Source organism: Leiobunum rupestre, chromosome 9 (genome assembly GCF_980474605.1).
Source record: "Leiobunum rupestre chromosome 9, qqLeiRupe1.1.hap1, whole genome shotgun sequence".
Classification (NCBI taxonomy): Eukaryota; Metazoa; Arthropoda; class Arachnida; order Opiliones; family Sclerosomatidae; genus Leiobunum; species Leiobunum rupestre.
In genome coordinates this window covers 1,658,427-1,730,515 of record NC_143392.1, presented here as the reverse complement: position 1 = coordinate 1,730,515, position 72,089 = coordinate 1,658,427, and positions in this window count along the sequence as shown.

Sequence of the window (72,089 nt, the reverse complement as noted above, 5' to 3'; positions counted from 1 at the left end):
GTTGTTCCTAACGGATTTCTATATCGTTACGTACCTAGATGGCTTGAACTTGATTATTATTATGACATATGTATCATATATTACAGTCACTTAACTTTTAATAACGACGCGCGGGAAAGTTTGTGAAGAAATTAGATAGTGGCCATCTTGGATATTTCAAGTTTTTTAACATAGTCGATACGCGAATAACGGGGTAAAGATTGTATATCCTGTCATCTGTTGGGGTCATCTCGCGTAAACATGTGTTAAAAAGGGGAATTACATATCTAGGCATTACAAGAACTCGCGTTTCGGCGTGTGTAACACGTTTTCCCTAGATGGTTCGATCAAAAAGCCGCGTCACGTGATCATCTGATTTACGATTATGGAAAGGGGTCTTCCATAAAGATTACATTATAACATTTGTCAATCTTGCATTTTTTAGGTCGCTATCAAGTTTCAATATTTTGTTCGCGTATTGAATATACATAATATTATTAGGAACTTTTTAATTTATATTGAATACATTGCCACTATACGAAATATTTACATAAATCAAACAAGGTCGGTTCGACGCGTATTGAATATACATAATGGTATTAAGAACTTTCTAATTTATATTCAATACATTGCCACTATACGAAATATTTACATAAATTAAACAAGGTCGGTTCGCGATCATGAAATTTAAATAAACGTAATAAGTAATTACATTGGTATAATAACAAACATCCTTCTATGTTTAAAATAAAAAACTCTGATTTAAATTTAAACTTTATTTTACAACATTTGTTGTTGACACAAAGGAACTATCGTTAATAACATTTAACACGCTATCAATAAAAACCACTAACTCGTCTATCGCCTTTAAGAATCCAATTTTTGGGGGTCGTTCCAAATGCATTTCGTGAGAATTATGCTCTTTTTGAAAATATCTCATTCTTTGTGCAATCAAATCAATTTCAAGTTGACGATTCATTTTTTTCAATTCTTTATTTATATGTTTAATCAGTTCATAGTCCTTGTTTTCTTTATAAGTCATTATTCCACAACAAAAACAAAGCGAAACTAGTTTGTATAAAACGCGATGTGGTTAGTTCAGTACAGGTCGAACACAAAGGAATCTGATTACCGCTAACTATCTCTCTACGCCGTTAGAGCTCCTCTGATTACCGCGAACTATATCTCTCCGCGTTTATCTCCATTGTTGATTTATTTAGAACAGGTGTTGAGCGGAGAATCCCCGTTAAATTCGTTAACCTCGCATGGTTTAAAAGTTCTCCACTTAAATATACGAAGTTTGAGAAAAAACTTTGACCAATTTTGTGTATTTAGAATCAATTAACATATCATTAGATGTAATTATACTAACTGAAACTTTTCAAATTATGGAAAATAATGAGTTCAAAATAAATGGTTATAATTACTGTTTTACAAAAATGTGTTAAAACCGAAACGGTGGCATAGTTATTTCCGTAATAAATGATTTAAGTTTAGTTGAGAATGTATTTACGATAGCCGAAGCAACTATCAAAAGTATCGACGTCAAATTACCTAATAATAAAATTTACAGGATTATAGGATGTTACCGAGTAACAGTGCTCTATTATTTATTAGTGATATGAATTCCAAATTGTCCTATTATACGAATATTGAAAATGTAATTTGGGCTGGAGATATAAATATAGATCTTTTATTGCCACGCGAGAAAATAGTTACTGAGTACCTAAACGTACTACACGAAAACGGCTTTTTTCCATGTATAAATAACCCTACTCGAGTAACTTCCACTACTAAAACGAGTATTGACCACTTTTCACTAAGCAAAACGTAAAAAATGAAGAGTTATCCACTACTCATATAGTTAATATTACAGACGACTACCCAATTTATATTAGTGTCCCTAACATATGCGAAACAAATAAACTGAATAATTCAAAAGAAGTTATCGAAATTGATTATGAAATTTTAACCAAAAATATCGGGAAAGAAACGTGGAACTCAGTTTTTGAAGAAAACGACCCTAATGAAGCCTCGAAACTATTTGTTGATGTATTAAAAAACATATTGATCTAACGTCATATTTCTTTCTCTCATAAAAAAAATAAAACCTTGGATAACAAATTCAATAATTGTATCGATAAGGAAAAGAGATGCATTAGCTAAGCGTATTAAAAAGAACCATTTAACGTTGCATTAAAAAATTATTATATAATTGCCCTTCTTAGTAACATTTCTAAAATATTTGAAAAAGTTATAAAAAATCAGTTAATTAACTTCCTGGAGAGCTCAAAATATTTATCGAAAAATCAATACGGTTTTAGAAAAGGTCTATTTTTGAGCTAACAGAAATGCTATATAAAACTATTGATCAAAATGTAAAATCTATTGGCGTGTTTTTGGGCTTAAAAAAGACATTCGATACTGTCTCCCACCCTATATTAATACAGAAATTAGAAAAATCTGGTATACGTGGAATTGTATTAGATTGGTTTAGAAGTTATTTACTCGAGAGATATACAATAGTTAAAATAAATAATACCATAAGTAACTCATTATTAATTAAATTTGGTATACCTCAAGGTACAATGATTGGCCCGATATTGTTTTTAATATACATAAATAATTTATGTAACATCGAAATTGATGAGAAACTCGTATCGTTTGCGGATGATACTGCGGACACAAAGAGCTCTAAATATAGTTTATATGAAACTTAAGGAAAATTTGTTAACATTCAACATAAATAAAACTAATTACATTTGTTTCTCCTCGAGAACGACTATAGATTTGTTACATGAATTTAAAATTCACGAAAATAATAATTGTAGAAACTGCACTGCAAAATGTTTAAAGTTAGAAAGAGTAAATAAACTAAAATATCTGGGGATAATAATAGACAGTAATCTAAAGTGGAATGTACATGTGACCTATATCACTAATAAAATTCGACTATGTATAAATTCCGTGAAATTAAAAACTTTCTAGAAATACCGTGGTTAAAAACAGTATATTACGCCCTAATTCAATCAATTATATCATACGGAATAATCGGCTGGGGTGGTACTTATGATACTACAATCGTACCATTAGAAATATTACAAAGAAAAATTCTACGCATATGTACGAAATTATTATTACCCAAATCAATTACTATATGATGAATTTAAAGTTTTTCTGCTAAAGAAATTTTATTATACCCTTTCAAACACAAACAACTTATCGACTTGACTAAAACTTACGACAACAGATATGTAGAAGTAGCCAAGATCCTATAAAACGATCGGTCAAAAACATGCCCGCTATCTAGGCCCTAAAATATATAAGGCAAAAAGTTTTGATAAAGTGTAACAAAAGATGATAAATTTGACTATTGAATAAACGGGCTGCATTCAATTGATTGCTATTCCAACATTTTTAAATTTTCATGGTTACCTTCTCTGGTTTTATTTAAGAAAATAAGATGTTAAATGGTTGCAGATTGTTAAAATGTTAAGGTGTTGGTTGCACGAAAAATCTTTAGCGATAAAAACGAATGAATGCCCTGGACGTTCTCTTTAAAAAAAATGTCATTGTCGAAACAAATTTCAAGTCTAAGTGTACTAGTAAGTGTCACACTTATTTGTTATTTCAGGTCATACGTTGTAAGCATCGCGTATTACTCCGATAAGGTGTAAAGTTAATCTAACAATGCCTCACGTACATAAATCGGTTACGTATACATTAAACTATTATAACGGAAATGTAATGTTTTGCCCTTTGGGGATTTTCATGTACACTGTTTGAAAATGTATTAAAAAACATTTATTAGTTTTTGAATAAATCTTGGGGTTTTTTCATGTCATTACATTTATTAGTTTGAATAAATCTTGGTAATATTTTAAACAATTTTATATCCCTATTACAAATTGCATATCAAATAATTGTTATTAATTTTTTTATTTTCATGTAATAACATTTTCTTGCCATTACAAATCACATGGGATAATATTTTTTCACATAAATCAACACCTAAAAATGTGTTATTAATGATTGTAGAAGTGATATCGGAATAACTTAAATTATTAGCATTTAGGAAATTAAGTTTCACTCGTTCATCCCACGTTAACATTAAACAATCGTGTTGGATTTGGGATGGATGATCAATTTCGCAACCGTTAAACTTTTTTCGTATAATATAAATTGGGTAGTCGTCTGTAATATTAACTATATGAGTAGTGGATAACTCTTCATTTTTTACGTTTTGCTTAATGAAAAGTGGTCAATACTCGTTTTAGTAGTGGAAGTTACTCGAGTAGGGTTATTTATACATGGAAAAAAGCCGTTTTCGTGTAGTACGTTTAGGTACTCAGTAACTATTTTCTCGCGTGGCAATAAAAGATCTATATTTATATCTCTAGCCCAAATTACATTTTCAATATTCGTATAATAGGACAATTTGGAATTCATATCACTCATAAATTCTAGAGCACTGTTACTCGGTAACATCCTATAATCCTGTAAATTTTATTATTAGGTAATTTGACGTCGATACTTTTGAAAGTTGCTTCGGCTATCGTAAATACATTCTCAACTAAACTTAAATCATTTATTACGGAAATAACTATGCCACCGTTTCGGTTTTAACACATTTTTGTAAAACAGTAATTATAACCATTTATTTTGAACTCATTATTTTCCATAATTTGAAAAGTTTCAGTTAGTATAATTACATCTAATGATATGTTAATTGATTCTAAATAAACACAAAATTGGTCAAAGTTTTTTCTCAAACTTCGTATATTTAAGTGGAGAACTTTTAAACCATGCGAGGTTAACGAATTTAACGGGGATTCTCCGCTCAACACCTGTTCTAAATAAATCAACAATGGAGATAAACGCGGAGAGATATAGTTCGCGGTAATCAGAGGAGCTCTAACGGCGTAGAGAGATAGTTAGCGGTAATCAGATTCCTTTGTGTTCGACCTGTACTGAACTAACCACATCGCGCTTTGTTTTTGTTGTGGAATAATGACTTATAAAGAAAACAAGGACTATGAACTGATTAAACATATAAATAAAGAATTGAAAAAAATGAATCGTCAACTTGAAATGGATTTGATTGCACAAAGAATGAGATATTTTCAAAAAGAGCATAATTCTCACGAAATGCATTTGGAACGACCCCCAAAAACTGGATTCTTAAAGGCGATAGACGAGTTAGTGGTTTTTATTGATAGCGTGTTAAATTGTTATTAACGATAGTTCCTTTGTGTCAACAACAAATTTTGTAAAATAAAGTTTAAATTTAAATCAGAGTTTTTTATTTTAAACATAGAAGGATGTAAGATAATCCGTTTTGTTTGTTATTATACCAATGTAATTACTTATTACGTTTATTTAAATTTCATGAGCGCGAACCGACCTTGTTTAATTTATGTAAATATTTCGTATAGTGGCAATGTATTGAATATAAATTAGAAAGTTCTTAATACTATTATGTATATTCAATACGCGTCGAACCGACCTTGTTTGATTTATGTAAATATTTCGTATAGTGGCAATGTATTCAATATAAATTAAAAAGTTCCTAATACTATTATGTATATTCAATACGCGAACAAAATATTGAAACTTGATAGCGACCTAAAAAATGCATGATTGACATATGTTATAATGTAATCTTTATGGAAGACCCCTTTCCATAATCGTAAATCAGATGATCACGTGACGCGGCTTTATGATCGAACCATCTAGGGAAAACGTGTTACACACGCCGAAACGCGAGTTCTTGTAATGCCTAGATATGTAATTCCCCTTTTTAACACATGTTTACGCGAGATGACCCCAACGGATGACAGGATATACAATCTTTACCCCGTTATTCGCGTATCGACTATGTTAAAAAACTTGAAATATCCAAGATGGCCACTATCTAATTTCTTCACAAACTTTCCCGCGCGTCGTTATTAAAAGTTAAGTGACTGTAATATATGATACATATGTCATAATAATAATCAAGTTCAAGCCATCTAGGTACGTAACGATATAGAAATCCGTTAGGAGCAACTTGTTGAAAAAGCGTTAAAAAATTGACGTAAATATGGTAAATTTCCTAAAAATATATAGATGGCCACACTACCCGTTTGAATATGCGACATTAAAGATGGCGGCCAAATCACGTAAATTTTCGTTGTAATAATTCGATGACATAATTAATAGGTGATTCTCTCGGTATTGTCACTAAAGGTATTTGCGCCGCTCAGTTATTTCTACGCCGAATAACCCCTGCTCGTAATCAATCAAACCTGTCACCACTTTAACAATGGAAAACGGGGACCGAGTATAGCGAACCTGGGAATTCCTTTAAAGGAGTACTGACCCCTTTTCGCGCCAAAACACCAACCAATCAGCGCCATTTTGAATAATTTCGAGTCAGCTAATTAGCGCGCAGTACACGCGCCGCGCCAGCCAATCAGCGCGCAGTATCCGCGTCGCGTAGTAACCACGTGGTCCCCGCGCCAATCAGCGCGCGCGCGCCACCTGGCGGGAGTAACCTGACACCCGTGGCCACGCCCACAATGTCGCAACCTGCCGGAAGTGACCTAGTTTACACACAGGGGGGAAGGAAGCGGGGACTTCCGGTGCCGACCCCCTTTCTACCTCTACATTGAAAACCCTCAAAGATTGGGGTACATCCTACTGATGCTGGCGCGTTCATTCCACCACCTTCGCCTCCCTTCCTATCCTCGTTGCCGCAATATTCCAGGTGACAGGATGGGAAATAAAGATTTTTTTTAAAGTTAACATTTGTGACCAGTGACCCCCCTGGCCTAGAATAAATAAACTGAACTTTGAACAGTGAACTTTCGTCTGCCACATTAGAATATTGTGTGTGAACTTTTAACCGTTTTCAATAGGGTAAATTTAAATTGAAGTGTGCAAGCTTATAACTTAGCTAGTATTTTACAAATTACTAACAAAAAAATAAAACACCTCGAATTTTAATTAAGTGGTCCAACCAATCAGGCCCGAAAGCAGTATACCGCCGACAGTTATTTGAAGAGTCGGCTGATTGTAATTTTTACCGTCTACAAAGAGACCTTTTATGCAACGGTCAGCCGACTGTCGGTAATCAGGCCCGAAACCAGTATACCGCCGACAGTTATTTCAACAGTCGGCTGATTGTAATTTTTACCGTCTACAAACTTTGGACTCTTACCCGACACATGGACTCTTAACCAACTATATTTCGGCGCCTATGTGCTACTGGGGGAGGTATTAGTATTTTATGTTTCTTTGTAGGGAGACGTATATTGACTGCAGGACGGACGGGATTATCGACGGGTGGACGGCGTGGGAACGAGTTAAATGGTAAGTATGTAATTTTCGGTATTTAAGTTGAAGGTAAGGTATTACTTTTGTATGATTCTTTGCAGGGAGACGTATATTGACTGCAGGATGGACGTGATTATCGACGGATGGATGGCGTGGGAAGAAGGAGCTAAATGGTAAGTGAGTAATTTTCGGTATTTAGGTTTAAGGTAAGGTATTACTTTTTTATGTTTCTTTGTAGGGAGACGTATATTGACTGCAGGACGGTCGGGAATATCGACGGATGGGCGGCGTGGGAAGAAGGAGTTAAAGGGTAAGTGATTAATTTTCGGTATTTAAGTTGAAGGTAAGGTATAACCTTTGTATGTTTCTTTGCAGGGAGACGTATATTGACTGCAAGACGGACCGGATTATCGGCGGATGGACGGCGTGGGAAGCAGTTAAATGGATAGTGTTTAATTTTCGGTATTTCAGTTGAAGTAAAATATTGCCTTTTTTATTTTTCTTTGCAGGGAGACGTATATTGACGACGGGACGGATGGAAGGATCGACGGATGGTCAAAATAAAAATAGAATAAGGAGCTAGTGCCTGTCGACCCAATAGAAAGGGTAATTTAGAAAGTTGTTGGTAACCATGTAAAATGGGGGAATTTATTGAACGGTTGGTAACCATGTAAAATGGGGGAATGGATAATTTAATAGTAGTAACACTATAAAAGGGGAATATACTTAGGGGCTGGTAACACTGCAAAACGGGTATATGAACACGGTTATATCTTTGTAGAATCAGTTGCTATTTTGATTCCGTATAGAACGGACATTAACATATATAGCAATGGAATATTTTTTTATTGAGCGGTTTAGCATTGATGAGTTGAGACAAAGGAGTGGCGTCGTGATTGGACCAACCGGCGTCGGAAAAACGGCCTTTGCGAAATCCCGCGGTGGTGCAATGCCGGGAAGACTGGAACGTTGTTGACGTTACACGGATTGGTGGTGTGATATTTGAGAACTTAAATACGCGCGTGTAGAGCCCACTCTCGTTTTTGAGGTTGGTGGACGTCACCCAGGCCTACGTCTAGGAGATAGTAGTGGGTTTTGTGGTTTTGCCAGCCGGCATACCGCGAATTTTTTGCGCCTTGTCCGGGTAGTTATTTTACCCGATATTTGCCTTCGGTTGTGGGAGCGGCCATTGGATGAAATACGTGTCCGAACGATTATTTCATTTACCATTTTTCCTGCGCGACCTGCCGGTGGGTTTCTTTGAAGTACGTGACGTCGAGTTTTCTTCGTCCATGGGCTATGATTAGCCTCCGGAGGTAATACCGGTAGCGCCTAAGGTGATTTGTAAAAATTTGATTGAGGTAGGGAATTTTCTAATCAAATATTGATTTCACAGAGGGGAAAACGATCAAAATAGTGGTAAAGGTGAAGATGAAGTAGCAGAAGAAGACGAGGAACATTCTAGGGTCGTTGTTAGGCAGTTGTCGTTTGAACTCGTCACGCTGGTGGTGGTGCGTATAGTAGATATTTCTATTTTTGACGATCCCCCGATAAAAAAAATTTGTGTTCGTCCTTTAATTTAAAAAAAATCTTTTATAATCACTTCATTTTTCTTAAATTACGTTAATTAGCGAGTAATAAGTTTTTTGTATGTTAATTTTCAATTTGTGGTCAACAAATTTTCTTAAAATATATTTTTTATAATTTTCTAATCGCTTTAATTTGATTGTTTTGCCGTAAGTAACGTGGCATTATATATTTATATTTAAAATTAAAAAAAATAATAAACATATTTCATACTTTAAAATTGTTTCGTTGTTCTTGCGGAATCGGGAAACTTAATAAAGTAGGTGGTAACGTTGTAAATTAGGGAAGTTGGAATCGAGGGTTGGACGCGTCGTTATTGGAGGAAATAATATAGTGGCTGGTAACTCTGTAAATTAGGGGAAATTATACGGTGACTGGTAGCATTGCAAAACTGGGGAATGTTAGTTATGGGTTGGTAACAATGTGATCTTGGGTATAAATTGGGTTAGGTTCGTTAGTTAAGGTTCACTCTTCGTTTGGGTAAGTTATTGATATTTTATTGCTCGTTTGATGATGTCGATTATTGTTCATCTCGGAAAACGGTTTGGAAATGTTAAATATTTTTTAATTTTAAGGTGACTTTTACGACCGAGGTTTAAATTTTTATGATGGTGGCAGTAACCGATTACAGCGTAAAGTCTGATTCGGATCACTGTGGTAGCGGAGCTAAAACTTTTGTGGTCAATCGTTTGCCTAAAAGGGCAAAACAGCAGCAAGTATAAGTTTCGCTTCGTTGATGATTTTTGCTAGTCGTTAGTTTTTAAACTATTTAGGGTGAAACGAACTCGATTTACCGAAAAAGACGATGGGGTCCTTCTTAAATTTGTGAAGAGGATCAACGGAGGATACGATGGTGCTGGTATATCGGGTATCGTGATGCGAAGAAGGGCTACTTTGTAGACCGCACCGTGAAGAGCCTGCGTGGGCACTATTTACGCACCATCTTTTATCCGTTCATACGAGTGGTAGTTATACAATTATTTTGTAATACGTATAGAAAGTAATGGTGTTTTATTGGGAAAATTTGTAGGAGCTTGAGATTATAAGCAAACGAGAATTTCAGTCGTTGGCCGCCAAAAACGTGCTGAGAAGGAGACCACAAAAATGGACTGGAGTAGAAGATTGATACAGAGGCGAAGGAGGTGAAGAGCCAAAATAAGGAAATGAAGGGAAAAGAGGAAGAGGAAAAAAAGATAAGGAAGAGGAGACAAAAGCGGAAGGAAACTTGGGGACGGAGGTGACGGAGATAGTTGTAACTGTTTAAAATTTCTATTCGTATTTTAAAGATCTGTATTTATGGTATGGCATCTGTGCAAAACTCATACTTTTATTATTGTTATTCAGGTGGAAGGCGTGGAAGGTCTGCTAGGGATGAATTCATATTTTGAAAAAGAATTATTAAACCTGTATATTTATAAAAATTAAATTTGTTATGATATTTAAATTGCTTTTCGTTAAGTTTAAAGTATTTATTGTTAAGTTATGTTTTAAGTGGTTGAGTTCGAGTTCTTTACGGGTAAACCTGCAAAGTGGGGAAGTTCGAGTTATGTGTTTTAGTGGCTGGTAGTCTTGGAAAGAGAGGGAACGTATGTAATTGAGTGTTCACCCTGCTTAGCGATGATATAGTTTTTTAGAGGAAGGTTACCCTGCTTAGTGGGGATATTGTTATTTAAAGGTTGGTGACCCTGTAGCGTTAGGAAATGTTTATTAAGTTGTTGGTTAGTCTGCGAAGTGGGGAATTTAGATACTGGTTGGTAATCCTGTAAATTTGGGGAATTTATTTAACGGTTGGTTACACTGTAGAATTGGGGTATCAACATAGTGGTTGGTGGCATTGGGATTATAAGGGGAATTTTTATAGTGGCTGGTAGCATGGCGTCTTGGGGTAATAAAGAGAGTGGCTGGTGACCCCGTAGAATTGGGAATATTAAGGTAGTATTTGGTAACCCTTTAAAACGGGGATATGTGAGATAGAAATTGGTAGCATTTCAATTATGGGGAATTATTGGCTGGTATCAATTCAATTTGGGGAAATCTATTAAGTGGTCGGTAAAATTGGGAGAATTGAGATAGTGGTTGGTAAACTTGTTAGTGGGATAATAATGTATGTTTTTAACGAATAGAGGGCGTTGATGTTGAATATTTCTTGTTTGCTTCATCCTTCGCAAATCGGTATATAAGCGCCGTGTAAATGGAAAATGTTATTATCCAGAACTAGTATAGTAGAATGCCACTCGAGAAGAGCTTCCTCAACAGTGAATGGAAAGTGGATTCTGATGATGTGCCGTTACGGACGGAAGACATTTTTACCGTCGTATTAAGGTAACGATTTATCGCTTCAACTATGAAGAATTCCGCTAATAAACGCTTTTATACACAGGGTGAAAGCAACGGTGAATGAAACGGAAATAAGAAACTTAAAAATAAAAAGACAATTCTAAGTATCCCGTCGCGGACCCCGGTAAAAACGAAAGAGAAATATGTTAAGGAACTTTAAAGTTTAATTCAGAAAATAGAGGAAGATTTGGAACGTGGCGGAAATGGTAAGTGTTTTAATTAAGATTTAAATAGTTAATTATATGGTCCACCAGGTTGGTCCGGCCATTTCCTCTTCCGAATCGGTTCAAACCGGCATGTCGTTGTCGGATCGTTCTTCGTCCGAATCGCGTATTTCTACGGCGGGGTGATAAGCGTCACCGTCGTAACGTTCGAAGTACAATTCCATCGAAGCCCGCGCGTTTTCCACCGGGTTGTTGTCTAAAATATTATTGGCGCGTTGCGGATGGGTGGCGAAGAATTCCGGAAGATGCGCTTTACGATCTGTTCTCTCCCGCTCCAACGGGGCTATCGCGTCGCAAATTTCGGTGTCGCAATTAGCGTCGAAAACGCGGACCGTCGTTTCGAAAGACATTGTTGCGAAAATGGTGCCCAAAGTAAACGAGTTTGTAGAAAGCGTTTGACTAAAAGTGAAGGTGGCACCTCAAATTTCGTATCCGCGACTGCAATATTCGAGGTACCTCTTCTCCATTTCTGTCGAACGTTTCCACTCACGCAATTGTTAAGGGGACACCTTTTTGGCGCAATGGCTTCCGCTTCAATATTCCGCGTTTTCGACGATCTGTTCGAGACGGTAATTTGCAAAACGATAGGCATGTTTTTTAAGATGCTGGGTCACGATTTAGTATGCGTTGGAAGTGGACTTACACAACTTAAGATGTATTCTTACAAGTTAATGATAGCACCTAACGGCTCCAATACTTTAAATTGGTATTACGCCCGACTATACTTGGTGAGTAAGGCTTGGAGCTGTCCTCTAGGTTGCGTTACAGTTGACCCATCGCTTTTTTAGTAAGGGGTTAGGGAGGCGCCGCGCGCCCCCAGCGCTCGATCGAAGTGAGTACGCGGCTCCAATACTAGGAAATAATTAACAAGTTCCTAAAGTCGAACTGACACAACAGCCAGATGATATTATGCGCTACAATACCAACCATAGAGTATTGCATAGAGTTATTTCTTTAAACCTAAAAAGCAGGCGCCAATACTTTAAGGAAACATACGACGCCCGACTATACTCGGTGCATAAGGCTTGGTACTTTTTTCTAGGTGGCGTTATAGACGGCGCATAGCATTTTTTTTGTATGGGGTTGGGGAGGCGCCGAGCGTCCAAAGCACTCGAGCGAAGCGAGTGCGCGGTGAAGTTAGGCGCCAATACTTGGAAATAATTAGCAAGTTCCTTATGTCAAACTGACACAACAGCCAGATGATATTATACGCTACAATACCAACTATAGAGTACGGTGTAGAGATTTTTGTTTGATCCAAAATAGGTAAGTTTGTAATGTTAAGTTCTAAGGTAAGTTGGTTGTTTTAGTTAAATTTGTTTTAAAATAAGCGAAGGCAGACCACCGTGACGAACATTGCTAAACTTCAAGTTCTTTGGATTCGAATCTGGCTTTCCGAAATGGCCTTTATTCGTCTTCGCACACTGAATTGTGCCCACATTATAAGACTATTTAAGGCGTCGATTTTAATTTAAAGAGAGACTGAATTTATTGGTAGAATACATTCAAAAACCACCCTGGGGTCGTGGGTCTTCCCGGCAAGGGGTCTAAGGGGGCATAGGCCCCTAGAGGGGAAATGAGAAGGGGTGTAATGTGGGAAAGGAGAGAAACGGTATCCCAACTTTCTAGTGTGTACGGTTTTGAGCGTCTAGCGGTGGTTTCGGGCGCCAAAAGCGTATGAAAGGTGTTGTTGGCGGGGATAGAGTATCATTAGTAACTTCAATATGGAGAGTGATAGTTCAACAGACGCTTGTCTTTCATGGTTCATGAGGAGACGGTTAAGAAATCACTTTCAGTGCCCACTTTACTAACTTTAGCCACTCTTCGTCTTGCTAGCTTTGACGTTGGCAGTTTATACTTGCGGGGTTTGGAGGTAAGTATTTTTAAGCGTTTGCTTATTTTGTTAATAAACAATTTTAATTTTTTCACTTTTTACGTGAATTATATTTTAAAGGATTCTCGTCGAGATTCCATCGCCACAAAAGCAGGGCCAGTAGACAACAACAAACCAAAGGAAGAAGTAATCAAAGAAAATCCCGCAGAATAAGAAAGTGACGAACCAGGGTGAGGAGTTTGTGATACTACATTTTTGCGAAGAAACGAACAATCTTTTTATTCTTTTTTTAGTCCAAAAAAGGTCTCGTTATACTGAGAAGGAAGACGAAATTTTTATTAAGGTTGTTAAAGAACGAGAAATGCAGAGGAAAATCAGATCTTATGGCGATGGCGTTATGGAACAGGCCTAAGGAGCGAGGGTTATTGGAAGACAGGTCGGCTCTTAGCCTAATGATGCGGTACGCGAAACATTTAGGAGGAAATGGATTTAAGTTTTTAATTTGGTTCCAAAGTGAAAGAATATCAATTTGTTTTTAGTTTCCCGACGACTTTTCGACAACTAATTCTGAAAGATGGTGAGGGTTTTCAAAAAGAAGAGGTTAACGTTGTTGAAGGTTAAATTGCGTTTATTTTAAAAATATGTAATTAAAATATAATTAAAAATAGTTTCAAATAAAAAAATGTGTTATTAAAAGATATTAATTTAATAACTTTGAAATTAGAAAACCCGACTTTTGAAACATAATAATACAAAAATATTTGCTGGTAAAATGTATTTATATGTTAATTGCGGAAATATTGATAGTCGTTGGTAAACTTGTAAATTGGGAAACAAACAATTGAAAATTGCGCGCAAGTAAAAAGAAACAATATACCCTCAATTACTTAGCAATTCGTATGTGTGCCTTTACTTTAACAATAACGGAAGGCGTGTCGAGAAGCTCGGCGGGGGGGGTCCTGAGGGCGGGTCCCCGGTCTCGCGGCACAATCCCTGGAGGGAAAAAGAAAAAACCGGGGGGGGGGGTACGGGAGGGCAGCAGCCCCCCCGACGGAACATACAATTAAAACTTGCGCATTGAGAAAAACTATACTTTATATCCACGTACGTTATCATAATCTAATTAAACCATTTCGGTAAATTTTAAGATCCTTTTTTAAAAAAAAGTTCAGATATAATTGTTTTCAAAATATTTTTTTAGGAATCCCTTCAAACTCTTCAGTTTTACTTCTCGGATGAAGTCCGTGATTTGTTATTGAAATATGAAGCTAATTTAACAAAGAAACTCTTCCGTCAATATTAAATTTATGTCTACGGCAATATTCTATATTACCAAACCAAGGACTACTCCAATATCGGCGAATTATTGTCGCAGTTATGTTCCTAGACTTTTGTTTTCTTTCGCTCGTCATTTATTTGGTTTTATATGAGTGTTTTTTGGCATTTTAGAAAATAATAACAAGTCGTTATTTTAAAAAAAATGTTCAATGGCATTTTTGAGTCTCATCAGTATTCTTTGGCGAATTGTTAAATATCTAGCCTTAAAGTTAAACGCTATTTCCTATTATATATTAATGGCTCTTAAAATTGGGCACTGCAAAAATAATATAATGATATTCATTTTTTAATTTTAGCTAACCAATGTTATTTTCTTCTTACTATCACAGCAATTTTTCTCTTTTGTACGCAAAGAATGCGGCTTAAATTTCTTGTTATATATAAATACTATATATTTTTAATTTATCATTTGTGAGTTGAAATTAAAGATTTTAAAACTGACATCACAAACAAATTTTTACTTAAAATTCAAATTTGGGGGAAAGGTCTATCATCTTCAGAAACCATTTATGATACTTCCTTGTAAAGAAGCATCTTGTTTGTCAAGATCGGAATTTGCATACTTGTATAAAATGGTGGTTATTAAATGGAAATAAATAACTGATCATTTCCAGAATTTATGCTTTGTTAACTACTTTGGCGTTTTTTCCGGGTTTTGGAAGAATAGTTAAATAATATGTTTTTCTCAAAACTTTATTGCAAAACTTTTTCTAGTAATTTCTTTGGTGTATACTATTTATTTTGTCCGACCACGGAACACATTTGGTTTAAGCTATGTGGAAAAAACGCATGCTTCCTTGTATAATGAGTTCGCCATTCAAATGGGGTTTGAATGAATGTTTCCATATATCAAAATCAGCATCATTTAAAAGTTCTTTGATGTATTTGAAAAAAATACTATTGGAAATAGGTTACCAGCATTATCTACCGATAAATCAAACAGCCAAGTGCAAAATTCATCCATTGATGTTTTATAGTGTACTAAGTTGTATCGTACCTCAGTTGTAGAGCGAAAATTAAAAGGGTTTAAAGTAACGCGAACTACTCTGAGCAATAAATGCAATATGATGTCCAAAATCATCGTATTTAATTTTTCGTAATATTGAACATAATCGTAAGATTGAATACCTGCTACCAATTCGTGCACCAAAATGAAATCTAGGTAGGTAGACTCGCGATATATCATCTGTTTAATTTTTGGTAATCGTGGTGGAATTGAAAATTATTTCTGAACCTGATATTTTTAAAATTCGGCGGTTGATGAATGTCAAGTGTTTGCTTTCTGAATCTATGTTCCACAACGCCTATATCGGAACATAAGGCTTAACGATGACCGAATCGTCTTTAACCCCCTGTTGCAATACCGTAAAGTAGAAATAAAGCCAGAGCTTCGGCTGCTTTACATTTCACCTAGATTTCTGAAAGGTATAATTACAGAAAAGTCAACCAGGATACGATCATAGATGTATAATTTAATGCATAGCTGCACTTATCGAATATGGGCCACTGATTTCGACCACCTGCAAAAAATCTTTCGCATTGACTAGTGATGAAATGAGAGATGGTATCATATATTTACAAAGTCGATCTCGTAACCAATTAACTTTTTGGTTTTTGCCGTTATCGTTTCCAACTATTTTACGAAATAACAAACCCACCGACTCGCAAAAAATGAACCCGGCCGATAATGGACCTCGGCGATTGAGTAACGACTGTAAAAAAAGGTTCCATATCTTATATTTAGTTAAAATTAAGAAAGCTAACCGGGTACTTAAGACGCGAGGTTCCATTAAACGAAATCACATTCGAGAAACATGAACCCGGACCAGGACATTCCCCAGTCATAATTCTGGACGAGAGTGATAACGACGACGCTAAAGGTGAATATAGTTGAACCGGACGTTATCTTTGTCGCCGAGATAATTACCCTGGACGGCGACGATATTCTAGTAGACTATGAAGATGATCTGCTAAGCAGATCGAAACTGAGTGCCTTATAATGAAAAATCTCTATATGCAAATTTAACGAAGTTTTTTATTCACAACAAATTTTAACAACGCATATAGAATTGTTATCTAATTTTATTCCTAATTATGAATAAGACGTTATTATTTAAGAAGTTGACGAAAACGACGAGTTTCAGCCGTCGGAAATTCCAGGTTGGTTTTCCCCCTCTCCAAGAAACAACGCGAACTTTTTCCCTCGTTATATTTGACAACATTTTAAATGTTTTATTTTATATCTTTCTTTTAGGTGACGTGGTAGCCGCAGCCGAACCTGTCCCTCCGTCGGGAGTCATAAACGAAGTTATGGAATTTTAACATGAAAAACATTAAATTATTAAACAAAACGTTTTTCTTAAAAATAGTTCCGTCGTATATCCGCCGACACCCCTTTTTAGGCGTGCACCAGCCCAATTCTGATTATGGACGGTGGTATGACTGATGACGAAAAATAAAAAGGCTGATATGCAAAATAGAACTAACTTTTAAGAGTTGCTCGTATTTCAACGCATTTTAGGTTTTTTTAACCATACTAAGTCATATTATATGTCTTATGTGTGATGTTGACTTATGCAACGTCGAATGTATTCTAAGTATTCTCGCCTAAAGGTGCCGCGCACTCACTTCGCTAAAATGCTTTGTAATACTGCAAAAATACCTAAAATAAAGGTTTTTGTTTATTTTTTAGGTGTGTTATTTGCCAAGGATTACAGTAATGCCAAAAGATTTAAGCGCAATTTATTATTTAGAAAGATATGATAAATATAAAATAGTCACTTACCCCCACTATTTACCTCGGAAATTACATAATATTTCGACATATTTCGTGATTTTTGTACATGTTGGGTGAGGTACCACTGATGAAGAATTAGATGTAACGGCAAGAAATTACTAAATTTAAAAAAAGGCGAATTCAATTCGCTAGATACTAGGTACGGTTTCACTGGATACGATGTCCGTAGGTGGAGTTAATATATATATGCACCCAGAAGGAGGGAAAACTCCTTCGTGTGGGATCGATTCATCTCACAGTCGCTCTCCCTTGTTTAATTCTCACCACTAAAGGCTATACTTGGTACTGTCCTCTAGGTTGCGTTACAGATGGCACAGCTTGATTAGTAAGAATGGGGCTGCGGTTAACGAGTCCGGTTTCACTTTTAGTTTGGAACTTTTTTTTCTTAATCAGTTCTACTTTATCCAACCCGCATTTCTTTGTTTCCATGCTTTGTTATTATTTGATCCTCGTGTCTGTCTTTTAAACTACCAATATTGTTAATTTTCTCTGTGAATAATGTCCGATTCGGATTCGAGTGGGAGTTCAACGTCTACCGTGGATAATGATAATTATGGTTTTGTTGAAGAGGGTGAGGTGATTACAACGTTCGAAAAACACGATATGTGTAAATCAAACAAAAATATTTTAGAGTGGCTACAAGAAAAGAACCTCTTTGCTTTAATCCTAAAACTGTACAAACTGCGGTCTGAGTATGACACTTTCGGAACGTAAGGATTCTCACGATGGATTTGTTTGGCGTCAGTCAGAGACAATTCATTCTTCGCGAAATCCAAGCTTTCAATCCGAGAAATTCTCTTAATCGTTTATTACTACGTGTACAATATTTCCCCGCAATCTTTTGTATCGCAAGAGTTGTACATATCTCAGGTCACTCTTGTTGATTGGCGAATGTTTTGCCGCGAAGTCACCAACAACGCTGTTATTACGAAGAGCCAGAGTATTGGTGGACCCGGGAAAACTGTTGAAGTGGGAAACGTAAATACCACCGGGGTAAACGAATGGAAGAAAAGTGGATTTTAGGTGGGATCGACAGAGATACCAACAAATTTATTATGGTTCCCGTGGAAAAGAGAGACGCAGCGACACTGGTTCCGATCCTCAAATCCTGGATTTTATCCGGGACAACCATTTTGACGGATTTCTGGAAAGCATACGATGGCCTCGATGAAGAAGAATTTACCCATTTCAAAGTCAATCATTCTTTGCATTTCAAAGATCCGGAAACTGGTATTCATACGAACAGGATAGAGAGAGCCTGGGCCCATGGAAAAGCGGCCATGCCAAGCAACGCCTTCAGCGGACGTTCACTCGATTTTACTTAAAGTCTCCGCGTGCTTACTAACCTGGATATGTCTCGTAAAGTCAAAGACTAGCTGACATTCATCTACTACCATTAACTCTTCGCATAGACGTTTGTGATATGATCACACTCTTGAAATGGACCAGGTCAGCGACATTCAATCTTTGCGATTACATGACATATAGTACCCGGCAGTCTTGCCCTACTTACTACGTAAAGTTTGCCTGATGCTTGGCCTTGGAAAATTCATTTTTCATCCAGAGTGCTCGTACATGGAACTTGTAGCCCGCTGACATCAGAGAGAATTCCACACAGTTTTCTATCCCCAAATTTCGTTCCTTAGTAACGAAACATCTTTTTGGCATTTGGCTTTCACAAAATTCTTAATTTTCTCTCTCTTATGTTTAATTTAATATTTTTGGGTTTTGATTTTATTTATTTAACTTTTTTTGCGTTCTGTAATCTAATTTATTTGTTTGTATTGTCCCGGTAACTGCCACGTAAAGGCTTTGCCTTTGTGGTTGCGTGCAAAGTTTGTTTCTTTGCGAAATAAATATTATTATTATAATTATAATTATTATTAACGAGACTTTTGAAAACGTCTCCGTAACGGGCCCTTAAAGTCCTAAACGTTTTTGAGATAATTCCGCGTAAGTGCGTTTCTAGTCGCTGTTCAAGTCGGTATGGCGACCGATCATTTTGTACCACTTACCGACTATAAAAGTCTTATCATTGGATCTATTTACAGTTCGAACGACGACCTTAATTTGAAATAGCTGTCGTGACTTTAGAAAGATAAGTCACATTTCTAGGCCGACCAACGACCGACTTATTTTCGACATTTTATTTCCCAATTAATCGCCCAAAACTCTGAAAGATTGCGATTTAATGGAACAAATTGAAATGTTTTTTAAATAATTTCTTTTTTGAAAAAGATCATATATTCAATCTGAAAATGTTTGCTTTTAAATATCTCTCAACTTGGGTAGTTTACATTCGTATAACTAATTATTTTACAATGATATATTATTAATGAAGATTTAATAGTTACTTTTTCGAAACCCCAAGAAAAGTTAGAGCTCCATACCCTAGATTCGAGCTTTCCGATTGACGGAAAGAAATTCCAAGTTATTTTTGGTTCGAGGGACTACACCAACTAAATATATAGCTAATTTATTCAGATATATTAATGACGTTACTTCAGATAAAATATCAAAAAGGAAGTCGTCCCGACGCCGTTAGGCAGTGGGACTAGCGCCTTTCGGTAGTCGGCTCAGGGTAAAACATTCAAGGTCGATCGACGGTCGATTGACCAGTTTTCCCCTAGGACATTTCGACTCTAAAAGGTCCAATTGGCCGACGTTGCCGTTTGAAAAAAAATTCGACGTCGGCCCGACCTGTTTGTGCTACAGGGATATTTTAAAATACAATTTATTGAAAAAGTTTTATGCATTGTTAGATTGCTTTACTTTAATCGTGTACAAGATTAAAGATAAAACGAGCTGGCGAACGCCGCAATCGAAGAAAGGACTAAAAATCTTTCACTTCACAGCTTTCGACTTGTTTATTTTTCTTTAATTCTTAAGCCCCACTCGAAAATAAGACTTATTACCAAGTCGGCCCACCTTTGTTAAGGAGTACATACGACGAACATTATGAGTCGGCAGGAGTCAAACAATAATCAAATCTATCGATTGGTCAATGATGTCAGCCGAGGATTTTTTATTTAATTTTTGCTTTGATCCATTTTTCTTCAAAACATTTCTTTCGAAATTGTTTTTCTGGCTTTAGTTTAATACTTGTAGGTTTAAGCACTCCATCCGAGAGCCTTTCCCGCACACAATTTGTACCAGCATTTTAAATAGCAAACAACGCCACATTAAAAAGCTAATGGTATAAGTATATCGAATTGTTTCAGCTGTAGTTTTTCGAAGTTTTATTTCCAAACAATAAAAAGGCCATGCTCTTCTCGCTTCCTGGAAAATTTATAAGGGGTCACTAAAGTTGTAAAGGGCCAACAAATAACTAGCCCACCTGTGAAAAAAAACCTACATATATAGCGAAGGCGAGGGTAGTGAAGCTTAATCCCATTGTGACAGGAGGTACGAGTTCAAAATCTTAAATTCTACAAATTCTGTGTTATACACTTGGCAGTAAGAAGAAGTTAGTAGTATTATAATCGCCGGCTGTCGGGCAAAGAGCGAGAGGTCGAAAAGAATAGACAAGCGAGCAACCCCGTCCGAAACTCAGCGGGGTGCCAACAGGCAGGCAGAGAATGCCAATCTTCGCCAAAATCATGTTTTGCAGGAAGTATAAATGCAAGGGGAGTGTTGCAGGTAAGAAAAATTCAAGACAGACCCGCAGAAGGAAAACTGGGTCTTCAAGTAATTAACTGTATCATTACAAATTGCTTCATCAACATTTAAGAAAATTAAATTAAGTGCTCTTCGGTTCAGTGGATAAAACACCGGCGGAATGGTTTTTAAAAACAAATGACCTAAATTATAAACTATATCTTAAAACTAAAAGCAATGAGTAGTAAAATTAGTTGCTGGAATTTAAAATTATTAGAATAAAACACATTTAAACCAAACGTCCATATTTTGAAAAAAAATAGTGGGATATATTAAATAAGTGATTATATATTGTAACGTCCACTGGAGGCTCCAGCTGCAACGCTTTCCCTGAGGTCCGCGCCGTACTGATTCCCGCCAACTCGATTCCCCCACACTGTTTCTTCGGTTCGCGCACAACGTATAAATACAAGAGACTGACTCAGTCCGACGCCCTTGTAACCAAACAAGCTGGTAGAGATAAACTGCAATCACCTGTGCCTGATCAGCCGCTGTTGCAGTCTACATCTCCCATTTAGCCCGCCATTCCAGCATCATCGCAAACACCGGCAGCAGTTCCCGTCTAGCCGCCAACGCGGCCCGCCGTCACAGACTCACCACAATCACCGTCGATCTTGCCGCAGACGCCGACGCCAGAAAACCTCCCAGCACGTTATAATCTTCGTCCGAGAGACTTTCGACAGAGTTACAAGATCTCTTAAATTCATTACCCTATACCGCCAACGTAAAACGTTTGAAACGTCTTGTTTTCGACACTGAGCAAAGAAGTTTAACGCGGCCTAGGATTAGCAAATATCGTGAGCGATAGATTTAGTCTTTCTAGCAAAAAAGAAGTTTTCTGTCCAAAACCTGAAACGGATCCTTGGTTTAAAACTCAAACCGCAAAATACGGGCCAGGCTTAACGTTTTTCAAATTGTATTGATAAATTATAGGAAAATATCGCTTTCAGAATCACGACTATTGTTCATTATATATTTTTATGATAGCTAATAATTGTTCTAACATTTATTACCTTTATAATGGAGAAATTACCAATTTCAATCAAAACGAGGCGAGTCTCAAGATTAATTATTAAATAAGATATTTACTTAGCAATAAAGTAATATCGAGGTTTCGAAAAAGGCATTCCCTTTCGCCCCTTTTTAATGTTTGAAATTCCCTCAAAATTTCCCTATTTATTTCTAACATATGAATAAAATATAATATTTTCACCTAATATTTAAGTCAAGGAATATTTTCAAATAAATTTATTTTATTATTATAGACCACGTGGCTTGAAAAGGGGCTACGGCTCGAAAGCTCGCCAAAATAATTATAAATTTCGTCATGAATATATGTTAAATATATTCATAGTATCGTGTCTCTGAGTTATTTTTAATGTTATACAAAACCATGACTTTTAAAAATATAAATGTTAAAGATGACAATTGTTAAGCATTGTGTGTAAGTTTACATCCGAAATCCGAACAACTAAAATAAACCGAAAAGAACTTGCTATTCCGGATCTACACTAGACACTACTAAATACTTCGCCCATAGTAAAGTTTATTATTTATACTCACTAAATTGTAAAGTTCTGTAGGGCTTTTGCTGACCAGGATTTGCTAAAAGCTTAAGACACTGGTTGAAGAAACGAATCAATCGCCGCAGGGCCGTAACCAGGGGGGGGGGGTGGCGGTTGGGCCGTGTCCACCCTGAAACGTATGGTTGTATGTACAATTTTCTTTTATTTGATTCCATTGCGTGCCCCCCTGAAATCAAATCCTGGTTACTGTGCTAGATCTCCGACAAGTGAAACCCGTATTTTACCTTCTTCTTGAATCTTTCAGCAAGCAAAGCCAGTGCATGAGAATAATCCAAAATTGCAGCTTTGTGTCTCTATGAAGCACAAATACATGGATGCGAATAGTCCTCTAAGCCTTCGATAGCCAAAATTATAATTGAGATATCGATGTTGTGTTATTTTCTATTACGGTTTTTATTGTAGTGGTTGTACCAAAGCACAAATATTGAAAAGGGTTATTATTGTAATAATTAAAAATATTTGCAATATTTAATTGAAGTTGATAGATATTCATATTTATTTATTAGAAGAAAATGTATATATTTTAAAAGAATTTTATCATTTTTGAGATAATTTTTTTTTAAATGTGAAGCATTTAGATCATACTCCAAAAAAGCTCATTTGAACCCTAAAATTTCCAGAACTATAAGTTAAAAGGTTTTTGAGATTTGAGAAAAAAATTCCTGGCCGATGAAATTAAAACAGCCTTTATAAATCACTTGTTTGCTTAAAATATTTAAGTTAAAATAATTCAACAAAGATCTCCTCATTTTAAACTGACGAAAAAACGAATTAAATATATACCTTAAGAAACGATAGTAATCGAATAAAAGCGGAATAATATCCGGAAATTACATGAAATCCTCAAGTTGGGAGATGAAGTCATCTGGTCTAGATTTTACGATAAATGATAATAGCTTTCCTGAGAATATCCAGCACATTAATGTGAAGAAAATTGTCCAAAACTAAAAAAGGACATTTTGACTAAATATCCGGGACGGAATAAAAGGCTTCAAAATAAAGTATTGCCGTGTTACTAAAATGGAATTGGGAAAGCATTATTTGATCTCACATTTTAAAGTAAAAGAGCTCCAAAAACGTAGACATGATAATCCTGCTTTTTCCAATCTGTCACCCTGTATTTTACTTTCAAAATCAAAGATGCAGTTGAACACAACAGAGAATATAAACAAGGTAAGCATTGTTGCCCAAACCTGTAAAAGATAATTAATATTTTTAGTACCTATTTAGACATTCCACTAAATTAAATCAATTATTTAAAAGATACGAAAATAAAATTTTGACTTGATTATACAAGTAAACAATTGATGTAAGAATATTAAACTCGCAATAACCCAAGAGAACCAATTTATTAAAAATTATTTTCCCATTAAGCACATTTGAGGGAATTGTAGGAAAGAACCCCCCAAAATATTAGATATATATTTGTCGAAAGTAGGTTTTCAACCCTGTAATTTGACATCCTTCGAGAAAATCAAACCACACACCCGATATCAGAAACGTTATTTTATTGATAGCCAAAACCAGAAATGGCACGTTTTGACTCACGGTGAAATGAAACAGTTTAAGAAATGGGAAAATGTCCTTCGTTTCATTTTGGCTTCCAACCAAAATCGCCCCGACGTCGCTATAAATAGGATGGTTGAAGTAAACTGCGTCTGAGGTCATGGCGAATGGACCCAAAGCAACCATGACGTCCTAAAATAAATTTCTTCATTCATTGAAAATTTCAATAAATACAATAATCCTATCTGCTAATCAGTCAGTTTCGGGACGAGATTAGTTCTTATTCAAAACCATAATCAGTGGTATAATTAGGTGAAAAACTAATTTAAAAATATCTATATGCCTTAAGCACATTTTGTTTCCAAACGCAATTCGATATCTTAAAAACTATAGTCAAAATGCATTTAAAATCTTTTAAAATATAATTTTCAACTTTCAAATTTATCAATAAAGTTTTAAAATCATCAAGCTTAAATGCGGATAAAACATAGATAAATATTATTAAAAACTTCAACAAAAGATATTTACTTAAATTACCAAATAATCGTTTTAAAAGATTGAGACAAAAACATTAAGGTTATTTTAACGTTAGCTTACTGTTTTTATTCCACATGTTTCCCATAAAATTAATGCGCAGTAAAAAGTGGTGAATTTAAGACGACTTATATTTATTTCCACTCTTCTGTTTTTCAAATTATTAAAAACCATTGAAGCTTACATTTCTGTGAACCATCCCAATCATTCCACCATAAGAGCCGTTTGCTAATTTATTCCCCCAACCTCCTGCACAGTTTTCAATGTATTTGAACCTGTTAAATAAAGCATTTTATTTTATAATAAACAAGAAATATCTTTAAGGTATCTACTTATAATGAACTATTAATTTATGCACAGAAAAAACAATGTTTAGGTTTTTAACACTTGTTTTGGATATTCATATTTAGCGCGTTTACCAAAAAACAGATAATTTCCGAAGCTACTGCGTGTCTGAGACATAAATAACGGCATTTACACGGTAAGATATTTTAATATGTAATTTTAAAAGTATTTTAGAAATTATATTTTATGGATTTTCTCAGCTGTAAAATGTTTTATAAACACATATCAAAAGTTTTAATTCACTCAACAACCAACTAAACCAAGATACTCTAAGCCTTTGTTATTTTAAATTTATTTTTTTTAATTTAGAAAAATGGTATTATAAATAATCAGTTGTGCTACAAAATTTACAGTTAAAATATCGAGATAGTGAAATTTGTGTAATTCCAGTGTTGGTCATTACTCAGCCACCAACCACCACAATAAACTTTATTTGAATGTTTGTATATGGTAGAACTAGAAAAAAGTAATTAATATAGTAATAATAAATGTTGAACATTCTAACCTTACGCTGCTATAATTTAAAATATAAAAATGATAAAAAAACACTAACATTATTTCGTAATTAAAATTCCTAGAGTGTTAATAATGATCGAGGGAAGCTGTTCTAAAATTTTAACAGACAACATTAGGAAATATTTTGGAATTTTAGGGTTGGTCGTTACTCAGCCACTATTATGTACACTCGGTTAAATAAGTCTTCGGCCGTTGGGATTTTGGCACTTATTTGCGATTATCTCAAAAACTATGAATGATAGCAAGTTGGAACCAATTTTATTTTTAATATTTCACTAAAATCTTTCATACCTATGTCTTGATTCACGTGTAGCATTTCCATATCCGACGGAAACGTCAAATATCGGTTTTGAAAACTTTTTTAATAATGATGTTACGCTCCTGAAACCTGCTGTTTTGGATTCCAAAGGGTTGATTCATATTTAGAAAGTGCCATTGTTATCCTGCTACGTCATACGGCTGCTAAGATATGGCCTATTGAACATTCGGGTCTTATTTGGAAAATTCTACATTGTGAAAAACTAAATGAAAAGAGACTTAAAACCGTTTTAAGTCACTTTTCATTTAGTTTTTCACAATGTGCTTCTCTTCACTTCTAACATTACGTAGATTAATTATTACCACGCATTATCATCTTTAGTATTTATAAAAAAGGGACCAGTTTTAGTTAAAAATTCCTTTGAGATTGCATTGTCTTATTACTTGAATACTTTGTTGGAGATAACCACTATTAATTTTTCGAAAATAATTATCCAGTGGTATTCAAGGGAAAATAAATTATGAAAAAAAAGTGTTCAGACGTTTCTCGAAAAGGGGCATAGTCAGATGGAGTTAGACAGCGTACATAGTGTCATTGAGCGCAAATGTAAAAATATTGACATCTATTTACCAACTCAGTACGTCGATCATTCTCGGACGGCTAGAAAATATCCGATTCCTTACCGCTCAAAACTATTGGACATTTTTCAACGATTATAAAACCAACATGATTAATGGCACAATACATCCAGGAAAGTGTGCTGGTAATCCAATCGTAACAGATCTCAGATGGCTACAACACGAACCCGAAGGAAAAAATTATTATCAACTAAAATTTCAAGATGACCTGAAGGAACTACCAATAAGACCAAAACGTGTGGCGAAAACGTCTTCATTTCCAAACCAAAAATTCCAAGGGACAAGTGGAATGGTCTTCAATCTCTGAACGATATGATTCCCCATGATACCCACTTTTTCTTCAAAAGCATTTCGTACGTAGAAGACAATAAAAAGTCAACTTGCGCAGTTAGAGAAAAATAATAAAAAGAGTATTAAGACTGCGATTGTTAAAAAGTTTTTATACTTTACAAAATCCATCAACGAATTTTTATTTTTTAAATTGTTGATAGAGTTGTTAAAGTAAATAAAGTTTTAGTTGTGTGTTAATTATATAGCATTTAATTTAATATTTATGTAAAATTCATTAAGATTTATTACAATCATTATTAGTAACATAACAGATGTTATGTTACTTATCATATTAATAATAAATTCAATAAATACAATATATTAGTATAAAAGTCATTATTATTAATATTACATTCATTAATATAAATTTAAAATACATTATATCAATATTATATTAATTCTAATTAATATGAAATTCCTTAATATTAATATCGAATCATAATTGGACATTCTTAAAAATAAACTGCCTTCAAATTAAAAAAAACACTGGCTATCTCACGTTTTCAAAAGACAACTCGAGCTATCTAATGCCTTTTTTCAGAAACGCATTACTCAAATAGTGGTAAACATGAATAATCACTCCATTATATTGATATTCCCAAAAATATAGTGAGTAACTCGGAAAACGGTTTTTTAGCTCTCCTGAAAAGTTGCAAAAAATGAGATAGGCGGTGTTAAATGATCCAGATTAAGTGATAATGTCTCAATGAGTTTGTGGAAAAATCTGATTTAGTTAATAACGCCCAAAATTCAATAATGATGTATCTTAGAGTTTTTGGGAAACATCTGATCTAGTTAAAAATGTAAAAATTTATTAATGATGTCACTTAGAGTTTGTGGAAGAAATCTGATAAAGTAAATTATGCCTTAGATTCAATATTGATGTCTTTTAGAGTTTGGGAAAAAAATTAAAGGTTCAATAATGATCTATTTTAGAATGTGGGGAAAAAATTAAGTTAAAAATAGCTCAGAGTTTTGTGGAAAATATCTGATATAGAGTTCTGTATCAGAGTTCGAGAAAAAATCTGTTATTGTAAATAATGCCCCAGATTCAAAATTGATGTATCTTATATGGGAAAAATGCCCGATAATAAAATAGTTTTCTGTTTCATTTGGTGTATGCTTGGAGGAGAGAAGTATTCTGGAGTGGAAAAGTCGGGCGCCACCTGCGGCTTTGTAAAATTCCCATCATGCTCTTTTTGGTCGGACGTCATCAAGCCAGAATGATGGCAGATAAAGCTGACGTCCGACCAAAAACCGGTTTAACCGGGGTAGTCTGGGTAATTCTAACAGCAATAGGCTTCAAAGGACGTTCTTATTACCGCTATGGGATTTTCCACTCCAGAATACTTCCCTCCTCCAAGGTGTATGAAAACAAGAAAAATTTAAATTGTTGAAGAAAAATGTGTAAAACGTATACAGTACAATTTCTTACCAGAAATACTTTTTATTTGTCGATCACCTTTTTAAATTTGACTCGTTTTCGTTCTGGGATTTAAGGAAAAATATTGATCTCGACGAAGCAACGCGACCTAAAATAATATTTTTTTTGCAGATTTACAAATAATAAAACTGTTATGAATGGTTGTTGTTTCGGTATCGACCAACTTCGATCTCGCGATGGCCGTAGTATACCAGATTACTACTTTTACCAGTTTTCAGATAAAAGTTAAGGAATTTCGATATTCGAAATTCGAATGAGTGCCGGGCACTGCTGGCATATTGTCTATAGTCCTGGACTCTTTGTTGACTGTTTCGTAAAATTCAGTTAAATGCTCAAGAGTTTTGTTGAAGTGTCCAAGAAAGGTGTTTTTGTTGTGTATTTGCTTTAGTTGAAAAAAGAGTAAAATCAGAATAGTGGCTTAAAGTAATTAAGTAAGTTTAACTTTTTTATTAACTAGATTATCCTTATAAATTACTAAATTAGTAGTGTTGGAAATGGAATTCTTTAGTATTCTGAGCCGAGATTATTTGTAAAATTGTATAATTTTACCATGGAGGAAAATGAAAATAAGTGTGCTATGTGTAAATACAGAACTATTGATCCCACTGTACTTAAACAACATGTTTTAAGTTTTCACAAAAATTAGAGCACGTTTTGTGTGTCTTGTACACTTTGTCCTTACAAATCTAACAGTTACGGGGCCTTTAAGACTCATTGCAGTCGGTATCATAATGACAATGCAGTTAATTATCCATTGCAACCCATGGAGTTAGGGGGTAAGCCCAGTATCAAGTACTGGTACTTGGGAGGAAAATAGTGATTTTAGATTAGGAGATATTGAGGTTCCTGAAACTAGATCAGCAGAGTACCTAAAATCTATAAATAAATCTTTGGGGTATTTTTTTCTAAAACTTGAAGCAAAGCATGGTCTAAATAAAAACACGATTAATAAGATAGCAGAGGAGATGATTAGCCTCTTGCAAGAGGTTAATCAGGTATTGAGGAATGATATTTCACGCACCCTAGAAGAAAATGGAGTTGTAGATTTTCAAAATGACCAATTTAATTCCCTTTTTGACTCTAGCAGTGTCCTTAATCAAATACATTCTGATGCTGCTCGCCAGAAATTTTTCAAGGAAAATTTCGACTAGAAATGAAGAAGGCTACGGGGAAGGACGCCACTGCCCTCAGTGTTCCAAAAGCTCAAACAATGAAAAGCAATAGAACGCGCAAATGAAAACTGGAGAGGATTGGAAGATTCACCTCCGAAAACAAGACGTCGTGAATCATACATAAACCCAATAAGCGAAATGGCTACAGCCGATTTATCTTCACAGAAAAAAATCATGCCAATTGGGCATTTAAAAAATGCAAATCGCACTACTGACCTTCGACCCCCTACAATTCGAGGAGAGAGCTAAAGTTTATCAAACACGTGCGCCTTTGATTCTATCATTACAATATTAGCTACGTAAATTTGCGACAGTGACTCGCTGAAAGAAAAGATGGAGCAGATCAAACAATTTCTATAATAAACTAAGCGAATGCCATCCTTACGGGAGGTATAAAAGCCAATACCTACAAAAAAGGACATAATTTTTAATAATCCAATCAGAAATCCTGCCTAACGAATTGAAATATTTCAACTGTCAATTTTCCACAGCCGAATTAATAATGAAAGTATTTAAAGAGTTTCCCTTTATAGTACTCTTAGCCAGTGTTGTAATGCAAGCTGCTCCCAGCCCAAAATTGAAGCTACTCCCCGCAATGTTAAATCTTAACAAGAAATAGCGTTCGAAAAATTTTAACAGAGTGAAGAGTATTGCCTTAAATGCACAAAAAAATTATCTACCAGTAATTTCAAATTGGTTATGTTTACCGAATTGACAAAATTCAAAGAAAGATCGTTTACCTTATGAAATTAAATGACATTTCTGTGTCCTTGAAATCCAAATGAATCTTCGTGGTGCAGTTGGATCTAAGGGGACGAATAATTCAAAGTCCTTAGGATACAATGTAGCAATTTCGTCTCGATATATTTAAAGGGAATTGGGTTAAATATGACGATCTGCAGAATCAAAAAGGCCCAGTTCTAGAAACGTAATTATCGGTTTGCACGTACTTTACAACTCGATTTAATATTTTTGTTCATCCCGCAAAAGAATTGTGTCGAAAATGAGTCATACTAACTAGTTTTGTTGAACGACAAGTTAAAACGTTTAAACTGCATCAGCTTTATTTGTAAGCTTCTGTCGATAATTTATCTGATATAACTTTAATTATATTTAATAATTAGCGAAAGAACCTGTTACTTCGTGGAATTTTTTAAATATAATTAACACTTAAATTGTATGGTTTGGCCAGTAAATTTTGTAATTGATTTGAGGGTTAATAGTCGTTCAGCGCCAATTTCACGCTCACTCAGACAAGCTATTTAATTTTCCGCGTCGATCTGTTTCAAACATTTTTTTCCGATTCCGCTTCGCAAACTCACGAGCTAAAGTGGCGGCGGAATAGGGGGGGGGGGGGTACATGGGTACATTGTACACCCTAAATTTCACTAGGGGTACAATGCATGTAATTATACCCCCCCCCCCAAATTTCACTCCCAATGATTCCATAAATAACATTTCATTCTATAATTCTCTAAATGCAATAAAATTTTATAAAAATTTGGTTAAGAAGGAAACACAAAACAGAACTGTAGGAGTTTAGGTAGTAGGTAGCTCCGTGTATTATTACTTGGCGTAAGCGTAATCATTGAACAAGCTTTACACGAACTTCGTATTGCGTAGTTACAAACGTCTATTTGAAATTGACAAATTATTAACAAATTATTTTTACTTTTTTGGGTTAACACTGAACACACGAAGAAAGAAATAATAGTAATCAGTAAAAGATTAGAACTTAAGCCAATAAATCCAGACCAACATTTTATTGAAGAGGTCGTGGGTACAAAGGTTTAAGCAAACACACTATAGGGTTAAATTTCAGTAAACTTGTTGATGACCGTGCCAAGTGCGAAGCGCAGCTGAATTAATCCTGAATCCCCGAAATGATTTGACGTGGACGGACAGCCAAACTGCTTTACAATTATCCAAACGGTGAAAACGCTTGGGCTTTGGCAACACTGCGTTGCAACGGTGCGGTGGTGCCTTTTTTGTCGATTTCGTGCCACAAGTCCATCATTCTGTTTTTTGTATAAATAAAATATGTACCGCGAAAGAAATAAATTTGTTTAACTGCATTTACCAACTTCAAGTTGAAGTTATAGATATCTGGATTAATGTAAGTTGCAATCCTTTTTTATTAAGCGCCATGCGTGTCTAATAATGTACATACTATCATGCTACTGAAAGTGATTGTACACGACGGGGTTAATGAAAGCTACATGTTTAGACTAGATTCCAATCATTTCAGTTGGCGTAAAAAATGAGTGGAAAGCGGACATTGACCGATTATTTTCAAAAAGATTCTAGGACAAAAAAGTCTAGGAATGATCCGAATAAAGGTACAAAATATAAAATTATTTTATAGGCTAAATATTAATCTGTGATAATTTAATTTTGCATTTTACAACTAATAAACGTTACCTTGAGTGTTTTTACTTTGCTAGGAAACTCTTCAAACGTGTTGGCATTAGAAAATCAAGATATAACGGAAATATCTGACTGCGACTCTTACACATTACTGACCGCAAGGTTATCAGTTACTCTTTACTGCCAGTGCCAGATAGTTTAAATTCAATTTTTATACCCGCATCTAATACAAGTACATCAGAAACGTCGCCGCTAAATAAAATTACGGAAGAAGACCTTACTTTTTTCCCAGATAAACCAAATCAAAAATGAAAGTTGCACTATCTTTGGCCTTCACCCCCACCCATAAGCTTAGTGTTATGGGTTGGCTGGTTTGTACCCCCCCCCCCCCAATTTGCTTCCGCCGCCACTGACTTGCTACTACCTCCTAAGTTTCTTTTCACGTTTTTCTAGAAGCGGAAACTGATAATATAAATTTTTATCCGCTACAAGCAAGCCTGAAAATGGGGTTAAACATCGAATTTATTTATTATTATTATTCTGTATTGTACTTGCCTAGGCAATTTTTTTCGATATACATTGTTTGTGTGATGTGGCCCTTTCGATTAGTTTGGACAGACGTAACAAGAAGTTAGTCAAACTCTAATTTTACCTATAACTAGAGAAAATTTCAAACTAAGTGCTGTTTCAGTACACATTCTGCAGTGAATCAGGTTAGATATTCATTATATAGTTTAAAATCAAGATACACATTTTTTTAAACAGTGTATTCATCCTAGATTTTACGCCATCAAAGAGCGACTTGCATTAGCGAAAGTTTAAAAAGAGCCACTTCCATTTTTCTTATGGTGTTATGTATTAATATTTTAATAATTTACTTCGATTTTAATGGAACACTTTACTAGTGAGAAGTTAGTTCGTATATAAATTGTTAATTTCTTAAATGGTGTGGTAGTGAATATTCGAATCTTACAACCGACCTATGGGTAAATAAGGGAACTGGTATTAAGCAGTTTAAGCTTAAACACAACGTTTCGACATGTAAAGATGGAATCCTGGGCGGTGGAATTATAAAAAGTGATAATTCCCTGAGCTGGCTATTAAGTAAGCCCCAGATGGATTTTGACCAAACTTTGAAACTGAACACTTTGGGTTTTCCTTCTGCTATGCACTGCCCTCTGGTGCAAACTTTTAATTTGATGGTACAAGGTGGTGCAAGGTCTGTGGATAATGTTTTTAGAGTTTTTACAATTTTTTTGATACTGGGGGACCATCTTAAGTAACCCCCTGATTTTTGTACTTTTGAAGTTTTAACGATTTTAAATAGAGATAGATAACCTTGATTTTTACTTCTAGTTATCACAATTTTATCGACCTGAAATATCAGAATTTTAATTTTAATTTTACGCTTATTTAACTTTTCACCACAGCTGCTGCTTTTGCACGTGTTTTCGTTTGTTTTGCTTTAAATTTGCATGCGCTTCATCCAAAATACGAAATCTAAGCCAGAGAAATATAAAGAAAGTTTATAATTTTTCAAGTTAAGTTACGTGGAAATATTTTATGCATCTATCTAATGTGAACGAAGCTTACAACCTATTTGAGGAACGTCTCCTATATTTATATAACAAATCCTTTGATTTTAAGAACACGTGTAAAAACAGTGATTCCTGGTTCACCACGGAGATCCGTTCCGCCATTAAGCTCAAAATCAAACTCCAAAAAATTTCGCTGCGCCACCCCTCTCATGTAAACATAGATAATTACAAAAACATCATAATTTCTGTAACAACCTAATAAGAAACACCAGAAATTGTCATTTCTATAAAAAGTTGATCGACGCAAAAAACCAAAAAGAAAAATGGTCTATCGTAAATACCCTTATGGGTAAAAACCCCAAAAAAGAAATTCCGGTTAGCTCGGACACACTAAATAAATTCTTTACCTCGAGTACTCTTACAAGATGCTCCACCAACTTATCGAATTCCTAAATATAGCACCCGGCCAATCACAAAGCGTTACCCCTTTTCAAAGCGCCCGTCAATGAGACGTCGCATTTCAGTCCGAGTAGAGAAGGTAAACAGACAGCAGCATCTCTAGTCAGCTATCCTGCGCTAGCTAAGCGTTTTTCTAATATATTTGTCTTTATCTTGGTAATTTTAACTAAGCAGACGGTGATTTTTAGGATTGCTAAAGCTTTCAAAAACCAAAAAATATGGAAGAGGAAAATTAAGGTGCCCAGCCATATATGTTCGAGCCGAGGTTAGCCCAAAATCGAAATAAGACTAGTGAAAGAGAGGGTGAAGAGGAAAATAACGAAGTAAATGTAGATGTGAATAATGAACGTATTGGAAATTCAAACTGGTGAGATAAGTTACTTTGGTAATAGCCTCCTGTTTAACTCGTGTATCCAAATTAGGTGCCGATGCAACAACTAAAAGGAAATGCCCACAGCCACAGAAAGTTTATGTTGTCAGGAGATTCGAAAAATTAATTATCAATAATAATAATCAGCTAGGCTAATACCCAAGGCACCACCTTATGCCTAAGTCATCGAGCGACTTTTAAAGCCTTTAATTAAGGTGGCCGGGTTACAATGCGTAGGAGGGTGGTGGCAAGCCCTGCATGCCACGCGTTCGAGCCAACAGCTCCCTACACTAACTATTACCGTTAACCTCAACAAGTTTTTGTGGAAGGGGAAACCGAAGATCTCGGGGGGAAACCCCTTAAACCAGTGGAGAAAGAACTTGTAAACTCTACGCAGAAGGAGTTGTTAAAAGTGTTCACCCAAAGCCACAAGCTGGGATCGAACCAGGCTCCTCTTGCTGCGAGGCGAAAGTGCTAACCACTCCACCACCCCACCTTAGAGAAAAGACAGTTGGGCATGCATGCATCTTGACGTATCGGAAGTTTATGGTCAATTGTACAGACATAGATGTTCTAGAAAATTGTTAGGGGATATTTTTCCAACAAACCAATGATGTAAATGATTACAATATTCACGAGTGAGTTACTTCTTATACACTCTAAGAAATTACCGTATTTTTAAGGTCAAAATACTGGCAGCTACCTGCGAGTAATTTGCCCGTAAAAAAATGTCAAATTTATCAGTAAAATTCAATGTTTTATTACAGTAAAATGAACGGTATAGAGCTTATTAAAATTACGGGGGTAAAGTAAAATCAACATAAATTTGGCCGTAGAGCTAACATTCACATAACTGCAATTTTAACGGTGCTGTTATTGAGTAAACAACGGTTATGTGGTATATATAAGTGCTATGATACATTCGGATTTACTTTAAAAAGGTTATTAAAATTACGGAGAATTTATAAAATCAACCAAAGGTTAACCGTAGAGATAACATTCATACAACTGCAAATTTTACTGTGCTGCTGTGTAAACAACGGTTATATTGTACGTATAAGTACAGTGACACATTCGGATTTACTATCCGCCGTAAAGTTAAATGTAATGAAACAGCAAAATTTACCTGTTTGAAGCATTTTTGAAACAGCCCGAATAATAAATTTAAAAAAAAACTATTTTGCAATTAAGAAACAATTAAATACGACAAACAATGTTGCATACATACATAGGCCAGACGTTTTCATTTATGTTTTATAACGATTTGTTAAAGGCAAATTTTTTCACCTCCAAATTAATATTCAAATTGATTTTCTTGCGCTTCACTTAAATAAAATCATTTATTTAAGCGTAATTGCAAGAAATACTGCAATTACTTATAGAACTACTCATCCAGGTATTTGCTTTGGTTACATTAACTTATAAGATATTGCAAAGTGAAATGGTCTTTACTAACTGCATAAATAGGGTATTCTAAAAGTGGTAAACAAACATTTAATTTTTTGGGAAGTTACACGTCATATACATAAGAAAAATCATTAGGTAAATCCTACACTATATCAGGATCCACATTTATTCGACCAAAAGACGGAAAAGCATTTCGCAGAGTAAATATTTTTCTATTTATTCCACTTTTCTTTCCTTTACTCCCATTAACTACATCAATTAGGCTCCTAAAAAATTTAATTAAATTATACTCAAATGTTAAAATGCATAAGGTCAAGTGCTTTTCAACAAACCTCTGAATATATTCTAATGATATTGCCAGTTCGGGAGGGTACTTAATGTTTAATACATAATATGAACTAAACATCGTCACAATTTCCGACAAAAAACTTGGAAAACCATTTATAACAATGGTGGTATCAATTCTTACAGAAAACTCATTTGCTGTTAAAAGTGAGGAACCTGTAATCACAAAAACGTATTAGCTTAAATTACTTAAACAGAATAAAATGAATTTGAATTTATTACACAAATAATTATTTTAACAGAATTGTTTTCGAATCAAGGAAAGCTCTGCGCATGGGTGACACCCCTGAGGGTTAAAAATCACACACCCAGGATATGCTACTCAAACCTGCGACCTTTGGATGACCGTCCTAATGTCTCTTCCATTGGACTACTGGGTGATGACACGTATTGACAGGCCTCAGACGTGCAATTTTAGAAGGACTCAGTTGGGTTGGATTTGTCACTAGGGATATATACCCTAGAGACTAATAGAACCCTACTGAGTCCTTCTAAAATTGTATATCTAAGGTCTGTTAATACATTCCATCAGTAGACCAATGGAAGATACATTGGGACAGTCATCCAAAGGGCGCAGGTTCGAGTCGCAGACCTCGGGTACGTGATTTTTAACCCTCTGACATGTAGCGCATGTGCAGAGTTTTCCTTGATTCGAAAACAGTTCTGTTATAATAATCTAAGTTGAAAAGAGTCATACCAAAGACAACAATACAAGGATAAATTGGAAATGTCGGTTTAGCTTCAATTTCAGCGAATATTTCAGTTTCCTAAATGAAAAGTACCTAAATATAGTTAACACTTACAAATGATATGACTACGACCATTTCAGATAAAATATAAGAATTTTTTTCAATAAAGTACGAGCAACACGAAGTTAAAAAATTTAATTGTAATAGAATGAAGTGTTTATATATTTCAGGATTTATAATAAATCTTAAAATCCCATACACTATTTTGTCCCTTAAAGATAGTTCCTATTTTTATATAAACAAAATAATTTCAACCAAACTTAATAGCCAATTAATAACAAGTAATTAAAATGTATTTGGCTAATGAATAAAAACCATTATGGATGAAAAAATGAAAAATACCCAGCATGTGGCAGTTTTTAGTGAAAGTTAGGTAGTTCACTGGGTGTTACGGACGAGTGCAACCTCTACCCAACAAATAAAAAAATTAAGCTGAATCTAGACAACTTTCTAATTGGCACATCTTTGAATTTCCATTTCAGCGAGGGGCACATAATTATTAGGACCCTCTCGCATGAATAAATCATTGACTAAAATTAAATCTGTATATACAGTTTTCAAAACTTAAACGGGGTGTAAGAAAATGAACTGAAAGTTCAGTTTGCTATAGTTGCCCATAAAGATATTAAGTCATGCATGTTACTTTTCCAGTAGCCCACCCATTATTTTAGTGACGGGGAGCATAAAGTATTGTAGAAGGCTCAACCACAAAAGTTTAGTAAAAAAAAACTAAAATCCGACCTTCAGGGGAGGGGGGGAAGGACCTATAACCCTTTGGATGCACCACTGCTCTTTTCTGACTATCTGATATCCATGGGTAGTTAGAAAGGTATCACTTTTAAAAAGTACTTACAGGGCTCATGATGAACAACTTGTCAGATTGTTCTTTAAATATTCCACTATGAAACAAAACAAGGCTCTAATTTCAGAGTCGCGTTCTGTAGATTTCTTCTTTTGGTGCTTGAAGAAGGTTATGTGCATCTCTAGTTCTTTTTCTAAGGAACTGACCAAATTATCTTTCATATGGAAACCAAGAAGTCTTTCAGCATAATCCAAAAGCCCTAGCTCAGAGAATAGGTATGGATGTTCCACTTTAAATATCTGTTCCCTTTATAATCATTAATTTCAAGACGTCGAAATGCGTATATCTTTTTAAATAATTTGCGGACTTCATCATCATATTTTCTTTCTTTAAACATTATCTTCAAAACTTTGTTTTCTTCCATCATACTATCTTTTTGCGGAATTGAAAGAAGGGGGGAAATTCAACACAGCCATAGCTATCAGCACAAAGAAACCGTTTTGGAGCAACATCCTCTTCCAAACCTTCAAGTTCTAGACTTGAACGTCGTGTAACTTTAACATGTTAATTTTTTAATGAATTTTCAGTACCATTTACCAGTTGATTTAAAAAAACTTGCATACCCACAACCCAGCACATTATCAGCAACACGATCTTGAAGGGATTGAGGGTATGTTGAAACTATTTTCTGGGCCACTAATTTTAAATCAGCCCTCACTGGTCTTAAAAGAACCTTAGTTACTGAATTGATATCATGCTAAACTAGAGCATTTCTTTCTGGCTTTTCTAGAAAAACCTTAAGATGAAGTGCATTTGGAACTTCAATGGGCAATTCTTTCGTATCCAAGTTCCACGATGCAATATTGCACGTTGTAGGTGAGGTAGTGCTAGTCACAAAATTACCTGTGACCCTTTGATTTTCACCTGAGGTAGAAGGCCTGGAGATGAGATTTTATGGAAGCTTGAATGATCGCTACTCTGTACTGAATAGTGGCATACATCACCGTCCACAAAATTAGGAACATGGGCATCACCTGGTTTTAGAATTTCTCTGAGATCTGTTTTTTCTACTTGAGTCTTTAAAGTGAATCTACAACTAAATCCACCAGGCCATCCATAGCTTTTTGTTTCTTCTTCACTGTATTTTCGAAAGACATTTTTGATGTGTTTTTCCATTGCTTGATCTTGGTGCAAGATATTTTGCTACCTAAAAAAATATTAAATCACCAAAATTTGTCTATTAAAAAAAAAGCTTGGATTAAACAAAATTTATATTAATCTTAATAATAATAAAAGTATAGCAAATTTGAAACTTTAATCAAATTAGTGTTTGATAAGTTATACATATACATGTAGATACGTACAAAATTTAAAATGTAATTAATTGATATTATTTTTATGAAAAACAATTGAATGTTTAAGGTTAAGTACTTTTATGTTTCTAGCTTTTTTGGCAAAGAGAGGATAGTAATCAGGAAGATCTTTAAATATTTTACAACAAAAAAATACACGGTCAGTGCCCATAAGTCCGTAAGCATGAATAGGGCTCGGAATCGAATATCCATTATCCTAAAATATTTATAGTTTTTTGGAGAATTTCTTGAAGGATAGAATTGTAGAAATGAATAAATTGCAATTATTCATAAAACGATCTAAACAAAATATCGACATTTCGTTAAATAGATAAAGATAATTTTTATTTTAAAATATTATTCATTTGGATAAAACTTGAATTCGCTTATCTTATTAGAAAAATATGTACACGATTTTTTATTCTTATCACTTTTGTTCATGACCAAACATTTTTTCCTAAACATATCCTTTGAAATAGTGAAGTGGGAAACGAGCATTTTTATATATTTATAAACCATGTCTATTTTTTATTCATATAAACAATGCATATTTTACCTTGAATGTGTTGTGTAACTAAGGTAATTTTACTTACTTATGCTTTTGGATAATTATTGTTCAAATAAAAAAAATCACCATTTGGAGCGAGCCGCTAAACTTTTCTTTTTATATAGGTCGACAATGGCTAAAAGTAGTGCTCCGTATGGCTCCGGCTCCGACTTAAACCCTATCGGCTCCAGTTCCGGTGAAGGCCGGATCTGGAGCCGCGGCTCCGGCTCCAAGTGTTTTAAATCGGCTCCGAATTAAAGGATACAATAGTTTTATGATAATTTCTTATGTCTAAGCTTTGGGAGCGTCCATAAATTACGTGAGGCGTTTAGGGGAGGGAGGGGGTCGAGCTCAATCTCACCCAATCTCACGTGGAAAATATCACGTAATTTTTTTCCGCAAGAAACAATGTAAAATTGCGATAAAACTGGGTTAAATTAAGTAATTCAACCCTTGCACACCTTCATCAGCATGCCCTATGACCTCTATTGCCGTGATGTACGTGCTGATCTGAAAAAGAGATGCTGCAGTACATGCGGTATCTACTTTTCATCCTTCACAAGGGCTGCAGAGCACTTCCGGCACCAGCGCACAAAGTGTGACCTTCACGGATTGTCACACGCTGTGTTACTGAGCTTCTGTGTGCAAGCGAGAACGGTTTAAAGTGGCTAAATCAGAGTGAGTTTGAAGGATCAGATGATTTATTTTACTGAAAATCACATAGACATGTTGGTTCCAGTAGTCACTCTTGAGACCACACATGAGTCCCCGTGGATTTAATTAGAATTAATATTCTTTTACGAATTTTAGTAGCTCCTTAATACTTAAAATTGAAGTATTTTATTGTTCGATTTTCTCACTGTGATTCTAGACTACGTTCTGTCTAAAATACTAGTCTTAACTAGTCTTAAATATAAATTATTAATCAAATTATGTTTTTTTTAAATAAATCCAACGCAATCAAACACAGATTAAATCTCACGACAAATCTCCAAGTGGGGGGGGTCGAAAAATCACCAAAATCGCCTCACGTAATTAATGGACGCTCCCTATTTTGTTATGAATTTACGAGTCCTAGCAGTAGCAGTGGTACACTCCACTGATAACTTGGTAAATACCAATTATTTGAGTCATAGCAGTAGCAGTGGTACACTCCACTGGTAACTTTGTTATCTATCTTGTGTAAAAATAAAATAAAATATTTTTATTAGTGTTGATGAATGATGATGTTGTGAAGTTTATTTAACGCTTTGAATAGCTTTTGAAACACAATAGTGTATTCTTTCACATACATTAGTGTTATCTTAATATATACATGCGCTTAAAAAAATACTTCGTGCAATCTAGCCCTTCACTCGTTCGGCTTTTTTTGTTTTAGTTATCTATGGGAAAATTTCCATTTCGTGTTGTCAAAAACATTTTTGGTTGCCATGGCCAAACGGTTGCCTATGGAGACATTTCCCTTTAGGGTGTTTCAAGTTACATGAAGGTCTACCAAACACCCGAGTTTGAACAAAATCGGTGAGTTACACCTCGGGTCGTCTCCTTGTGAGTGATATTTTTATATGTGATGGTAAAACGCCAACTTGTTCCACCAAAATTTCTATCAGAGGTACAACGTATGTGAAAGATCAATTTATCTTTCTCAGTGAGGACAGTAATTGTGGGATATTTAATGTTGGCCAAATCTCTTTTGTTATGATAACTAGCTCAAAGATTTATTTTATTATGAAGTTATTGTAAGTATCACATGTGGCACATATTCATGCTTAGTGCTCGGAATTCCTACAACTTTTATCCAATGGATTAGGCTTACTATATCCAAATGACGATTGTTTATTTGGAGAAAATAGAATTCGTTTACTAGTGAATAAATGCATTTCTTTATAATTTATATTTTTAAATAATTATTTATCTGAATAATATTTCGCTGTTCATAAAGAAAATGTTGTTTATATGTTTTAGGGTTTATGTTTTTTAAGAAATTGTTATTCACGGAATAAAGGTCTAAATCAGCTTTTTTTCTTTTAACGAACTCAAACCTTCAAAAACGTATATTAAGCATAAATATATCCAAATCTTAAATAAACAATAGGCGAATTCATTTACGAAAAAAATTCACGACTGGATAAATTTAAAACAATTTGAATTTTTTTATTGGTAATGTATTATCTACATGTACAAAAGAAAAAACGGTATCGCTTTTATTTACTTTTATCCAAATCGAGAACACTTTTTTAATAGACCCGATCTCCATATCGGTATAATTTGAGGTCGTGGTTGGTTAGTAGTATAATATAGTTTTCTCTGACCATTTTAAATAAAATTCCTGAAAGTTTTCTATTACATCTAAGAGCACCACGGATACCTTCATAGTATCTCGAATATTTTATATACACAAAAACTAGGATTTGTCTATAAACCTACGAAATTAGTTTAGTTCCAAGGCAAGAATTTAGGACTTCTACGCGATGTACATTAAGGAATCAGGGAATCGACGAGTTTACAATTTTCAGTAAGTAAATTCTCTTACTTTATGGATTCAATTAAAAATTACCTGACATTTCCCTGACTTTTTTGGCCTATTTTCAACTTTTCCAGGTTTTCCCTATCGTGTACGAACCCTGAACAAGAATTCAAAGACGCCTCTATACGGATACGTTGCTCGGATGAAGGGTACTTTCAGAAACTTGGCCGAACTTTTTAGGGTCCCAAGTACCCAAAAAGACCCACGAACTAAATACATACAGCGACTACGAAGGAGCAATCTCCTGATTAAATTGATGTACTATTTACCTTTCTATTGTCAAAAGCATGAGGGATAGAGAATGTCCACCTCATGGGTTCCAATGGCCCAACTTGTGAAAGCGACTACGAAGTGTTCAAGCGGAGAATATCTCCTATCGTTTTATATACCACTTTCATATTTATCTTTTTGGGTGCGATAGCAGCGAATGCCCAATTTATGGACGAGGAAGATTGGTACGTTCTATTTTGATAGATCCAAACATGCGGATCTACTTCGCAGTGGCGTAGCTAAGGTAAGTGTCACCCAATGCGGAAATTTAGAGATTCACTCTTGCACATAGAGCGAGGTATAAATTTTATTCTGTCGTCAGATGCTTCAAGGGCCAAGAGTGTCACCCCTCTTGGCAATCTTTAAGGTTAACACCCGGGACGGTCCGCACCCCCGCACCCCGTAGCGACGCCACTGCTTCTTCGAAGGTCTCCAGCCCCAAATCGCCCAGCAAATGGAGTGTCACTGGTAGCGAGTAATGGAAATCGCGTTAAGGGCGTGGACAAGCGTTTCTAAAATACCATTAAGAGGTCGCTTTGTAGTTAAAATCTGTTACGTACAAAGCTACGAGACTTTAAGTCTAAGGGGAAACGGAAACTACCCGACTTTCTTTAAGCTAGTGCTCCGAACATCCTCGGAGCCGGAGCCAAAACTCGGCTCCCGTAAAAAGCCGGAGTCGGCTCCGATTGCACGAAGTATTTTTTTAAGCGCATGTATATATTAAGATAACACTAATGTATGTGAAAGAATACACTATTGTGTTTCAAAAGCTATTCAAAGCGTTAAATAAACTTCACAACATCATCATTCATCAACACTAATAAAAATATTTTATTTTATTTTTACACAAGATAGATAACAAAGTTACCAGTGGAGTGTACCACTGCTACTGCTATGACTCAAATAATTGGTATTTACCAAGTTATCAGTGGAGTGTACCACTGCTACTGCTAGGACTCGTAAATTCATAACAAAATAGGGAGCGTCCATTAATTACGTGAGGCGATTTTGGTGATTTTTCGACCCCCCCCACTTGGAGATTTGTCGTGAGATTTAATCTGTGTTTGATTGCGTTGGATTTATTTAAAAAAAACATAATTTGATTAATAATTTATATTTAAGACTAGTTAAGACTAGTATTTTAGACAGAACGTAGTCTAGAATCACAGTGAGAAAATCGAACAATAAAATACTTCAATTTTAAGTATTAAGGAGCTACTAAAATTCGTAAAAGAATATTAATTCTAATTAAATCCACGGGGACTCATGTGTGGTCTCAAGAGTGACTACTGGAACCAACATGTCTATGTGATTTTCAGTAAAATAAATCATCTGATCCTTCAAACTCACTCTGATTTAGCCACTTTAAACCGTTCTCGCTTGCACACAGAAGCTCAGTAACACAGCGTGTGACAATCCGTGAAGGTCACACTTTGTGCGCTGGTGCCGGAAGTGCTCTGCAGCCCTTGTGAAGGATGAAAAGTAGATACCGCATGTACTGCAGCATCTCTTTTTCAGATCAGCACGTACATCACGGCAATAGAGGTCATAGGGCATGCTGATGAAGGTGTGCAAGGGTTGAATTACTTAATTTAACCCAGTTTTATCGCAATTTTACATTGTTTCTTGCGGAAAAAAATTACGTGATATTTTCCACGTGAGATTGGGTGAGATTGAGCTCGACCCCCTCCCTCCCCTAAACGCCTCACGTAATTTATGGACGCTCCCAAAGCTTAGACATAAGAAATTATCATAAAACTATTGTATCCTTTAATTCGGAGCCGATTTAAAACACTTGGAGCCGGAGCCGCGGCTCCAGATCCGGCCTTCACCGGAACTGGAGCCGATAGGGTTTAAGTCGGAGCCGGAGCCATACGGAGCACTACTTTTAGCCATTGTCGACCTATATAAAAAGAAAAGTTTAGCGGCTCGCTCCAAATGGTGATTTTTTTTATTTGAACAATAATTATCCAAAAGCATAAGTAAGTAAAATTACCTTAGTTACACAACACATTCAAGGTAAAATATGCATTGTTTATATGAATAAAAAATAGACATGGTTTATAAATATATAAAAATGCTCGTTTCCCACTTCACTATTTCAAAGGATATGTTTAGGAAAAAATGTTTGGTCATGAACAAAAGTGATAAGAATAAAAAATCGTGTACATATTTTTCTAATAAGATAAGCGAATTCAAGTTTTATCCAAATGAATAATATTTTAAAATAAAAATTATCTTTATCTATTTAACGAAATGTCGATATTTTGTTTAGATCGTTTTATGAATAATTGCAATTTATTCATTTCTACAATTCTATCCTTCAAGAAATTCTCCAAAAAACTATAAATATTTTAGGATAATGGATATTCGATTCCGAGCCCTATTCATGCTTACGGACTTATGGGCACTGACCGTGTATTTTTTTGTTGTAAAATATTTAAAGATCTTCCTGATTACTATCCTCTCTTTGCCAAAAAAGCTAGAAACATAAAAGTACTTAACCTTAAACATTCAATTGTTTTTCATAAAAATAATATCAATTAATTACATTTTAAATTTTGTACGTATCTACATGTATATGTATAACTTATCAAACACTAATTTGATTAAAGTTTCAAATTTGCTATACTTTTATTATTATTAAGATTAATATAAATTTTGTTTAATCCAAGCTTTTTTTTTAATAGACAAATTTTGGTGATTTAATATTTTTTTAGGTAGCAAAATATCTTGCACCAAGATCAAGCAATGGAAAAACACATCAAAAATGTCTTTCGAAACTACAGTGAAGAAGAAACAAAAAGCTATGGATGGCCTGGTGGATTTAGTTGTAGATTCACTTTAAAGACTCAAGTAGAAAAAACAGATCTCAGAGAAATTCTAAAACCAGGTGATGCCCATGTTCCTAATTTTGTGGACGGTGATGTATGCCACTATTCAGTACAGAGTAGCGATCATTCAAGCTTCCATAAAATCTCATCTCCAGGCCTTCTACCTCAGGTGAAAATCAAAGGGTCACAGGTAATTTTGTGACTAGCACTACCTCACCTACAACGTGCAATATTGCATCGTGGAACTTGGATACGAAAGAATTGCCCATTGAAGTTCCAAATGCACTTCATCTTAAGGTTTTTCTAGAAAAGCCAGAAAGAAATGCTCTAGTTTAGCATGATATCAATTCAGTAACTAAGGTTCTTTTAAGACCAGTGAGGGCTGATTTAAAATTAGTGGCCCAGAAAATAGTTTCAACATACCCTCAATCCCTTCAAGATCGTGTTGCTGATAATGTGCTGGGTTGTGGGTATGCAAGTTTTTTTAAATCAACTGGTAAATGGTACTGAAAATTCATTAAAAAATTAACATGTTAAAGTTACACGACGTTCAAGTCTAGAACTTGAAGGTTTGGAAGAGGATGTTGCTCCAAAACGGTTTCTTTGTGCTGATAGCTATGGCTGTGTTGAATTTCCCCCCTTCTTTCAATTCCGCAAAAAGATAGTATGATGGAAGAAAACAAAGTTTTGAAGATAATGTTTAAAGAAAGAAAATATGATGATGAAGTCCGCAAATTATTTAAAAAGATATACGCATTTCGACGTCTTGAAATTAATGATTATAAAGGGAACAGATATTTAAAGTGGAACATCCATACCTATTCTCTGAGCTAGGGCTTTTGGATTATGCTGAAAGACTTCTTGGTTTCCATATGAAAGATAATTTGGTCAGTTCCTTAGAAAAAGAACTAGAGATGCACATAACCTTCTTCAAGCACCAAAAGAAGAAATCTACAGAACGCGACTCTGAAATTAGAGCCTTGTTTTGTTTCATAGTGGAATATTTAAAGAACAATCTGACAAGTTGTTCATCATGAGCCCTGTAAGTACTTTTTAAAAGTGATACCTTTCTAACTACCCATGGATATCAGATAGTCAGAAAAGAGCAGTGGTGCATCCAAAGGGTTATAGGACCGTCGAAAAACATTTATTTTGGGGCGGAAGAATGAATTTTAAATTGATTTCGTCAACCCTCAATTATGCTTGAAAGTTTCCAAGCTAAAATTTATAAAAATAAAATAGAATTAAAAAAAGGAATTATACAATTTTGATAAATTATTTGGATAAACCGCGAATGCATGTATTTATAGAAATAAATGCATTCAAGTTAACACCAAAAGATGTAATCGGTGAAAAATGTTAAATCAATTTAAGAAACCTAAAATTTAAAGAATTAACATCCAGATTGATACTCAACCTTTACCTAAAAGCGACTAATAAATCCATTATTTAAATGGTGTATACTTAATATCTCAACATAATTTACAAAAATCATTTAACGCTTTATAGAAAAAACCACCAATGCACACTCGAATATCAATGCATTGAGCATTTAGAAGTGTTTCGGAAATAAATTAAATGACTTGTATTATCTACGGGTTGTAACTAGGGCTGTGCTAGTCCTCTTTTTTGGATTTCGAGTCGAGTCCGAGTCCCAAAAAATTGGACTCACCAATTTGGGAGTCTCATTTTCGAGTACTCATTCGAGTCTTCGAGTCCATAAGAATTAGCCACGAGCAATATTCGAGTCTTAAATTTCCGAACGAATATATCACATTATCTCTGATATTATTTTTTTAATATCTTAAAACAAAAGTAAACTTAAGTTAAATAATTTTAAATTCTTAATAAAGTGGTTAGAGTAGAGTAAACCATATCACTCCACTATTCACTAACTGTTCCTGAATAGTTATTTAGTCAGTTTAATTTTAAAAAGAATAACAGAAGTTACAGAACTAAGTTAAAAAAAGAAAACTTAAAACTTTTCTAACTTTTAACATAAAGTTAATTTCTAAGCATATTTACTATTAGTAAACTATTTAGTATTTAGTTATTTACTTCTTTAGTAGGTGTTTCAACTTAAAGTTTTCATGCAGAAGTGTCAACTTTTCCACATTTTCTGGGAGTAGTGATGCTCTTCTTTCTGTAACCACATTTCCAGTGGAAGAAAACATTCTTTCACTTGCAGCTGAAGAGGCAGGTATAGGCTGATATTTTTTGGTAATTTTTGCGATTAGGAAATTTATATGCTTTTTCCTTCCAAAACTCCAATATATTACATTCTTCGTCTTCATTGGGTTCTTCTAAGTACTCATTAACTTGGTTGCTTAAACTGTTCCCAGTTCCACTACTAGTCACCAGTTTGCTTTTCTTCGCAATTGTCTTCCATATGCCTGATTTTTTAGGTCTCTTCACATTATCTTCTTGAGCTGGTGGTCCATGAGCAGCGTCTTTTATTGTACCTGTAAGAGAGCCACGCAAGTAGTTACGAGTTACGCCTACAGTTGTGCCTTCGGTATTAGGCCATTACTTAGCTAATTTGGAATTTTATTATTTATTAATAGATTTAATACTTAATAAAGTTAATAGTTACCAGAAGGGTGCAATTCAGCTTTAAGTAGCATTGCTGCTGTGCGGTTGTTGTTTTCAGCACCTCTCAATAATACTGTTTTAATTCTTGGGTCCAATATCATAGATAGCACATACAACTTTTCAGTCTTATCAGTAGGAAACCTTAATCTTAAAATTTCTAGAAAGATTTTACTAATGTTTACTTCTAGCATTTGAGGTAGCGAACTTTGTTTCATTTGTTCATTTTCAATGTAGTGCAAAGCTGGATATACCAAATTCATGGTTGGGTAAAGATCTGCTGACAAGTCCCTAGTTGCGACTTCAAAGGGCTGTAAAATTTTAATTATATATTTTATTAAAGCCCAATCATATGATGTTAAATAGTTGTTGAACTTTGACTGTTTCAAAGCTTTATTTATTGCTTGTTTCAATTCTTGGAGTCTCTCTAGCATGAAATACTGGCTGTTCTATCTGGTTTTACAATCCTGTATGACTTTCTTCGCTGGAGATTCTTTTATTCCAAATAATTCAACTTGCGCTTGAGTTAATAGGCTGTTAGAAACATTACTGTGTTTGAAGTGGCCTACAATGGCTCGACACTTGGTTAATAGATCTTTAACATTTACCCCATCCTTGCTAATTTTTTCTATACCACCTTCCACTACCAGTTGAAGAGTATGACAGAAACAACTGATATGGTTGAACTCCGATTGCATTATTGCTTTCTTCAAATTAGCAGCGTTGTCTGTTACAACATATTTTGGAATATATTTTAAATCGTCAGGAGATATTAAAGTTTGAAGGTAGTCAACTATAGCATCTTGTACATTATCCGCAGTGTGCTCTTGGTGAAATGGTAAACAAGCTAACGTTAAAACTTTTGGTTTAAAACTGCCTGTTACAAAATGACACGTAAGGCTCAGGTACGAGTCCATTGCCCTCGATGACCAGAAATCTGTTGTGAATGATAGTGATTCAACATTCCCTTTAATAGCCGTGGTTAAGTCAATTTTGATGTCTTCCATCATCTTAACATGTAGACCTGGAATTATATTTCTGGAAAAAGTTGTTCTTGAGGGTATTTTATATCTGGGATCGCAATTGTATAATACATCGAAAAACCTGGATCTTCTACTATGGAAAACGGTTGATAATCCAAAGGGATCATACGACCAATACTTTAGGTTATCGCTATAGCTTTTGGGTGCTTAACAGAGTATATTGTTGGAATTGTAAATGAGTCAATACTTCTTTGTCGACTTGTGTCACAATTCTTCTCAAGATCCATAAATGCGGTATGTTCGACAAGATGTTTGTATTTCAAATGCTTCCTCATACTAGTTGTATTTCCCATTTTCGAGTTAATGATTACATTAAACTTTGCACATCCCACTTTTTCCATCAGGGCTTGGGTCAAAATAAGTCCAAATCAAAGACTTACATTTCTTAACCGCACTAGTTTCAATTGCATTTTCTGTCAAGGCTCCATTAGAATTGTCAATTTCGTCAATTTGAAATTGGTACTGATTACTTTCTTCAGAAGAATATTAATATTCATAAGGAGCTAAAATTTCTTCTTGAAAAGTATTATTAAAACGTTTCTTCTTCGATGTTTTACTCATATTTTCCACTGAAAATCTGAATAAAGAATAAACTTAAAGCGGGAACCCGGAGTACTTCTTCCAAAGATCTGACTCTGTCTTCCCTCCACTTCTGCAGGACCGAAACTAAAAGTATAACCAAAACTAAAACCGTAGCTCAAACTATCCATGTGAGTCATGTGACCTCTTACTAAACACACTGCGTTAACGCTACCGCAGCGCCAATACCGGACTTTTACAAAAAATAAACAAATAAAAATGACGGACTCGGTGGAAAATGACGGACTCGTCTTAAAAAAATTGGACTCGCGAGTGAAGGATTGTCACCGAAATAAGAAAAACCGGAGGCGTACCCTAGAAGAAGAGCGCCGGGAGATCCAAAGGAGCCCGGAAATGGTTGAACCTCCTCCGGTGTGGACCCCCCTCGAGGAGCGCCCAGAAGGCGTGCATATTGGCGAGGACGGGTACCGAGAGCCGGCCAGTAACAAATCCCGTTTTTCGGTCTTGCGGTCACGGGTTATTGGTCCCGTGGTGTAAAACTACGCAGACACCTTTAAAACCAGACGGCAGTTTTGTCAATTTATGCCCGATTTCTGGTCATTAATGAATTTAAATTAATTTGGGCAAATTTGATAAAATTATTTCCATTGTATCAATTTTGATCAAACTAATTTAATAAAATCAATTTGGTGATAAAACGGTAAATATTATATTTTTTAAACGTTATCTTTCACCTTTCTCCATTTTATCGATTCTGATCAATTTTAAATCACATTTATCAAAAATTTATAAAATCAATTTGGTGATAAAACGGTAAATATTATATTTTTTAAACGTTATCTTTCACCTTTCTCCATTCTGATCAATTTTAAATCACATTTATCAAAAATTTATAAAATATATCGGTTTTATCAAGTTTAATCAAATTTTACCAATTTGGATCAATTTTAATTAATATTATTAATTTTGATAAAATTCATTTATTATCGTCGATTTGGCGATTAGTTGGCAAATACAACTTTTTTTATCCTTATATTTCTCTTTTCTCAATTTTACCGATTCTGATCAATTTTTACATATTTTGATCAAATTGACCAAAATTCATCGAAATATCATAAAACTAATTTCATTTGGCAATTTTGAAAAAAAAAATTGGTTTTGAAATTTTAATTTTTTTTTAAGTTATTTTCAATGGGAAAATATATATACTATGTTGTCAAAAACATTTTCGGTTGCCATGGCAAAACTAATGCCCATTGCAACTTTTCATGTCACCATAAGGTCTACATACCCACCTAGTTTCAACAAAATCGATAATTATCACCTCGGGTAGTCTCCTCATTAGTTCGGACGATTAAAATAAATAAGCGGGCGCCTTTGGCTGTACTAAATCCGTCCGCCCTTCCTTATGTAGAAACCGTTCGCGCGCTCCTTTCCTTACTTGGAAAATCAGTGTTAGCCTTTGGCTGTACTAAATCGTCATTCCCGCGCCTTCCTTTCCTTACTTGGAAAATAAGTGTTTCTCTGTCTCTATATGTAAGGCCAACCGTTTACCGCGCATGGAAATCCAAAAAAACCCCAAAAAAATCATTAAGTATATAATTATACGATATAGTAATTTAGAGAAAATATTGAGAAAACAAAAAAATAATAAAAAAAACCCCAGCCCATGGGTAAGAAAACCCGGGTGGGTATGTTTCGATAAAGATTGATATTTATCTTTCGATAGATATAAAGATATATAGCTATATATATATAAAAAATCGAGATCCGTTCGGACGATTAAAATAAATAAGCCGGCGCCTTTGGCTGTACTAAATCCTTTCGCGCGCTCCTTTCCTTACTTGGAAAATCAGTGTTAGCCTTTGGCTGTACTAACTTGTCATTCCCGCGCCTTCCTTTCCTTACTTGGAAAATCAGTGTGCACGTTTTCGCTCCTTTATAGGCGACGCGATCGCACACACTTGCGTTCCTTATAAAGAGGGCGAGCGCGCGCGCCTTTGGCTGTACTAAAGCCCCAGCAAGTGTGCGCGTGTTCGCTCCTCTATAGGCGAAGCGATCACGCACAGTTGCGTTCCTTCTATACGGCGCGTCTGTGCCACTAAATATAAATTAATACTTAAAAGGACTATCGAACACACCAGGGACACAGCCAGGAATTTGGGGTTTCGGGCGGGGGGAATATATCACCCAAATTAACAGATATTACCGGGGGGGAACCTTTTTTTCGGTGGCACAGATGGAAAAATATCCTCGCAAAGGTACTTTTGGCCGTTTCGTCGGTGGCACGGATGGAAGAAATCCTTAAAAACTACATCACTTTCGTTGGGACAGTTCGCTTAGTAATGTCGACTGAAGTCGACGCGCACCCCCTTACTTTGGTTTGGACCGTCAACTTAGGTGTTGTCGCCTTCTGCCGCTTCATCCTCCTAATCTTCCATCTTCTCCCAATGGCCGTCATTTCTGACAACTTTCCCCGATTTCCCCGCCCGCGTGTCGGAATCGATCGGGGAATCCTCGGTGTCTATTTTCCAGGGGGCCCAATCTTCTCCACAACAGGCGGCGGCGGCGGGATCGGCGGCCACTACCTTCGGAAGTCCAGAGAACGTGGTCGTCGCGGCGACCCCAAACGGGGCCCCGCGCAAACGAGGAATCCACACGTCGGAAGTATTCTTTTTTAAAGACCCGGCTTCGGGGTCTTTGTCGAGCGGGGACATTCCCTGCGGGCAGGAGAGCCCGAGAACAATAAGGCGTAGGCTCGCGACTAAGGCCGCCCGCACGGCCCGTAGACACGCCGCCATAGCCGCGCACGTCGCGGAGAACCCCGGGCCCGTTAATGTGGGTGGCGAAGCGTCCTCTAGCAGCGTGGAGGCCGTTAGGGATACGACGACGGCGTTGGAATCGGAGGCCGACAATGACGCCGATCACACCTGGCCGTCGTCGTCGTTTTCCGACGTTTATTTTTTTAATTAATAAATATTGCGTGTATATATCTTTAAATTAATAAAAGAACCAAAAATCATTAAGTATACAATTATTCGCTATAATGATTTAGAGAAAATGTTTTGAAAAACCAAAAAAAATAATAAAAAAAACAAGCCCATGGGTAAGAAAACCCGGGTGGGCTTGTTTCGATAAAGATTGATATTTACCTTTAGATAGATATCAATATATAGATATATATATTATTCTTCAAATAAAATTTTCGTGTTCGTTTGCAGCCAATATAATATCGCCACCGCGGGATTTTATCGGGTTATTCCCGTTTGAATTGAAAGATCACGTTCCTTATGTTTTATGATCATCTTATTTGTTTTTCGCGGTCCAGGAGGAAAAAATAAAATTTTAGAATAAATGAAAAATTATTTTCTACATATTTAAATTTTAATACATTTTAAATATGTTAATAAAGTTTAAGTACCTGACTCTGTTCCACTTGAGTTTGTTGATTCTTCACTATTTGGCTTTTCCAAGCATCCGCGGCATTTAAAACCATCTTGGTTATTTATATTCAGCAAAGAAAGAAAATGTGTCCAGCTCGCTTTTGAAAATAGGATATCATTTTCCCAATGTTTTGGTAACTGTTACACCTTTCAAAGCGATCAATAAGAATTTCATAATGTGCATAAAATGATCTCCTAAAAATATTAATTGTAATTAGTTAGTCTTATAGTGCGTCCATGAAGATTTTATATACAGAGGGCGTTGTAGAACCCAGAAATTCTCTAATGTAGGAGTAGATGGGGCTGGATATTACCTTTGTTTTAAATATATTTCCCAGTTTTCAAGCCTATTCCAAAAACTTTGGTTCATTTACTTCTAACACTGAGAATTGCATAACATAATGAAAATGATAGTAATAATCAGCTACGCTAATACCCAAGGCACCACCTTAGGCCCAAGTCATCTAGTTATGCAAAACATTCCGTTTTAATTATTAAGATTGCCGAAACCTCATCCTCTGCTTTTGCAATTTAAAATATAGCCTATTTCAATTAAGAGTAAAATTTTGAGGAATAATATAAGTGTAAGAATTTATGAATCTATAAATTAGAAAGCTGATACTATCTAGATTTAATTCTTCTACTTGGGGGCACTGGATACGAGTATAAAAGGCAATAAAAGGGGGGAAAGAAGGATACTGTGGAATGACTTAGTTCAAAGAAAGTTAGCCGGTGTTGCTGCAGGTCATTTTCAGCATTACCTTCACTTTCACTAATTCACAATTTTTAAAATTATTAGAATTAAAAAATTTGTGTTATTATTTCGTGAGCAACTAATAGTTGAGCCACTTTCACTTTGTGACGTTATATAAACAACTTATGGTTTAGGAACTCTCAATTTATAAGCAACAAATGGTTGAGCAACGTATGAAAATTTATGTAATTAATGGTTGAGCTACTTTTGGGTAGTTCTTAACAACTTTCAGGCGATTTTAAGCAACTGTCGGGCAATAGTTAAACAACTAAATGAAACAATTTAAGAGCAATTTTCACTCAACCTTAAATAGCTCAACCATTGGGAAACAGTTGGGTTATCATTATTCAATATTTTGATTATGTTTAAACTACATTTTAAGATAATTTTTATGGCGTTGGCCCTTTTTGGCCATTCTTTTACCATTGTTTTCCAGTAAGTGGCATACTCCTCTGCTTAAAATAAATCAATTCATCCCAGTGTTTCATTGGTTCCGTAACATTTACGTAACCCAACGTCATGGAATCCATCGCTGGTGACGTTTTGTCTTGCCCCCTGCTGCGTGTTACGAGGGACAAGGCATTAAACTTCCCTGGCGATGCACCCCCTTAATATAAATACATTCTTGATAACACTAAAATTGGAATGGAATATTTTTAGTTTTGAGATATAAGATTTTGTATAACATGATATAAAAAGGTCATATTTTAAACTTAATTTCAAATATGTGATACATCTAAGTATTATTCTAGTCTGACTTTTGGACTAGAGATACTTTTTGGTCATAAAATAAATATCTTTGAAGTTTTTTCTGAAATTATAATTATGGTAAGGGATGTGGGATTATATTTCAAACAAAAATGCAGATGTATAACAACCAGTGGCGTAACCAGGGGGTATGGCCGTACGTACAAATATTTTTCTTTTACTTTTTTTCAATGGTGTGCCCCCCCCCCCGAAACAAAATTCTGGCTACGCTACTGATAACAACAGTTAGTCTAATGGTCTTGTAGAATATGTTTAGAATAAAATAGAATAAAAATAATAGTGGCTTTTTCTTCCTTTTTTTATTCTATATGTACAAAAATTATAGTTTATTTAAACTAGACGACTAGTTTCGCTACCCATTCAGAAGCTTCCTCAGATCTGAGGAAGCTCTTGAATGGGTAGCGAAACTAGTCGTCTAGTTTAAATAAACTATAATTTTTGTACATATAGTGGCTTTTTCTTCCTTTTTTATTCTATTTTAATGTACAAGTGCCGTTAATTTAAATTTTTAGAATATGTTTATTCTATGAAGAATTTTTCTGAAATTTTTTAACTTACAACATATTTTGAATTTACTATTGTAAATAACATATGAGAATTTTGATTGCCATAACTAAAAGGAATTGATCCAGCACTCAGGACATTTCATAGGGATGTGAAATAGGCTGCTGCGTCACGGGTGACATATCAATGACATTTCACTCCGAAAAGCCCTGGACATAAGGGTGAATTTGAGGAGACAAATGATCTACATAAAACAAGTTGTCTAGCTCATTTTATACCATAGGCCTTTTAACTGTTGATCAAGGCTTAATTTGATTGATTGAACCAAATTTTAGGAATTGGGCTTAGAATGTATTTGATAATTTTGATCATTTACCTATTTTTTTTAAATTATTCAGTTAAATGGTTGAACTGATCAACAATTATTTTCACAAAAATCTGCATTTACTGTTAGTAGCACATTTGAAGATTTTCTTGAGATATTATTTTCTGGAAATTTGCATTGGGTTGCTGAGTATTCAACAACATAAACGTTGTTTTCAAAATTAAGGGAATTGACAAAATAGTGATAATCTTATTCATAAATCGTTCTTAATTCTGAATTTGGAAGTGCCTTAAATTGGATTTTAAATTTTGATACGGGAGTTAGTTTCCGTTGTTTATTTTTTATATCAAAATATTTTCTGTACAGAATTTTGCCAATCAATAATTGTTCTTCAGAACTTTATCCTAAATCTCTTGTGGAACCAACGTGAGCACAATTATGAATATTATACTTGCAAGTGATACACATAATACCTTCTGCTGACTGATTAGTTTCGCTTGGAAATAAAATTCCATAGGAACCACCTCCCCAAACACATATCTCATCGAGGAATTCAACAAAACTAATGTTAGGCTAAAAAGAAAAATTAAACAGGATTATGAAATTTCAAAATAAATTTTTTCTTTCTGAGTTTCAAAAATTATTCAAGGAGTAAAGCGTACTTGAAGAAATGCTTATTGAAAAAATAAACATTTTTTGTGTTACTAAAATAGGGATCACTTAATAATTACCCACAATTGCCCTAAGAGGCATCAAAATTGGCGAAATTTATCCGCTTAATAAGTGTAATTACACTTTTGAAAATTATTAGTTTCCTCGTTTTACATTAATTACACTAGACAGTAAACTACTCAAAGAGTTTAGGTGCATTTGGGACATTTAATCCAGCTTGTGTATAGGGGCAATCTTTGTAAATAGTAAGGTGTACCCTCCTATAATTCTGAATTGTAAGTCTGCTTTGCCTCGTAGCTAGACGAGCCGGGTTCGATCTCAGCTTGTGGCACTGGGTGAAAATCCAAAACCACTTTGCAAGTTCTCTCCACCCTGGTTAAAGGGGTTTTACCCCCGAGATATTGTTAACGGTAATAGTTAGTTATTTCATTTCTGTTAAACAATTTGCACATTTTGGAAAAATCTCAATGAATTTCAAAAAGATTAATGATGAACATTTCCAGTTTATATAGTAATCCGGATAAAGGATTTCACCTTTTTGTAGGAAGTACATAAACATTCCCAGTGGTATTTATTCAAATCTTCATTTATAAACCATGATTTCCTGACTTAATTAATAGTTATAGAAAGTCAGTATAAACAATCTTTCTTTTTTTATCTAATTAAACCTTTACCTATTTCGATGGTTTTTTCTACGAAAACTCCCATGCCTTTGATTTTAGTTGTCCGCACGGTAAGATAAGCCGTGGAACATGTTAGAATTTTTTCATCTAGGTCCTCCTCCTGTTCCCGCAGTGTTTTTCCTAGCTTGAACTTTCTGAAATAGATATTGTTACTTATTGTCATGGTCAGGTATTTATTTTTATTTGTTATACCGTAGTTTTCCAAGACTCCAAAACTTTGGCGGCCAATCCCTTTTAGTCCCAATGCTTATCTTTGGCATTTAGATTTATTTCCGCTAAAGACGGCTCTGTCTTTCAAAATGGATATCTATAGAGAGAGCAAAAATTAGCTTCTTAATCAAGAAATACATTTCTTTATGTTATTAAAAGCATACGAGTTTACTAAATATTCAGCTCTCTGCTGTTGTCGCTTGTGGTAGGGCAAAGTGACCTAATTTGGACCACGACCAATTCTGAACCACCATTTTAAAACATATAAAAAATCATAGGTTAGGCCTACCAAAGATCCTTTAAATTTGTGTATTTTTCTTGCGATATTTCCATTTGGTATGAATCTCTTATTCTTTTTTTGGAGATCCTCTTTACTCAGAAAAGAGGCGCTAAGACTAGGTGGAACCAGAAACTAAATATCTTTTCTTATTGTCGCTCATTTGTTTTTGTCTATAAATAAAATTTTAGAATAAATGAAAAATTATTTTCAACATATTTAAATTTTAATACATTTTAAATTTGTTAATAAATTTTAAGTACTTCCACTTGAGTTTGTTGATTCTTTCGAAGCGGTTTCGCGAGAAATTGCTCTTGAGTTAGCCAGGGCCGGACTTAGAGGCAGATAAGGTGTCTGCCCCCCCCCCTTCATCAACTTAATTAAAATAAAAAAATAACGTTAATTTTAAAATTCCTCGGAAATGAAAGCAAGATATTACCCTTTTCACTTGAATGTAAATCTGCTATTTGAGCATCTAAAATGCTTCGCATATTGTCCAGTTCAAACTCTTGATCATTAATGTACAGCGCGTCTTGAGTTTTCTTGTTGGTCTCAAGCATTTCTTGTGCCGTAAGCTCCTATTCTTGTGATTTCTCTTCAAATGCCTCCAAAGGTAGCCCTTCGTCTGCACTTGGCAAAGTAGGCATATTACGTTTGCTCGCCCACGGCTGTCTCGAGATCTAATTCGCGCTCATAGCAGCCCAGGCTATCGTACGAAAATTGCATATGGGAAATTAGTTCAAAAACTTCTCACATCGTTTTATGGCGCTAGTCTAGCCCCCCCCCCCCCCCTTGAGAAAATTCGCAGCCATGTTATCGAATGGGAGGAACTGCGCGTAACTTGGGAATTTCAATTATTATATAAATCTGGGTACGCATACAAAGCATTTAGTATGTCAGTAACTTCAGATGGTAACGTAACTTCATTTCCGTTAAAAATAGTTGAAAATTCATCAAGTCTAGTATCAATCATGGCTGATAGATCTGTGAAGCTGTCTTGGGGAACGTTAGATGTTTTATGATTTTGTTAATGATATAGTGCCTCTCTTAAGGATGGATTCCCAACTGAATATAGTCGCCCTTGCAACAAGCATGTCATTCCCTCCAGCCATTTGCCTGATAATGCTAAAACACATTTCAATAGCATCGCTCGTTAAATTTCTTGTCAAGTCAAACTGGAAACCAGATTTAAGGAGGTATGACACGCAAGATATTGTAGACAATGATGTTATTCTAATAGATTCATATGTTTCCTTTGTCAATATTTTCTTTAATTTGCGGATCTTTAGACCTTGATGGTAATCACTTTCCTTAAAATGTCACACTACAAACAAATCTTGCGTGATGCGTAAGCTTAATTGACCCCAAAATCTTTTCTAGATATGTTCTTAGTCGATAATTTACTTATAATTTCATCAACTGGAAACTGATGAAATGATACGTTGATATTCTTCTTAGATTCACAGAATGGAACACAACAAATTTTTGCATAATAAAAATAGGCAATATTTTAAAACTAAAGTTTGAGAAATGTGAACTTAATTTAAAGAATAATTAAGCTATTTATTAAATAATATGAATAATATTGTGGTTATTTATTTAAAATTCTAATAAAATAAATGCGAATACTGGTTTGAAAACTTAAACTTGAAACCTGTGAAAAACAAAAGAAACTTTGGTTAGGATTAGCAATTAACTAATAAAACTCAATATAAGCATATAACTTAAATATATGTTTTTAATGAAAACTTATTAAATAAAGAACAAATCATAAGTTGTATATCCCAAACTTTCCAGAAGTTTTTGAAGAACCATGCAAAAAGGATTACCTAGTTGAAATTAGCGCATAGAAAACTATTAAATATCCTGCTGATTTTTTACATATAAGGGGGGGGGGGGGGCTGAGACAGCGCTCCTAGTGTTAAAAAAAGGTATTCGCGAAAATACATAAGAGAGGAAATCTTTGCCTGGGCCGCTTCGAGCGCGAAGCAGATCTCGAGACGGCCGTGGTTCGCCTAACTGGATTAGCTGCTTCTCCTAATAAATATACCATATTTAAGTAAATAAAATTTAATTAAATTGTTCCCGAGTGCTTCGTTATTAAGAGAGAATTAGTTCTGCCCGCCTCCTTATGACTTAAGAGCCCCGGATTAATTAAGAATGCAATGCTTTTTAATGACAACAAGAAACATGTTTCCTTAAATAAAAATTAATTAAATAGCCTTTATTGTTTCCGTGCGCTTCGTTTTTAAGAGATAGCTAGTTCTGACCGCTTTAAAATATATATTTAATTTTGAAATATTTATAAAAGTAAAGCATCTTATCGGCAATACTCCTCACCACATTAAAAACTCCGCCCATTTCATTGACGAACTTAATTCAATTACCTTAGAAACTGGTGATATCCTCGTTTCTTTTGACGTTGTTAATCTCTTCACCAAAACCCCCACAAATGCTACCATAGATTGTCTTAAGTCCAAATTAATTTCTTCCAAATTATATTCCGATCGTGAAATTTCAGACTATATTAGTTTAATACGTTTATGTGTAAATAACACTTGTTTCTAATTTCAAAATGAGTATAATAAACAAATCGATGGCATGGCCATGGGTTCACCTTTAAGCCCATTATTATGTAATTTTGAATTACTTGCCCTCAGTTCTGCCCCCAAAAAACCTAAATGTTTTTTCCGATTTTATGACGATACCTTTTGCGTTTGGCGCCAGAGCTTAGGTTGTCTTTCTGAATTCCACAATCATTTAAACTCCATCAATCCAGCCATTCAATTTACCATAGAAACTGAACAAGACAGCAAACTGCCCTTCCTTGACATTCTTATACATAACAACCAGGCCACCCTCCAATTTGAAACATCAGTTTATCGTAAGCCTTGCAATGCCTTTTCTTATTTACACGCGAAATCATGCCACCATCCTTCCCAAAAAATAAGTGCTCTATCAACATTAATTCACCGCGCTTTCACCATTTCCTCCAATTCTTCCTTCCTTTCCTCCGAATTAAAATTAGTTAAATCCACAGCTTTAAATCATTCTTTTTCGGAATCCCAAATAGATCACATAACAATAAAAATATCCAAAAAATTCTCTAATACCGTCAGTTTCCAAACAACTCTAGCTCCTGTAGTTTCAGAACGTAAAAAATCTTTCATCCCAGCATGTATCCCCTTTTATCCTGGCTTCTCTCAAAAAATAGCCAAAAATCTTAAATAGGATCGAGACCTACTGATTTATCTCCCACCACCCAAATTGTCAGCTTTATTATGTAATAACAAAGAACCAACTGCCCTTCTCGACAAGGCCATCATTTATAAAATCTCCTGTGAATATGGTGATTATTACATTGGGCAATGCCGTCGCCCATTTCATCAAAGGCTTAAAGAGCACAAAAATATAAACAACCCGTACAATAATTCTCCCCTTAGCGAACACCTTCGTGTTTTTGGCCATAATGCTAGGTGGGACTCAATAGACATACTAGCTCAACCAAAATTACATAAAACTCATTTTAATGTACGCGAATCCATCGAAATTTAAAAAAATAAATCTGCGCAATGTTTAACCGTGACGATGGTCCCTTTAACTTATCCACTTTTTAAATGTTTTTATGGCCCTCACCCTCTCCCACACAACAAAGCAATTCCCCCTCTCGCAGAATCCCCCATTCCGACAATAGTAGCCTCACGCGCGATGGAAGATATCGAGCCCGTTGCTCATATAACCCTTCGCTGGTCGACTCGCCTTCGAGAAAAAAACGCTCGCGGCTAAAGAACAGTAGCCACTACCCAGCAAACACAAATCGTCCCTGGGACGTCCCAGCATGGTCCATAGAGCCCAGCTTGGTCCCGTCCAAAATTCGTCCTACGGGACGAATAACGGACGTCCCATTTTAGTCATCGTAGAACCAATTTCGCGACATCCGATATTCAGCCCAATCGACGTCGCATGGATCTCCACTATTCGTCCGAAATGTTTCGTCCATCAATGCTATCTAGAGGCGCGTTTATCAGCAATTAATTTTAATTTGTTTCACCTGTATTTGTATTTAAGCTGATAATGATTAATGAACCACAAAATATTAATTATATTAAGAATATTATTATTTATATTTACGAGTTTATTTAACGTGAATTAATGAAATTACGTGTTAAATCAAAACTACTTAATTATTTAATAAATTTTATCTGTTCTTAATTTTTATATCCATTATTTTCATTTGATGAATTATTTCTACAATCACAGCCAATTACTGCGAAAAAGCTGATCTAAGTTGGCCGAGCTAAAGTCCTTTTAAAATATCTGGTAGCCCAGTTTGTAGTTTCTTTTGTACGACGCCATACTCGATAGTTTGGAATCGGTCACCATAAAGTCCATAATGCGTTCTACACAAACGTTAAAGATTATAACATAGTAATCTCTAGTATTGCTGATAATATATCCTAAGAGTAAGTATTTTATTAAAAAACTGTTTGATTTTTTAAATGATTTTAACTCGATTTTTTAATGTGTCTTTTACAGAGGTAGGAAGAAAATATGTTTGATCAAAGTCTATTCATTTTGGACCTGTACATGTTTCAATTTAACTTTTTAAGTTTATTATTCATTACTCTCACTGAACGGTTCGCCTAAAGCTTTATTTCATACTGATATATTTTATATATTGAATTTGTATTTCCAAAAGTAAGATTTGCAGTGTATTCTCCGAAAGTTAAGGAAGGTTCGCTGTTTTTAAAAGTTCATTTTGGACCTGTACATGTTTCAATTTAACTTTTTAAGTTTATTATTCATTACTCTCACTGAACGGTTCAGCTAAAGCTTTATTTTATACTGTGATATTTTATATAGTTAAATTGTAATTCCAAAAGTAAGATTTGGATAGATATTAAAATTAAGCTTCGAGAAACAGTAATTTCTAGAGTACATTTTTCATCCGATAGTCTTAATTCTTTTAAGGAATAGTATTAAATGGCTTAGTTTTATTTTGCTTCTGATTTAAAAATTATTTTTTTTGTTTTCTTTACATTTGTCTAAGGAAGGTTATTTAATTTTTTAATAGTTTAGTTCGAAATTTATTTTGTTATATAAAAATTAAATAACTATATAAGTTTTGTAATTTATATGTTAGCTGCTAATACTTGCAGAGTTGGTGTTATTACAATCAAATATTAAACTTTAATATCAAGTTTGGCTTTTTAAATTATTTGTTCAGAATACGATGTCCAATAAACGTCCTAGTTTCATCCCTATTGAGCCATGATTGAACCAAATTAAAGGCCTAAAGACATCTCTAGGTTTTATAGAAAGACATCCAGGGGACGACCGCCGTAATCGCCGTTGGACTTCCGAAAACTCGTCCCCGGGACGTACTACGGCTATAGACAAACCGGACGTCCTTTAACGTCCAACCGACGTCAACCCCGGATTTGTTTGATGTCCATAGGACGTGTTTGTGTTTGCTGGGTATATGTATAAAGCGCAAAGTTTTACCATTATACTGTCAGACTTGTAAAAATCCCTGAAGAAGGAGGAACAGTTCCTCCGAAACGTTGGATTTTTAAATAAATATATTGTGAATTTTAAAACCGTTTTAAGTCTCTTTTCATCTAGAGTAACTAAATACCTATAAAATATTTGAAATCTATATTAAATATAATCTATATTAAAAAGAAATTAAAAAAATTAAACAAATTTGTAAACTGACTGCTTTGACGCTTCAATTCTTCGGCCATCTCCACAGGAATGTTGTTTGTTTATGAGCGAAATAATAAAAAAAACTATTATACCAACTCACCAAAATCACAAATATCCAAAGAGCGCAGTTAAAATCTCGGAGGCAAGCCAACGAATGACTCGAGATATGTTTTCGCTGGCTATATAGCTAGCATTACCGGAAATTGGACGTGAAAACCCGAGAAAGGGGAGATTCGAGATAAAGAGGGGCTTCTTTGGAAAAGACGGGAATGATTCGCATGAAAAGCAACAGGTGTTTTTTCTCAAATCTTCACGTCCTTTCCGGTAATGCTAGCAATACAACCATGACCGGATATTGGACGAGAGCAGCTTCTTAAGAAGCTTCTAGAAGTTACGATTTTAGAAACCTAAAAATGGCAAAAAACCAGCTCGTTTCTTATACCCAAAACTATAGTAAGTATACACCCTTTGAAAAAAATAGAAATAAGTGTGTCCAGAAGTAAATTATGTTTATATCATTGGTTTATTTATTTAAATTACTTATCAGCGTTAATTATGTTTGGATCAACTGTCCCATTTAATTTCGTATGCCCTCCTAGCGCCTATCGAGATACTTAATTATGACGTAATGATTTTAAAATAGATATTAAACAAAATCTGTTGAGTTAAAACAATGTGTGTGACCAGAAGTAAATCATATTAGAAATTAGTTTAATTTATGCCAATTAGCTCGTGTTACATATTTCTAGTTTTAATAACAATACACTATAAATGTATTGTAGGCCTACTTAATTTAAGCCATTAATAGAAAATTGCCACTTCTATTGAGTAGATCTGAACGAAGTCATTATGTGGTAGTTACCAAAATAATCAACCAAAAAAGCAGAAAAAAATAATTTTACAAATAATTCATAGTGGACTATTAGTTGGCTTAAAATATTCAGGATACTATGACGAACATTACGCAATCTTAGAGCCAACGTTCTGCACTGAAGGGGTTAAAATAACTAATAACATCACCGACCATTTGAGGATTATACATGCATATGAACTAAAATGAGTACAAAAGTATATCTATCGCCGCAATCTTTAACCAGTAGTATGTGTTTCTAGAGACAGAAAATCATAATTTCATTGCAAAACATATTGTGGTGATTTTATATTTCCAATTGGGTTGTTTCGAGTGCTCTCAGATATCTTTCCCCTCTCAGACATCTTTTCCCGCAAAGGAATCTTGGAGCTGAGCTGCAAGATGGATATGTGTCTTCCACTGACTTTGGTGCCCCCTATGGAGAGGTGGGGAATTATTTTATAAGTGTTCCAATCGCCAATGGAATACAAACGAAATATACTAGCTTGTTTCTGGGAAGATTTTATATAGCTTCGGATTAAAACAGTTTCTCAACAAATATATATATATATAAAAACCAAAAGAAATTTATTTATTTGTTGAGAAACTGTTTTAATCCGAAGCTTCCTTATTTGTACACAAAAGCTCTCAGCTACTTAAAACTATAAAAAATCTTTTAATTAAAAATGACATAAAATATGTACATAGATTTTAAATTTTTAAAATTAATTGTTCGGATCTACTTGTCTGTTTAACTTTTAAATTTTCAAGTAGAGCCCATAGAAAGAGAAACTTGTTCTATCCTGATAAAAACTGTCCCCTATCCCTTAAACGAATGATGGACAACTGTAATAACTTTGCTCACTCGATCGACTTTTATAATAGCTCCAAACTATCAAACAAAAGTATAAGATTAATATGACAACTATGTTTCCCAATTTTTAATAACTCTCAGATGAAATGGTTTCCTTATTACTTTCTATGACGATACTTCTAAACATGTTATTCTAACAAAATTTAATCAAGTAAAGTTATCCGATGGGACTTTTTAACTTGTTGGAAACCTATATCTGTCAACTAGTCTTGATATAAATAATTAAGACAAACTAGGGCGCCATCTCAAAGACTCTCTCTCAACATATCGTGGTCAAATAGTACTTTTGGGTGATTTTAATCTGCCCAGGATAGGGTGGGAGACGTTTGACAACAGCAACTGCAGATTTTACACTAAAGCCAAATCTGACATAACCTTTGAATTTTCTCAATTTTTAAATCTAACTCAAACGAACACCATACGTAACTTCGATGAAAATATTTTGGACCTTTGTTTCGTCAATCGGGATAAAGCAACCGTAGAATCCCATCTACCAGTTTTTATGGAAGACAAATATCGCCCAGCTCTCTGTATAACTTATTACGACACCCTAGATAGTCGATGCAAACTTACGATTACGAAATACTTATACGGAAACGGAGACTATTCTCCCTATTTAACAACCTGAATCAAACAGACTGCCACTGATGTAAACGAAGTAGTCCAAATTTTATCGACACACATAAAATATACTAACAATATTCCAATAAAAACCTTAAACACTACCGTTTATACTTACTTTATACAAAGGCCTTTTACTCTACTCAGCGCAAACTAACTAAGGCACTTCTCTCCAGAGGCAAATTAGCATACGAACGTTCCATCTCAAGTTCCGTTGATCGAGATAGTAAAAAGTTTTGGAATTATGTCAATAAACAATTTCGCCAAGGGCGATAATATTATTTCGTTGTCTATGTTATGAGATATAAACAAACCGAAGTTAGCAAAGAGCCTTTCTTGAGAAAGGTCAGCTGTTACACAAATCGTTTATAAAATATATTTCCCCATTTTGCAACTCTGCAAAAGAAGTTGATGAAGCAATGGTAATTTGTTTTTTGGCAGCATAAGCAATCCGCCTTTTGGGATTTTGTCGATCCTGGAAAGCAGGGTTTTGGGCTTGGCTTTTGGCAGCGTACCTTTCCCTATCTGTAGCCCTCTTTCTTTGCCTATGGTCAATTTCTGAACCAGTTGGTGATGCACCTATCGGCAAAGAGGTTGGCCGAGTGTGTTTATTTGGCGGTTCAGCTTAGATTGTTGAATTTTATGGTTTCATGGCCGATTTTACAATTACAGAAGTTGAAACGAATCGCAAAAAAGATGAAAATTCAAAAATATTCCCTAGCAGAAATATCAATTGTATTCCAAAAAAATACGAATAAAAATTAGGACAAATCCAAAAAAAAACAATATTTCGCAAAAGATGAAAATATTTCCTAGAAAAATCAATATCCTAAGAAAGCTCATAAAATCAAAATGTTATAGAAATAACAATAAAAAATTAAGAAAAATAGAAATACGATTAAAAAATTAAAATATAAAAACCAAACTGTTTCAAATGAAGTATAAGAAATACAGCCTGAATGACGGGCTCAAACCATCAAAATTCCAGCTTGTCCTCGTTAGAAGACAACGCACATTGGCCAAATATTGACTTTCACAACGCAATACTCACTTCACTGAACACAGGCCACGCAAAAGTTTTATAAATCCATGATATGCTACCAGGTACTAATGTAAACAACGAAAGAAAATCACTGAACACAGGCCGCGCAAGAGTTTCTCGCCCCTTTCCTCTCGGCGTCGGAAAGGGGGAATCACCCCTTGACCAGGAAACGGGTTCGAGAGATAAAGTTAGTGAGGCTATCGCGATCTATGTTTAATGATATTACGTTACTTAAAAAATATTCCAATAACTTTTAAACCAAAAGCTTTTATATTTAAGTAATATTTAAGTTAAGTATTAAACATGACAGCGATTTCACCACCGCAGCGCCGCTTCGGCGGTGTTAGCGGATAATTTTTGCAAATCTCGTAACATAGTCTTCTACAAGGCCAACCCGCCGCGATGGCGCCAAGCGGAGGGGGCAGGCTTACCTTGAAGTTGTTGCGTTAAACTCTGACCCTCGAAAAATGTCTTTGCGGCTAGTACGAGGTGACCTGCTCCCTCCAACTACCACCCCTTGATCGGTTGGCCAAGACTCTGACGTTACTCCCGGAGCGCCCTTCACAGCCTCAACCGCAAACTCCACTGAACTCGCACCATTACGAACACGGCGAGGTTATCCTACCCAACAACCCTATCCAAGACGACCCGATTCAGGGGGAAACTATAATTTCGTTTCCCCACATTGGGGCAACGAAATAAAAACGTAATAAATCCAGACAGATTTTAAATTTGTTAAAAACGGTTAACTACTAAACAATAACAACGATATCGCCTTAGAATTTGCGGACAGTTTCTCTTACGTAGCGCACGACAATTCTGACCCGCTTGTCGGCACCAGCACCTTGCCTTATGTTCTACCCAACAATTTTTTCAACTTAAGGATTACGGAAAATGATGTTCTTGACTCTATTAAAAAGCTAAAACCAACTACCACTTCGGGTAGACGACATTGCGAACTTCATCATTAAGGGCTGTTCATTAATAATTATAAATCCGTTGGTTCATATTTTTAATATGTCGATGAAAAATGGAGTATAGACGAGTAAAGAAATTGGTTGCCAGTTTTTCTTTAATTTTCACGTGGAAGGTATTTTGAAAAAGGGGGAAGAAAATAGGGGTTATCCAGCCTAGTCACGTGATATTTGTGATGGTAGCGACATCTTACGGCTGAGTTTTACAACTATCAACCCTTTTTGATTGGTCTATGAACGTCGGCTGCTTATGTTGTCATTTTTTGTTTACGATATACATAAAAGACATCTTATTGTTTTACTATTATTAAATATAATTAGTTTAAATTAATTTTGTTAAATGAGTGTACATGGTGGTTCAAAGTGTTGCGTTGAAGGTTGTAGAAGCTTTAATTTTGGTAAACTTAAATCTTCATTTAAAATCACTTTCAAAGCAAACCTACATTGAAAGATGCATTAAGCCTTAACCGAAAAACATTTTTTAAGTTAGATTTGAATATTTCATACCTTTTTTTTCTAGTTGTAAAGTTCGTCTTCAGGAACTACGGTTTTCTTATTCCAAAACCGTTTAAATCATTAAAACTTAATAATTAAATAAATTACAAATATAAAATAAATTAGTTTAAGATGTGGAACACTGAACCGCCGCTACTTGTAAAAGTGTACAAGTAGGATAATATAGGTTCTGCGCAGACTCCCGTAATAATTAAATAAATTACAAATATAAAATAAATTAGTTTAAGATGTGGAACACTGAACCGCCGCTACTTGTAAAAGTGTACAAGTAGGATAATATAGGTTCTGCGCAGACTCCCGTAATAATTAAATAAATTACAAATATAAAATAAATTAGTTTAAGATGTGGAACACTGAACCGCCGCTACTTGTAAAAGTGTACAAGTAGGATAATATAGGTTCTGCGCAGACTCCCGTAATAGCCAATCCGGTTCTCCTTTCCTACCCACAATTCCCTCGGAAGTTCGTTAAAAATATTTTAAATGATAAGCGGTTTTCTTTACGCGTCTATTTCCGGCCGATTGGAAAACCGGCGTTATATCCCCCATATTTAAAAAGGGACTTGCGGGCGATCCTTCGAACTATAGACCTATTACGGTCTTGAACTCTTTCGCCATGGTATTCGACTATATCATGACCAAATACCTATACGAATGGTTCAAATCTTTTCTTCCGGACACACAACACGGATTCATCAGCGGACGATCTGTCGAAACAAACCTAGCTTGTTTTTCCAGCTTCGTGGAACCCTAGGTAACAAGCCGCGGACAGGTCGACACCGTTTATATCGACTTATCAAAGGCGTTCGATCGCCTGTCCCACCCGAGGCTTCTAGCAAAATTTTCGCGCCACGGCCTTGCTGGTAGTCTACTGCTGTGGGTCCAGGACTATTCGGCGAAACGTAGAAAGGATCAACGGTGAAATCACAAATGTATCCTATGACGTCATCTCCGGGGTCCCTCGAGGGTCTTCGTTAGGCCCACTCCTTTTCAACGTGTATATCTCGGACATTCCTACCTTATTATATAAGGATATATTGTTTCCACCATAGCATCCAACATACTAGGCTGACAGATATCGCGTATTATGGAAAGTGTCGCGATTTATGACATATTTTCTCAATTAGTGTATATTTAGCTCATAAAGGCGCTCAATGGCACTAAAGATGGAATTCCATCTTACTCCCCCGAAGAATTTTATATCTTTTTTGTTTTGTGATCTTTGGCGGAACTCCTAGGTCCACTTGGGGGAGCGTTGTAAGAAAATTAGCCAAGAATTTATCTTGTTGGTGGTAGATTTGGGACGATTATTGCAATAGGTGGCCCCATCCCGCAAAAAGCTGTAGCGAATGGGCCACGCACCGTTTCCTGTTCCACGCGCTGGGAATGTAAATTAACAACTCTGAATTATCGGAGTCAGAAAACGCCGGGGAAGAGTTAGAGGAAGGACATTGCTCGTCAGGCAGCAATATTTGCTTTAGGCTATTCCAACCTATAAAGCGCAAAATATAAGAGCCATAACCAGCTGGCGTGTTCCGTTAAATTACTTTAACGAACCGTCATCTAGAACTACACATGATTCGTCCGAATAGCTTGAATCTATCTCTTCTAAATAAACGCCTGATGCAATCTTACTATTCAAGTCGATAGACGACTCTTCAGACGTGACAGGATTCGGGACATCCATGATGAGTGGCTCTTCTAGCTCGGCTGGCTCCTCCAAAATCCCAGCCAAATTTATGGCTTTTGTAATGTTGGCTCCATTAAACAAATACCCTTATTTTAGAAGATCAGAATATCCTTTATCTTAATGAAACTTCCATGTACTTCAATACTCTGGCCGGTGGTTAAATTTTATAAATTCAGTTAGTTTTACAAATAATTTATTTAATAATTTTCGTTTAAGAAATTGAAATCCCTTTCTATCCCGAAGAGGAGAGCTTTGCTTCGAGCTTAATCCACCCGTAAAAGAAAGCGATATATTAAATGGTACGCTAAAGAAATAATTAAATAAACACAAATTATTAATCCAATAAAATAATTTTTAAGCTCTTTCCGACGACAATTTACTTGATTTCCCAGATGTAGTGCGCACTTCATGTGAAGAAATTTTATTTAAAGTAATTCAAGAAAGTGAAATTCACCATGTAAATATAAAATAAAATAAATAAAATTACGGATTTGAATACTGACTTATTTTCCAAAGGTCTTTCGGGAGGATCGAACCAAGCTAGTGCTTGCCTTTTAGAAAAAGAAAGCGATGGTCGCCGCACTGTGCATGAATTGCAAGTTTATCTTAAGACCGCGGACAAAGATTTCGGTGAACATTCGCGATATACCAAATTTCCCCAATATATATTCCATATATTCACAGCAGAAGCCTCACAAAACCCTCTTAATAAACCCAAAAAGGCGAAGAGAAAGAGAGGCGCAGAGCAAACCGCAAATGATTCAAAGGGTAATGATGTTGGATTCACATTTTCCCAAGTTCCAGGAATGTTGGTGTATGTATACGATAAAAACCTTATGGCGTTAGACCGAAGTTACTTTTGAAAATTTATTTCGAAGTTACTGTATTTCCAGATTACGGGGAAAAGGTTCCAAAGAAGAAACTTAAGCTACCATTCAAATAAGTTAAAGGCCTTAAGAGTAAAAAATTCGAGCATAACGTTTCGTCTTTCATTTTAACTATATTTTTATCCCTTGCATAACGTTTTGTTGCCAGTTTAAAATGTATATATAGTAATCGGGTGTTTGATATATAATTTTGTTGTATTTTTTGAGATTCTGAGTATATATTATATTTTTAGTGTTCTAACCCTTGTAGTAAAATAAATATCTCACATTTTCACTTGTTGAGTGCTCAAAAAACCCGATGTCTCTCATTTGAGTTATTTTTTTTGAATTTAAATATGTAACTTCATTTTCTTAATTGTTTTAGTAATGGAAAAATCTTTGAAATTTTTACTTAATTAATTTTTATATTTTCGCTATCAACCCTTTTCAAATAGTCCCTTTACTTTTACGTGGGTTAGAAAGACGCGAAAAAAGCTCATTTTTACCATGTCAAAGTTCAGAAACACCGTAGTTTCTCTTTGCCCTACACAAAAGACCCTAAAATCCATCACTTGATTGTAACATTAATGAAGTCCACGGCTGCATATTTTAGGATCAATTATAGTTAAGTTTTAGTTTCTATAACAGTGAACGGTTACTTATTTCTTAATTTAGTAAAATACATGGTTTGCAATCTTTCAACCATAACTAACAAGGAGAGTACCCGACGTGTTTATTGCCGATTTTGTTCAAAGTCGGGCGAAATGTAGACCTATATGAGATATGAAATTTCCCAAATGGAGACGTTGCACTACCCATTCGTTTTGCTATAGCAACCGAAAATGTTTTGATCACTTAAAACAATAAAATATCCATTTAAAAAAGCATGGGATTTTCTCGGTTTCACAGGGTCCTAGCTACGAAATGTGTAATTTGGACGACGTTTTGGTAAATTGAAACATTTTTAGGGTAAATTTATAACAAATTTTGGGTAAAATAAGGGAAAAATCTTATTTTGGTTGTAAGTGGTCAAAAACATTTTCGGTTGCCATGGCAAATCTAATGGGTAGTGCAACGTCTCCTTTTGGGAACTTTCATACCTCATATAGGTCCACATTACGGACGACTTTGAACTAAATCGGCAATAAACACCTCGGGTACTCTCCTTGTAAGTTTAGGAAAATACTTTTTTCGAATTTTCTCAAAGCCCTACACAGTTTAAATTATCAACTGAAAGTTCAGTAACTTATTTGCTCCTTTAATCAAGTACATGGTTTGCAAAATTCCACACTGATCACTTACACCGGCAATGGTTATTGACAAAACCGGCATGTGAAGAAGTAATTTCAGATCGTAGTTTGTTCTTGAGAGAAAATTATCGCCAACTACGTTGTATTGGTAAAATTATCTCGATATCGTTATTTTCCAAACTTCCTTAATTCAAAATAAGTAAAAAAATGCGCCACTCCTAGAATGGAAACTTTAGCTTGAGTTGCCGAAACAAAGACAGTCAAACCTTTATCCTATCGCTCGAAACAGCATTTGGAAGTTGCGCTTCTTATTGCGCCTGTAGAAGTGTGCCTCACGCAGCACTTTGGTGTACTAGGAGAAGTTCCGAGGCTAAGACCCGGCTGAGGCTTCCGCCCTGTATGCTAGCCAACAGTGTTTTTGCTATCATCCCATGACCTAACAAGCCACTTTTCCAGCACTATTTTGGCCAGATTCCCATAACCTTTCCATCGACGCACCAAGCTTCAGAACATCATATTAGAAGCACCGCAAATGTTCTTATCGAGCTTAAAAAATCACTTATCGAGCGATTTACCGCTTCATCCCCTGCTATAGATTAGTTACATTACAAGCATTTGCCCAGCAGTATTCTAACTACCTTACCTAATACTTCCCAGCAACGTTATGCACACCTTCCCCACAGAATTTCGTCTACTTTCCATCAACTTAATTTCTAATTTAAATAAATTTTAATGTTTATATTTTAAAAGAATATTGGTAAAAACATTTATTGAATTTTCAAATGAGGGTTACAAAATTTTACAAACGGAAATAGATTTAATCAGGCGATGATTCTGTTTGAAAATTTATTTTTAACCCGTTCTAGTCTATTTCCTCTTCAGTTGATGAGCGGAATTTCTTTTGAACAGCAACTGCAAACAAT